General features: G+C 42.3%; 3 protein-coding genes and 1 long non-coding RNA gene across 6 annotated transcripts; 1 reads left to right on the top strand and 3 right to left on the bottom strand.

The window, feature by feature from the left end:
• Window positions 1-4,491: 4,491 nt before the first annotated feature.
• On the bottom strand, window positions 4,492-27,099 carry pstpip2 (proline-serine-threonine phosphatase interacting protein 2). Of its 2 annotated transcripts, none has more exons than XM_024430783.2 (15): window positions 26,941-27,099; window positions 26,074-26,174; window positions 24,961-25,035; window positions 18,946-18,980; window positions 18,674-18,780; window positions 18,210-18,272; window positions 11,222-11,320; window positions 10,671-10,716; window positions 10,456-10,535; window positions 10,145-10,243; window positions 9,855-9,951; window positions 5,768-5,852; window positions 5,547-5,581; window positions 5,319-5,386; window positions 4,492-5,203 (listed from the first exon to the last, which is right to left on the bottom strand). In XM_024430783.2, exons 1-14 carry the CDS (start codon window positions 26,971-26,973, stop codon window positions 5,334-5,336), a joined length of 1,008 nt encoding a protein of 335 aa, XP_024286551.1. In that variant the 5' UTR covers window positions 26,974-27,099; the 3' UTR covers window positions 4,492-5,203; window positions 5,319-5,333. The 2 variants fall into 2 exon arrangements, with proteins under 2 accessions (XP_024286551.1, XP_024286553.1); XM_024430785.2 differs by having other exon boundaries at window positions 4,492-5,165.
• A 9,181-nt stretch (window positions 27,100-36,280) lies between these two features.
• LOC112257294 (activated RNA polymerase II transcriptional coactivator p15) lies at window positions 36,281-50,796 on the bottom strand. Its single transcript, XM_024430786.1, has 5 exons — window positions 50,540-50,796; window positions 40,148-40,229; window positions 39,748-39,876; window positions 39,537-39,645; window positions 36,281-36,679 (listed from the first exon to the last, which is right to left on the bottom strand). Exons 2-5 carry the CDS (start codon window positions 40,226-40,228, stop codon window positions 36,600-36,602), a joined length of 399 nt encoding a protein of 132 aa, XP_024286554.1. The 5' UTR covers window position 40,229; window positions 50,540-50,796; the 3' UTR covers window positions 36,281-36,599.
• A 2,531-nt stretch (window positions 50,797-53,327) lies between these two features.
• Window positions 53,328-54,350, top strand: LOC121847138. Its single transcript, XR_006084030.1, has 2 exons — window positions 53,328-53,554; window positions 53,681-54,350. It is a non-coding gene; the product is annotated as an uncharacterized LOC121847138 (long non-coding RNA).
• Window positions 54,351-54,513: 163 nt separating this feature from the next.
• On the bottom strand, window positions 54,514-59,448 carry LOC112257295 (Golgi phosphoprotein 3). 2 transcript variants are annotated; one of them, XM_024430787.2, is made up of 5 exons: window positions 59,360-59,448; window positions 59,012-59,215; window positions 58,569-58,700; window positions 56,782-56,896; window positions 54,514-56,569 (listed from the first exon to the last, which is right to left on the bottom strand). In XM_024430787.2, the coding sequence occupies exons 2-5, from the start codon at window positions 59,213-59,215 to the stop codon at window positions 56,145-56,147; spliced, it is 876 nt and encodes a 291-aa protein (XP_024286555.1). In that variant the 5' UTR covers window positions 59,360-59,448; the 3' UTR covers window positions 54,514-56,144. The 2 variants fall into 2 exon arrangements, with proteins under 2 accessions (XP_024286555.1, XP_042182515.1); XM_042326581.1 differs by having other exon boundaries at window positions 59,012-59,427.
• Window positions 59,449-71,690: the final 12,242 nt, after the last annotated feature.

Here is a 71,690-nt window from a genome sequence, read left to right as displayed (position 1 = left end):
AAAGGACAGATTTCCACCGGTATAATGTCCATTACTCATGTTTCTTGGCCCAAGCAAATCTCTTTTTTGTATTGGTGTCCTTTAGTAGTGGTTTCTTTGCAGCAAATTGACCAAGAAGGCCTGATTCATGCAGTCTCCTCTGAACAGTTGATGTTGAGATGTGTCTGTTACTTGAATTCTGTGAAGCATTTATTTGGGCAAACATTTCTGAGGCTGCTAACTCTAATTTATCCTCTGCAGCAGAGGTAACTCTGGGTCTTCCTTTCCTGTGGTGGTCCTCATGAGAGACAGTTTCATCATAGCGCTTGATGGTTTTTGCAACTTCACTTGAAGAAACTTTCAAGCTTCTTGACATTTTCCAGATTGACTGATCTTCATGTCTTAAAAGTAATGATGGGCTGTCGTTTCTTGTTGCTTATTTGAACTGTTCTTGCCATAATATGGACTTGGTATTTTACCAAATAGGGTTTTCTTCTGTATACCTCCCCTACTTTGTCACAACACAACTGATTGGCTCCAACGCATTAAGAAGGAAAGAAATTCCACAAATAAACTTTTATCAAGGCACATCTGTTAATTGAAATGCATTCCAGGTGACTACCTCCTGAAGCTGGTAGAGAGGATGCCAAGTGTGTGCAAAGCTTTAAATAACGGAACTTTAATAATGTCTACATTACTCATCTCATATGTACAGTGGGGGGGGAAAAAGTATTTAGTCAGCCACCAATTGTGCAAGTTCTCCCACTTAAAAAGATGAGAGAGGCCTGTAATTTTCATCATAGGTACACTTCAACTATGACAGACAAAATGAGAAGAAAAAAATCCAGAAAATCACATTGTATGATTTTTAATGAATTTATTTGCAAATTATGGTCTAAAATAAGTATTTGGTCACCTACAAACAAGCAAGATTTCTGGCTCTCACAGACCTGTAACTTCTTCTTTAAGAGGCTCCTCTGTCCTCCACTCGTTACCTGTAATAATGGCACCTGTTTGAACTTGTTATCAGTATAAAAGACACCTGTCCACAACCTCAAACAGTCACACTCCAAACTCCACTATGGCCAAGACCAAAGAGCTGTCAAAGGACACCAGAAACAAAATTGTAGACCTGCACCAGGCTGGGAAGACTGAATCTGCAATAGGTAAGCAGCTTGGTTTGAAGAAATCAACTGTGGGAGCAATTATTAGGAAATGGAAGACATACAAGACCACTGATAATCTCCCTCGATCCTGGGCTCCACGCAAGATCTCACCCCGTGGGATCAAATTGATCACAAGAACGGTGAGCAAAAATCCCAGAACCACACGGGGGGACCTAGTGAATGACCTGCAGAGAGCTGGGACCAAAGTAACAAAGCCTACCATCAAAAACACACTACGCCGCCAAGGACTCAAATCCTGCAGTGCCAGACGTGTCCCCCTGCTTAAGCCAGTACATGTCCAAGCCCGTCTGAAGTTTGCTAGAGAGCATTTGGATGATCCAGAAGAAGATTGGGAGAATGTCATATGGTCAGATGAAACCAAAATATAACTTTTTGGTAAAAACTCAACTTGTCGTGTTTGGAGGACAAAGAATGCTGAGTTGCATCCAAAGAACACCATACCTACTGTGAAGCATGGGGGTGGAAACATCATGCTTTGGGGCTGTTTTTCTGCAAAGGGACCAGGACGACTGATCCGTGTAAAGGAAAGAATGAATGGGGCCATGTATCGTGAGATTTTGAGTGAAAACCTCCTTCCATCAGCAAGGGCATTGAAGATGAAACATGGCTGGGTCTTTCAGCATGGCAATGATCCCAAACACACCGCCCGGGCAACGAAGGAGTGGCTTCGTAAGAAGCATTTCAAGGTCCTGGAGTGCCCTGGCCAGTCTCCAGATCTCAACCCCATAGAAAATCTTTGGAGGGAGTTGAAAGTCCGTGTTGCCCAGCAACAGCCCCAAAATATCACTGCTCTAGGAGATCTGCATGGAGGAATGGGCCAAAATACCAGCAACAGTGTGTGAAAACCTAAGACTTACAGAAAACGTTTGACCAACAAAGGGTATATAACATTGCCAACAAAGGGTATATAACAAAGTATTGAGAAACTTTTGTTATTGACCAAATACTTATTTTCCACCATAATTTGCAAATAAATTCATTAAAAATCCTACAATGTGATTTTCTGGATTTTTTTTCTCGTTTTGTCTGTCATAGTTGAAGTGTACCTATGATGAAAATTACAGGCCTCTCTCATCTTTTTAAGTGGGAGAACTTGCACAATTGGTGCCTGACTAAATACTTTTTTGCCCCACTGTATATACTGTATTCCACACCATCTACTGCATCTTGCCTATGCCACACGCCATCGCTCATCCATATATTTATATGTACATATTCTTATTCATCCATTTACATTTGTGTGTATTTGTGTGTATAAGGTAGTTGCCATGTGTATGTGACCAATAACATTTGTTTTGATTTGAAGCTGTCATGAAGGAAAGGGGTGACTTCTTTGAAGAATCTCAAATATATTTTGATTTGTTGAACACTTTTTTTGGTTACTATATGATTCCATATGTGTTATTTCATCGTTTTGATCTCTTCACAATTATTCTAGAATGTACAATAAAGAAAAACCCTTGAATGAGTAAATATACAAATCATAAATATACAAATTAACCAATCAGCAATCACAAAACAATTATTGAAATAACTGTAATTTACATGACTTGACATTCAGAAATCACAGAAAAGTTGTGGCCATGCCATGAACCCGGATGGTTAACTAATCTCTTGTTTTAACTTTGTACAGAGTGTGTGTTATCATAGTGTGTGTTATCATAGTGTGTGTGTTTTCATAGTGTGGTATTGATCTACAGTTTGATTTCCTGAATAGACCAAAAGGCCTCCAGGTTATATAGTCGATCTCTGCTGTCCATAGCTACTTCCCTGATCTCTGTCTGACAAACACACCAATATGAACACGGACTTACCTCACACAGTGACTGGTCTCTCTTGATGAATACGCTATATATATACACAAAAGTATGTGGACACCTCTTCAAATGAGTGGATTTGGATATTTCAGCCACACCTGTTGCTGTCAACTGTATAAAATTGAGCACACAGCCATGCAATATCCATAAACAAACAGTGGCAGTAGAATGGCCTTACTGATTAACTCAGTGGTTTTCAATGTGGCACCATCATAGGATGCCACCTTTGGTGGAGGAGGAATAATGGTCTGGGGCTGTTTTTCAGTGAAGTTCCAGTGAAGGGAAATCTGCTAAGGCATACAATGACATTCTAGACTATTCTGTGCTTCCAACTTTGTGGCAACCGTTTGGAGAAGGCATTTCCTGTTTCAGCATGACAATGCCCTTGTGCACAAAGCAAGGTCCATACAGAAATGCTTTGTCAAGATCGGTGTGGAAGAACTTGACTGGCCTGCACAGAGCCCTGACATCAACCCCATCGAACACCTAGTGTTTCCACATCTAGTGGAAAGCCTTCCCAGCAGAGTGGAGGCTGTTATCGCAGCAAAAGGGGGACCAACTCCATATTAAAACCCATGATTTTGGAATTAAATGTTAGATGAGCAGCTGTCCACATACTTTTGGTCATGTAGTGTAGATTTTCTTTTATCTTAATGAGATTACCAAGTTGAATAAAGGAGACATTCAAAAACATGGAGGTGACCCCAGCATGACCTTCACCCCTGAGTGACAGGGGAGAAGTTAAGAAAGAATCATTGTGTCGTTTTAACCACCAGTTGACATTTTGAACAGTAGAGTGTTGAGAAACATTATTGTGGGAGTTCCAATTTCCGCTGATTCTGTCACTGTTTTGTCAGGCCTCGCAAAACAAAAAGGCCCAAATATAGACATACTTGGTATACTGCAATTCACTCTTAGGACTTATTTCATTTAATTATTTAGATATCTTTCTGAGATCTGACTCTATATGAATCTCCACAGCTACGTGTCGTGGGATGATTTCAATTACATACTTCTCGTCTCCTTCACAAAAAACCCATTGGATGAGAAAGCCAGAGGTTCCGCTCTTTGACCTTCTTCTCTAATGGGTTTTGAGGAGACGAAGACGCGAGAGGAGTATGCAATTGAGATCTTTCCCCTGCCACACTAAGCAGAAACAGGAAGAGATCTTCACTTTAAAAGAGCAAAATACCCATCTCAATGAGCTTGCCAGACAAGCTGAACACTTTGCGTCCATATTGGGTGTAAGTACAACACCCATTCTATCAACCAATAGATTGCACAAGATTTGCTCATATTATTAGCGTGTCAGGTTCCTGTGCACCCCCACTCATTTGTTCCTCAATTGTATTGCATGGGGGAAAAAGACAATAGAAGACCTGGAATAGGAAGTGAGTTTTTACAAGAAAGTCTGTCAGTGTTTCATAACATAATTTATGAGTGTGTTTGACCTCTCCGTGATGACAATTGTCACTTACAGGATATTCTCAATCAGGGAATGCTTAATACAACCTTAAACTGTCCTTTATTAAATTTTCTTATCAAGATCTGTGTGCAATCATCAACCAGAAACTAGCCTGAGTAACACAATGTAGTGTTCAAGTACAGACCAATCAGATTATTATCGACCACAACAGGAAACAACTAGGTTCTACAAAGGTACAGAATAATGTGTAAATTAAGTGACTGACAAACATATTTATTGTTCAACAACAAATATTTAAATTATTAAAGTTATTTTGCCTTTATCACACAACTTTAAAACATTAAGATCATGTACCTGTATTGTTGTAATATTAATGTTATTAATCAACAAATAAAAGCAACCCTCTTATATTGAAAAGTTGCAAAATGCTTTGGAATGTCTGCTGTCCCAAATGTTAATAACTTATAAAGGGATTACTTTTATTTTTGCTTTAATTACATTTCCTGGTTTAGACTGTAGAAAACTAAGTATATTCATACATTCTGGAACCTATTTACATATTGAGCTATGAAACATCATCTTACTGTTTATAACACAGCTATAAAGCCACAATGGTGACACAATCAAACATGCTCTACTAACGTCAGCATTGCTGCTATTTAGGTAGTTGGTTTGTCAGGTGTCACTGTTGAATGACCACGAAGTCACAGAGTCCACTCTTCATATCCGTCAATGAAGGAATCCCCACTCAGCCATCTGTGTAAATCCACCAGACAGTCAATATCCATGGAAAACTGGAAACAAAGAGTTAAGAAACAAATAAACCCATGGTTTTAGTCAGGCTCAAACTTATTGTGATAACAATAGTCATTTGACTAAAGCTGTAATACTGAAGAATAAAGTACTTACCACTGAATATATGTTCTAGTATTGTAGAGCACTGTAGCCTGGATCTACAGTTGAGTAGATCACATCACCTACAGCAGGGGAATTCAAAGCACAAATAAAACAGACAAACAGTGGCTTGTCATTAAAAAGGAAATAAAATAACAGTTTATCAATATATTAAATGATGGATCAAATCTGACAACTGTCATAATATCTATCTGTATATCTCTGGAGTTTTTTAACATGTACCTTCGGTATTGTCTGGGTTAGGCAATGGTCCTCTCCTGATTTTCACAAAACAGACCAAATAGAAATCAACATGACATGATGAATATTATGAAAAACATGATTTTTGTGGTAAGGTGAAGATCCTCATCTGCTGTGTGGGTCATTTCTCTCTCAGGGTGAAAGAATATTCAGCAACTCTTGGTTTGCTTGAAAAATAATTTTATTGATAAAACCTCTCTCACCTAGTGATAGGAGGAGCCGTTCGGGAGGACGGTGGTCCTGCGGGGACCCTCTGACCGCTGTAGAAGTTCTCATACAGAACAGGAGCTGAGGAGTGAGGACAGAGCAGACCAGGGGGTGAGGACAGAGCAGACCAGGGGTGAGGACAGAGCAGACCAGGGGTGAGGACAGAGCAGACCAGGGGGTGAGGACAGAGCAGACCATGGGTTGAGGACAGAGCAGGCCTGGGGGTGAGGGGTGAGGACAGAGCAGGCCAGGGGGTGAGGGGTGAGGACAGAGCAGGCCAGGGGGTGAGGGGTGAGGACAGAGCAGGCCAGGGGTTGAGGGGTGAGGACAGAGCAGGCAAGGGGGTGAGAGGTGAGGGATGAGGACAGAGCAGGGGTGAGGACAAAGCAGGGGATGAGGGGAGAGGAAAGAGCAGGCCTGGGGTTGAGGGGTGAGGACAGAGCAGGGGATGAGGGGTGATGACAGAGCAGGGGATGAGGGTTGAGGACAGAACAGGCCAGGCCAGGGGCTAAGGACAGAGCAGGCCAGGGAGTGAGGGGTGAGGACAAAGCAGGCCAGGGAGTGAGAGGTGAGGGATGAGGACAGAGCAGGGGTGAGGACAAAGCAGGGGATGAGGGGAGAGGAAAGAGCAGGCCTGGGGTTGAGGGGTGAGGACAGAGCAGGGGATGAGGGGTGATGACAGAGCAGGGGATGAGGGTTGAGGACAGAACAGGCCAGGCCAGGGGCTAAGGACAGAGCAGGCCAGGGAGTGAGGGGTGAGGACAAAGCAGGCCAGGGAGTGAGAGGTGAGGGGTGAGGACAGAGCAGGGGATGAGGGTTGAGGACAGAACAGGCCAGGGGCTAAGGACAGAGCAGGCCAGGGGGTGAGGACAGAGCAGGCCAGTGAGTGAGGACAGAGCAGGCCAGGAGGTGAGGGTTGAGGACAGAGCAGGCCAGGGGATGAGGGGTGAGGACAGAGCAGGCCAGGGGGTGAGGACAGAGCAGGCCAGGGGTGAGGGGTGAGGAAAGAGTAGGCCAGGACGTGAGGGGTGAGGACAGAGAAGGCAAGGGGGTGAGAATTGAAGGATGAGGACAGAGCAGTGGATGATGGGTGAGGACAGAGCAGGGGATGAGGGGTGAGGACAGAGCAGGCAAGGGGGTGAGAGGTGAGGGATGAGGACAGAGCAGGGGATGAGGGGTGAGGACAGAGTAGGCCAGGGGGTGAGGACAGAGCAGGCCAGGGGTTGAGAGGTGAGGACAGAGCAGGCCAGGGGTTGAGAGGTGAGGGATGAGGACAGAGCAGGGGTGAGGACAAAGCAGGGGATGAGGGGTGAGGACAGAGCAGGCCTGGGGGTGAGGGATGAGGACAGAGCAGGCCAGGGGGTGAGGGATGAGGACAGAGCAGGCCAGGGGGTGAGGGGTGAGGACAGAGCAGGCAAGGGGGTGAGAGGTGAGGGATGAGGACAGAGCAGGGGTGAGGACAAAGCAGGGGATGAGGGGTGAGGACAGAGCAGGCCAGGGAGTGAGGGGTGAGGACAAAGCAGGCCAGGGAGTGAGAGGTGAGGGGTGAGGACAGAGCAGGGGATGAGGGGTGAGGACAGAGCAGGCAAGGGGGTGAGAGGTGAGGGATGAGGACAGAGCAGGGGATGAGGGGTGAGGACAGAGCAGGCCAGGGGGTGAGGACAGAGCAGGCCAGGGGGTGAGGGTTGAGGACAGAGCAGGCCAGGGATGAGGGGTGAGGACAGAGCAGGGGATGAGGGGTGAGGACAGAGCAGGTCAGGGGGTGAGGACAGAGCAGGCCAGGAGTTGAGGGGTGAGGACAGAGCAGGCCAGGGGGTGAGGACAGAGCAGGCCAGGAGTTGAGGGGTGAGGACAGAGCAGGCCAGGGTTTGAGAGGTGAGGGATGAGGACAGAGCAGGGGTAAGGACAAAGCAGGGGATGAGGGGTGAGGACAGAGCAGGCCTGGGGTTGAGGGATGAGGACAGAGCAGGCCAGGGGGTGAGGGATGAGGACAGAGCAGGCCAGGGGGTGAGGGGTGAGGACAGAGCAGGCAAGGGGGTGAGAGGTGAGGGATGAGGACAGAGCAGGGGTGAGGACAAAGCAGGGGATGAGGGGTGAGGACAGAGCAGGCCAGGGAGTGAGGGGTGAGGACAAAGCAGGCCAGGGAGTGAGAGGTGAGGACAGAGCAGGGGATGAGGGGTGAGGACAGAGCAGGCAAGGGGGTGAGAGGACAGAGAGGGATGAGGGGTGAGGACAGAGCAGGGGATGAGGGATGAGGACAGAGCAGGGGATGAGGGTGAGGACAGAGCAGGCCAGAGCAGGCCAGGGGTGAGGACAGAGCAGGCCAGGGGTGAGGGTTGAGGACAGAGCAGGCCAGGGATGAGGGGTGAGGACAGAGCAGGCCAGGGGGTGAGGACAAAGCAGGGGATGAGGGGTGAGGACAGAGCAGGCAGGACAGCAGGCCAGGGGGGAGTGAGGACAGAGCAGGCCAGGGGTGAGGGGTGAGGACAAAGCAGGCCAGGGAGTGAGGGGTGAGGACAAAGACAGGCCAGGGAGTGAGGGGTGAGGACAAAGCAGGCCAGGGAGTGAGAGGGGTGAGGGATGAGGACAGAGCAGGGGTGAGGACAGAGCAGGCCAGGGAGTGAGGGTGAGGACAAAGCAGGCCAGGGGGTGAGGGGTGAGGACAAAGCAGGCCAGGCCAGGGTGAAAGGTGAGGGATGAGGACAGAGCAGGCCAGGGGGTGAGGACAGAGCAGGGGATGAGGGGTGAGGACAGAGCAGGCAAGGGAGTGAGGACAAAGCAGGCCAGGGAGTGAGGGGTGAGGACAAAGCAGGCCAGGGAGTGAGAGGTGAGGACAAAGCAGGCCAGGGAGTGAGAAGTGAGGGATGAGGACAGAGCAGGGGTGAGGACAGAGCAGGCCAGGGAGTGAGGGGTGAGGACAAAGCAGGCCAGGGAGTGAGGGGTGAGGACAAAGCAGGCCAGGGAGTGAAAGGTGAGGGATGAGGACAGAGCAGGCCAGGGGTGAGGACAGAGCAGGGGATGAGGGTTGAGAGACAAGGGAGTGAGGACAAAGCAGGCCAGGGGTGGGGGTGAGGACAAGAGCAGGCCAGTGGGGTGAGGACAAAGCAGGCAGGGGGTGAGAAGTGAGGATGAGGACAGGATGAGGACAGAGCAGGGGATGAGGGGTGAGGACAGAGCAGGTCTGGGGTTGAGGGGTGAGGACAGAGCAGGCAATGGGGTGAAAGGTGAGGGATGAGGACAAAGCAGGGATGAGGACAAAGCAGGGGATGAGGGGTGAGGACAGAGCAGGCCAGGAGGACAGAGCAGGCCAGGGGGTGAGGACAGAGCAGGCATGGGGGTGGGAGTGAGGACAGAGCAGGCCAGGGGTGAGGGTTGAGGACAGAGCAGGCCAGGGGGTGAGGACAAAGCAGGCCAGGGAGGAGGACAAAGCAGGGGGTGAGGGGTGAGGATAGAGCAGGCCAGGAGGTAAGGACAGAGCAGGCCGGGAGTGAGGACAGAGCAGGCCAGGGGTGAGGGTTGAGGACAGAGCAGGCCAGGGGGTGAGGACAAAGCAGGCCAGGGGAGGAGAACAGAGCAGGGGGTAAGGGGTAAGGATAGAGCAGGCCAGGAGGTAAGGACAGAGCAGGCCAGGGGGTGAGGACAAAGCAGGCCAGGGAGTGAGAGGTGAGGGGTGAGGACAGGGCAGGGGATGAGGGGTGAGGACAGAGCAGGACAGGGCAGGGGATGAGGGGTGAGGACAGAGCAGGACAGGGCATGAGGACAGAGCAGGCCAGAGAGTGAGGGGTGAGAACAGAGTAGGCCAGGGAGTGTAGGGTGAGGATAGAGCAGGCCAATGGGTGGGGACAGAGCAGGAGGAGTGATGGGTGGGGACAGAGCAGGCCAGGGGGTGAGGACAGTACAACTACAATACGCAACTAGACTGTCAGGGAGGGGGACCCGGACAAAACAAAATTAGGACAACATTTATGCCATCAAGGATGACACTAAAAAGTCAGTCTGATTTTCATTGTGGTCCTTAGAGGACCTATATTGTATTGTATGTGTCTGTTGTCAAAGGTGATCTGTGAAGAGTGAGAACTGTACCAGGCGGTTTGTCCCCAGTCCGTCTGAGGTTCACAAAGTGTTCTATATCCTCCTGTATGTCACACTGTTCAAGAGACTTCCTCACTTCCTCATGAAGCTGAACCCATATACAAAGACAAAGACACACAGGCGGGCAAGATAGAAACACAAAGCAATACGGATGGTCACTTACAGCCACAATCCTTAATTTGCTATATTCTTAGAGAATCAATGGGTATCATTAATACAAATGCAATACCAGTAAGTAATATTGCAGATTGCACATTGATGAGTCCCTAGAAGCACTTTACCTCATCGCTGGTGACACACTGCTGGGAGAGCTGGTTGAGGTGAGTCCATACCATGTTCCTTAGAGTATTGATCCTCTCCACTTCCTGCTTCTCAAATACCTGGATGTAACAGACCACTATATTATATATACCAGTAATACAACCTATAGCTGACAAACAAATAACTGGATGTAAATTATATATACCAATACTACAACATATAGCTAAGAAACAAATACCTGGATGTAGTCAAACTGTTACACATACTACATCAGTAATACAGTATGTAACTAACAAAGAAAGTGAATATCATCATGCTTTCTGGCCCTTACCTCACATGCTTTAATGTGTTCTTTCTGCCAGTCCTCCCTGGTTTTCCCCAGCACAGACACGTTGTGCATGTATAGCCTGTCTGGGATTCAAATCAGAGAATACATCTTGGGAGACCATAGTATAGAGGCACATTTTTGATTATCTTTAGACTAAATGGTGATTTTCCTGTTGATGTTTGCTAAGAGACCAAAGGAGAATAAGTTGTCATTGTTACCAGCTTCTTCTGCATTCTGCTTTGCTTGCTGTGTTTTTGTCAATAGCTGAAAGATGAAGAAGGGAAAAAAATCACTGATTCTGTCCTTTATTCAACTCTTTATTGTGTTCAGATATTACTGTCAATGCAATGCAGCATATAGAAGTGAAAGCACATGTCTGATTGGTAAATGTCCTCTCAATAAACAGGGTACAAACTAGGTAGCCTTGTTCTTTCTGTGGTCAGTGTAGGCCTACTTTTTGTGGTCTGATTCCTGTGCTCAAAATAGGTATGCTATTTCCTTCAGAAAGATTCCCATGGCTCACTCACAGTATTTATTGTCACTAGTGCTTTTTGTTTCTTTTTTATGTACCTTTTTTAAATCAACAAACACAGTGAATAAGTGATTGATGAGGAGATAAAGGAGAAGGACATAGAATGGAAAGTGTTGCTTTCTGGTTCTGAACCCATGGCTGCAGGGGCAATGTGTGGTCCGGGGGCAGCAGCACTACCACTAGACCCCCCAGCCGCCTGCCCCCTGCCCAACCCCCACAGTATCTCAGAATATTCACCTTTTCCTGCTGCTTGACATTGCTGGTGCTGGCGTTTCGGTTCATGTTCTGTTCTGCTTCCTCTTTGTCTCGACACTTCTGCTCATATGTCTTCTTTGTCTGTGGGTAACGACATGGACAGGAAGGGGTGGGGGGGGTGATGGTAGGAAATAACTGATCAAATAGTTTACTGACTCTACTAGACTCTATACTGTCTTCACTTAACATAAAAGTCTCTAAATGAAACATGAAGCCCATGCATTTGAATTCAACTACCACAACCTGCATTTTTCAACACTCTGAGGTCATTCCACTGTGTATAAAATGCCTGATGTTTCAGTTGGCATGGCAATGTGGCACAACATGCACAGCCCTAACAGTACCACTTTGTCTGACCAATGAAAAACGGCAGGCATTTAGGATCAAAATCAAATCAGGAAAATAATTTAGAAAGAGACAGAGTTAGAGTGCTGACCTAGAATGAGGTCCCCTCTGTGCATATCATCTCTTCCGGGGCCAGGCCCAAACCACCGTAATTTGTAAGAAGAGAAGATGCCGCTACAGGGGTCGGCGAGCCAGATGCCTGGCGAGACTGCGTCGGCTAGTGGATAATCCTCCTCTACCCTCCGTTATACTAGTGAACGTGCAACTACTAGAGAATGAACTGGATGAGCTCCGTTCGAGAATATCTTATCAATGGGACATTAAAAACTGTAATATTAGTGGCTGAACAAGGACATGGATAATATATAGTTAGCTGGGTTTTCCATAAATCGGCAAGACAGAACAGCAGCCTCCGGTAAGATCAGGGGGGTGGGTCTGTGTCTCTTTATTAACAACAGCTGGTGCACGATCTCTAATATTAAAGAAGTCTAGCTTTTGCTCGCCTTAGTTAGAGTACCTCGTGATAAGCCGTAGACCACACTATTTACCAAGAGAGTTCTCATCTATATTCTTTGTAGCTGTCTATTTACCACCACAAACCAATGCTGGCACTAAAACTGCACTCAACGAGCTGTACAAGGCATAACCAAACAAGAAAAGTCTCATTCAGAGATCGCGTTCCTCGTGGCCGTGGACTTTAACGCTGAAAACTGAAATCCGTTTTACCTCATTTCTACCAGCATGTCAAATGTGCAACTAGGGGAAAGAAAACTCTAGATCATCTTTACAGCTCTCCATTTGGAAAATCTGACCACAACTCTATCTTCCTGATTCCTTCCTACAAGCAAAAACTCAAAACAGGAGGTATCAGTGCTCGCACTCAACCAGTGTTCAATTACAGAAGTGGTCCGATGAAGCGGATACTAGGCTACAGGACTGTTTCGCTAGCACAGTCTGGAATATGTTCTGGGATTCATCCGATGGCATTTAGCAGTAAGTGCATCGACGACGTCGTCCCCATAGTGACGGTACATTCATATCCCAACCAGAAGCCATGGATTACAGGCAACATTCGCACTGAATTAAAGGCTAGAGGTCCCGCTTTCAAGGAGCGGGACATTAATCCAGACGCTTATAAGAAACCCTGCTACGCCCTACGACGAACCATCAAACAGGCAAAGCGTTAATAGAGGACTAAGATCGAATCCTACTATGTTCATCGGATGTGGCAGGGCTTGCAAACTATCACAGATTACAAAGGGAAACTCAGCCGCGAGCTGCCCAGTGATGGGAGCCTACCAGATGAGCTAAATTCCTTCTATGCTCGCTTTGAGGCAAGCAACACTGAACCATGCACGAGAATACCAGCTGTTCCAGACGACTGTATGGTCACGCTCTCCGTAGCCATTTTTTAGTAAGACCCTTAAATAGGTTAACATTCACAAGGCCACAGGGTCAGAAAGATTACCAGGACGCATACTCAAAGCATGCGCAGACCAGCTGGCAACTGATATTTTTAACCTCTCCTTGATCTAGTCTGTAATAGCTACATGTTTCAAGCAGACCACCATAGTCCCTGTGCCAAAGAATGCCAAGGTAACCTGTCTAAATGACTATAGCCCCGTAGCACTCACATCTGTAGTGATGAAATGCTTTGAAAAGGCTGATCATGGCTCACATCAACACCATCATCCCAAAAACTCTGGACCAACTCCAATTCGCATACCGCCTCAACAGATCCACACATGACACAATCTCTACTGCACTACACACTGCCCTTTCCCACCTGATCAAAATGAACACCTAAGTGAGAAAGCTGTTCATTGACTACAGCTCAGCGTTCAACACCACAGTGCCCTCCAAGCTCATTACTAAGCTAAGGACCATGGGACTGAACACCTCTGCAACTGGATTCTGGACTTCCTGAGGGGCCACCCCCAGGTGGTGAGGGTAGGCAATAACACATCCGCTATGCTGACCCTCAACAAAGGGGTCATTCACGGGTGCGTGCTTAGTCCCCTCCTGTCCTCCCTGTTCACCCACGACTGCGTGTCCATGCACAACTCTCACACCATCATTAACTTATTGACGCTACCCATGCCTTAAGCGGGATAATTGTCATCAGCAACCGCTGAATAGCATAGCGCCTCAGTCAAATAATATTACTAAAAATATTCATATTCATGAAATCACAAGTGCAATATTGCAAAACACAGCTTAGCCTTTTGTTAATCCACCTGTCATCTCAGATTTTGAAATTATGCGTTTCAGCGAAAGCAATCCAAGCGTTTGTGTAAGTTTATCGATCGCATGACAAAACTTTAAGTACACTTAGCATCAGGTAGCTTGGTCACGAAAATCAGAAAAGCAATCAAATTAATCGTTTACCTTTGATGATCTTTGGATGTTTTCACTCACGAGACTCCTAGTTACTCAACAAATGTTCCTTTTGTTCCATAAAGATTATTTTTATATCCAAAATACCTCCGTTTGTTCGGCGCATTATGTTCAGAAATCCACAGGAATGAGCGGTCACGACAACGCAGACAAATTCCAAATAATATCCGTAATGTCCACAGAAACATGTCAAACGTTTTTTTATAATCAATCCTCAGGTTGTTTTTAAAATATATAATCGATTATATATCAACTGCAAATGTCTTTCACAGTAGGAGAGGGAAAAACAATAGCTGTCCAAATTCTGTTGTGTGAGCAAAACTCATGTGACCACTTGACGCGATGTTATCGTTCTGGTTAATTTTTCAAAATAAAAGCCTGAAACTATGTCTGAAGACTGTTGACACCTTGAGGAAGCGATAGGAAAAGGAATCTGGTTGATACCCCTTTAAATGGAGCAATGGGAGGCTATGGAACATGGAGTTTTCAAAATAGAAGCCACTTCCTGGTTTGATTTTTCTCAGGGTTTCGCCTGCAATATCAGTTCTGTTATACTCACAGACAATATTTTGACAGTTTTGAAAACTTTAGAGTGTTTTCTATCTTAATCTGTCAATTATATGCATATTCTAGCATCTGGTCCTGAGAAATAGGCCGTTTACTTTGGGAACGTTATTTTTCCAATCATAAAAATAGTGCCCCCTAGATTCAAGAGGTTAAGTTTGCCGACGACGGTGGTAGGCCTGATCCACAACAACGAGACAGCCTATAGGGAGGAGGTCAGAGACCTGATAGTGTGGTGCCAGGACAACAACATCTCCCTCAACGTGAGCAAGACAAAGAAGCTGATCGTGGACTAAAGGAAAGGTAGGGCCAAGCACACTCACATTCACATCGACGGGGCTGCAGTGGAGAAGGTCGAGAGCTTCAAGTTCCTTGGTGTCCACATCAATAAGGACCTATGTTGGTCCAAGCAGAACAACACAGTCGTGACGACATCGCCTATTCCCCCTCAGGAGGCTGAAAATATTCGGCATGGGTCCTCAGATCCTAAAAAGGTTCTACAGCTGCACCATCGAGAGCATCTTGCTGGTTGCATCACCGCTTGGTATGGCAACTGCTTGGCATCTGACCGCAAGGCATACATTCCTGGGCTCGAGCTCCCTGCCATCCAGGACCTCTAAACCAGGCGGTGCCAGAGGAAGGCCTTAAAAATGGTCAAACACACCAGCCACCCAAGTCCTAGACTGTTCTCTCTGCTATGACATGGCAAGTGGTACAGGAACGGCAAGTCAAACCAATTGAGATGGTTTGGGAAAAAGCAGCCAACACGTGCTCAGACTTTGGAAAAGCATTCCCGGGTGAAGTTGGTTGAGAGAATGCCAAGAGTGTGCAAAGCTGTCATCAAAGCAAACGGTGGCTACTTTGAAGAATCTCAAATATAAAATATATTTTGATTTGTTTAACACTTTTTTGGTTACTACATGATTCCATGTGTTATTTAATAGTGTTGATGTCATAACTATCATTCTACAATGTAGAAAATAGTAAAAAAGTAAAGAAAAACCCTTGAATGAGTACAGTGCTTTGCAAAAGTATTCACCCCCTTGGCGTTTTTCTTATTTTCATTCATTACAACCTGTAATTTAAATGGATTTCATGTAATGGACATACAAAACAACATCCAAATTGGTAAAGTGAAAATAAAGTGAAAAAAATAAAAAATGAAAATGAAAAGTGGTGCGTGCATATGTATTCACCCCCTTTGCTATGAAGCCCCTAAAAAAGATTACCTTCATAAGATACATAATTAGTTAAATAAAGTCCACCTGTGTGCAATCCAAGTGTCACATGATCTGTCACATGATCTCAGTATATATACACACACCTGTTCTGAAAGGCCCAAGAGTCTGCAACACCACTAAGCAAGGGTCACCACCAAGCAAGCGGCACTATGAAGAACAAGGAGCTCTCCAAACAGGTCAGGGACAAAGTTGTGGAGAAGTATAGATCAGGGTTGGGTGATAAAAAAATATCAGAAACTTTGAACATCCCACAGAGCACCATTAAATCCATTATTAAAAAATGGATAGAATATGGCACCACAAAAAACCTGCCAAGAGAAGGCCAGCCCACCAAAACTCACAGACCAGGCAAGGAGGACATTAATCAGAGAGGCAACAAAGAGACCAAAGATAACCCTGAAGGGGCTGCAAATCTCCACATCGGAGATTGGAGTATCTGTCTATAGGACCACTTTAATCCGTACACGCCACAGAGCTGGGCTTTACGGAAGAGTTGCCAGAAAAAAGCCATTGCTAAAATAAAAAAAATAAGCAAACACGTTTGGTGTTCACCAAAAGGCATGTGGGAGACTCCCCAAACATATGGAAGAAGGTACTCTGGTCAGATGAGACTAAAATTGAGCTCTTTGGCCATCAAGGAAAACGCAATGTCTGGCGCAAACCCAACACTTCTCATCAGCCGGAGAACATCATCCCCATAGTGAAGCATGGTGGTGGCAGCATCATGCTGTGGGGATGTTTTTCATTGGCAGGGATTGGGAAACTGGTCGGAATTGAAGGAATGATGGATGGCGCTAAATACAGGGAAATTCTTGAGGGTTTCAGTCTTCCAGAGATTTGAGACTGGGACGGAGGTTCACCTTCCAGCAGGACAATGACATTAAGCATACTGCTAAAGCAACACTTGAGTGGTTTAAGGGGAAACATTTAAATGTCTTGGAATGGCCTAGTCAAAGCCCAGACCTCAAACCAATTGAGAATCTGTGGTATGACTTAAAGATTGCTGTACACCAGCGGAACCCATCCAACTTGAAGGAGCTGGAGCAGTTTTGCCTTGAAGAATGGGCAAAAATCCCAGTGGCTAGATGTGCCAAGCTTATAGAGACATACCCCAAGAGACTTGCAGCTGTCATTGTTGAAAAAAGTGGCTCTACAAAGTACAGACTTTGGGGGGGTGCACACTCAAGTTCTGTTTTTTTTGTCTTATTTCTTGTTTGTTTCACACACAGAAATGTGCATCTTCAAAGTGGTAGGCATGTTGTTTAAATCAAATGATACAAACTCCCCAAAAATCAGGACAATTTTAATTCCAGGTTGCAATTAAAATTGCCTCAACTACCCCATACCCCAGCACATTGACTTGGTACCGGTACCCCCTATATATAGCCTCATTAGTGTCATTTTTATTTTGTTACTATTTTTCCTTTAGATTATTTAGCAAATATTTCTTACTTACTTTTTTTATTACTCTTTATTGTTGGTTAAGGGCTTGTAAGTAAGCATTTCACTGTAAGGTCTACACATATTGTATTCAACACATGACAAATAAAATCTGATTTGATCTCATTCATCATAATCTAAAATGTGAATACGGGCCCAGGACTGACTCCAGCGCTCTCTGAGTGGAACTGCACAAAGCACAACTTGTGTTTACTAGTAACCTTTGCCCTGTAGCCCTGCAGGATAGAAGGGGATAATAAGGAAAACAGAAGGAAAATGTGTTTTTATAGCTATTGTTATTCCCAGAACCCGATATAGTTGTAGGACCTTAATTTGATCACTCTTCTGTTGCTGAGATTTTTCCTGCACCCAAGGAAATGCAGATGACCTTCATGATTTACATAAATTCACTGAAAACCCATACTAACACACGGTTATATTAACAGTACTGCACTTTTCATGAAGACTACTTTTAGCCAGCTGAAAGCCAGCTGAAAGCCGAACCATCGATCAAGCAACATTATGTGGCTGCAGGATTATTTTGCTGTGATAATATAGGTCAAATTAAGATCCTTCATCTGTATGGAACAGACTTTATTGTCATAAGGTTTTACAAACCAAATGTAGTCTAATGTAGTCTAAATAGACCATACTAGAAAAGGGACCTGGTCAGTGACCTGCTCTTTGTAGGCTACATAATATGTATGTAATTCACAGTAACTTCACATTTAATTGAGGTGCCCCAGTACATATAATGAAACTCTCCATTTATTTGAGAGGTTCCTCCATTCTTCACTCCCCATGGCTGTTGATGAACTTCCCTCTTCTCAGATTAAGTATTACAAGACTGCTTCATGTTTTGGTAGCATGATGCCTGAAACCAGACATGCCTCTAGAGAACAGATGAACAATTCAGGATTACTTAGTTCAGGGATGATAACTGCTGGTTTGACAAAAAAATGTAGGAAAGTTCTCCAGTTTACCTCCATGGTTTTCTTGAACTGCGTGGCCCTCTGTTTGTGTAGGGCATCCATCTGTTGTTCTACCTGTGAAGAAGAGGTGTCAAATATATTATATTAAAGCAAAGAACATAGAGATGATATATCCATGATTTGCACCACGATAATTATCACATCTGTGCAGGGCGATTAGGATTAAGATCACAAGGTCCAACTGAAATCTGACTTCCTATCCCGTCCCGAAAGACACACAGAGGTGTCAGGTTTCCGTCAGACATGGTATTCAAACTGGCAAACCTCTGGTTGGTGGCTCGCCTCGCTAAATAAGTTGATATAAGCGGTTGATAAGCAATTGTTCACTATAACTGCATTCACTATTAAGCAAAGTGCACTGTATTATCAACGTATAAGGTCTATTAGTAATTAAAGGTCGTATTAATTCCTACATTTGTGTCATTTTTTAAGTAATTGGTTGGTTTCTAATGTACCTTTTTTCTTGTCTCTTTCTGTCTCTCTCTGAAGTCTTCCAGTTTTTTTGCCTCGTCCCGCATTGTTTGTGCCAGTTGTAGGTGTGATAAACTCACATGTTCAGTTTCTATGTTGTAAAGGAGGGTTTAGTAAAGAGAGAGTTAGTAAATTACATGAACACACACACACACACACACACTCGAACTCACTCACTCACACATGGAAATAGAAAGAATTGAGCTTAGTCATCAACATACATCAGAAACATTTGTTGTGATAGCAGAACACTTACGCAGTTTGAACATGTCCAGCGATCTCTTCAGTGTGCTAAATAATGAAACAAACAAACACCAGCTTTATGAAAAGGAATGCATGCAGTACAACCTGTGCTGTTAAAATGTAAGCGTTTTTGTAATACTACAACTAGTGGCAACTGAGCTGCTGTAACAGTATAACTTTAGAAAGTCCCCTCACCCATATCCGGGCACGAACCAGGGACCCTCTGCACACATCAACAACAGTCACCCACGAAGCATCATTACCCATCGCTCCACAAAAGCCGCGGCCCTTGCAGAGCAAGGGGAACCACTACTTCAAGGTCTCAGAGCAAGTGACGTCACCGACTTAAATGCTATTTAGCGCGCACCACCGCTAACTAGCTAGCCGTTTCACATCCGTTACACTGCCACCAACGTTAAGGAGACAAAACCTTGACTTTGCTAGAGTGTTGAAACATATAATTCTGAGATTTTCCGAAACATGACATGGTGTGTTGTAACACCACATAATCAAGAGTTGTGCAACACATTGCCAGAGATTGGGAGCTCTACAGGGAAATGATAAAAACACTATTTTGTTGTTTCGAGTCCTGTTTAGTGCAGAAATAGATTCCTTCTCTTTTGGTGCTGTTTCCTCCCTCTAAAGCTCCTAAACACTAATGATGGTGTTTCACATCTTTTCTAGTGCAGAATGCATTCCCTGCTCTTATACGGTATGTGTTGATAAACTCCTCATTGGTCATTTCAGAATGTCAAATGTAGAGTATTATTCACAAACAAAGAACACCAGAAAATATAGTTTTGTGAAAATACAAAAACTAATAAGATTGTCTAGGATAATAATTAATACAAGCACAATGAATCATATGTACAACCTTCAAATGCTTTATATTTTCTTTGCAAATGATCCAATGACAAAACATTAACAGGTCTTTCACATTTTTATATTGATAAAGTAAAACAGTTCCAAGATCTGTAAGGTATTTATAATATTCATATTCTTCAAAATCAAGGGACAATTACATTATATTCAGATATGTTCATATATATTGTATTCAGATAGATAGAATAATAGTGAAGACATCAAAACTATGAAATAACACATATGGAATCATGTAGTAACCAAAAAAAGTGTGAAACAAATCTAAATATATTTTATATTTCAGATTCTTCAAAGAAGCCACCTTTTTCCTTTTTTCCCTTTATTTAACCAGGCAAGTCAGTTAAGAATAAATTCTTATTTTCAATGACGGCCTAGAAACAGTGGGTTAACTGCCTGTTCAGGGGCAGAACGACAGATTTGTACCTTGTCAGCTTGGGGGTTTGAACTTGCAACCATCCGGTTAGTCCAACACTCTAACAACTAGGCTACGCTGCCACCTTGATGACAGCTTTGCACACTCTTGGCATTCTCTCAACTAGCCGCATGAGGTAGTCACCTGGAATGCATTTCAATTAACAGGTGTGCCTTCTTAAAAGTTTATTTGTGGAATTTCTTTCCTTCTTATTGCTTTTGAGCCAATCAGTTGCGTTATGACAAGGTAGGGTTGGTATATAGAAGATAGCCCAATTTGGTAAAAAACCAAGTCCATATTATGGCAAGGACAGCTCAAATAAGCAAAGATAAATGGCAGTCCCATCATTACTTTAAGACATGAAGGTCAGTCAATCGGAAAATGTCAAGAACTTTGAAAGTTTCTTTAAGTGCAGTCGCAAAAACCATCAAGCGATATGATGAAACTGGCTCTCGTGAGGACCGCCACAGGAAAGGAAGACCCAGAGTTACCTCTGCTGCAGAGGATACATTCATTAGAGTTACCAGCCTCAGAAATTACAGCCCAAATAAATGTAACAGACACATCTCAACATCGACTATTCAGAGGAGACCGCGTGAATCAGGCCTTCATGGTCAAATTTCTGTAAAGAAACCACTACTAAAGGACACCAATAATAATAAGAAGAGACTTGTTTGGGCCAAGAAACACGAGCAATGGACATTAGGCCGGTGGAAATCTGTCCTTCGTTTGATTAGTCAAAATGTGCGATTTTTGGTTCCAACCGCCATGTCTTTGTGAGACGCAGAGTAGGTGAATGGATGATCTCCACATGTGTGGTTCCCACCGGGAAGCATGGAGGAGGAGGTGTGATGATGCTTTGCTGGTGACACTGTTGGTGATTTATTTAGAATTCAAGGCACACTTATCCAGCATGGCTACCACAGCATTCTGCAGCGATACGCCATCTCATCTGGCCTCCACAATCACCCGACCTCAACCCAATTGAGATGGTTCTCCGGTCCAGTGTCTGTGTCATTTTGCCCATCTTAATCTTTTCTTTTTATTGGCTGAGATATGACTTTTTCTTTGCAACTCTGCCTAGCAGGCCAGCATCTCGGAGTCGCCTCTTCACTGTTGACATTGAGACTGGTGTTTTGCGGGTTTAATGAACATTTACTTTTCTTTCAAAAACAGGGACATTTCTAAGTGACACCAAACTTTTTAACAGTATGTATGTATGTATGTATGTATGTATGTATGTATGTATGTATGTATGTATGTATGTATGTATGTATGTATGTATGTATGTATGGTTTTCTGCAGGGAGACAGAGAAACCACATATCAAGCAATAATTACATATGAAGTACATGAATGCATAATTAGTTATTAACTGCTATAAATATAAATAAATTGCAATATGAATATCCAATAATTAAACATAAATAGCAATATATGCAAATGCATGTACATGAATAAAAGGTATGCAAATATAGCAACAAGATAATATGAATGTCAAAAGTGGGATGCAATAACATGTGGCATGGTAAGCCATAGGCTATAGACAAAGCTCACAAAGGTAATAGACAAACAAGCCAGTGGCATGAGTCAATGAACTACATGTAGCGTTAAGAAAACAAGGGTTTATTCATTACATCCTGCAGCGGAAAAAGTTTACAGTTTAAGAACCAAACAGAACAGGGAGGAAACTACCTTCAAAAGAAACAATTGTTTTCGTGCTAAATAAATTCAGTTTGGAGTAAACATAAAATGTATTATCTTTTTATGTGCCATGAACACAACCAGTCATGATGTTTTCATCTTATTGTCAAACAAATCACTTCAAACAGTAGGCTACCTTTGCACGGTCATCCAAAAATAATTCCAGCATCCAAACAGTGCCCCCACCAACGTTTCTTAAATTTGCAAGAGGTTGAAACGATCTCACCGAAGAAAGCATCCGAGCGGTGGAATAAAGGTGGAATTACACAAAAAGATTCTTCATAGGCCCTACTCAAATTTGATAGAAGTTTAAGTATTCTCTAGAAAAAGTATTGCATGCCCATGTCACACCCTGATCTGTTTCACCTGTCTTGTGCTTGTCTCCACCCCCCTCCAGGTGTCGCCCATTTCCCCTGTGCATTTATACCCGTGTTTTCTGTTTGTCTGTTGCTAGTTCGTCTTGTCTCGTCAAGCCTACCAGCGTGTTTTCCCCTACTCCTGTTCTCTCTAGTCCCTGGTTTCTAGTTCTTCTGGTTCCAACCCTTTCTGCCTGTCCTGACCCCGAGCCTGCCTGCCGTCCTGTACCTATCAGACTCAGACCTGGTTACGAACCTCTGCCTGCCCTGACCCCGAGCCTGCCTGCCGCCCTGTACCTATCAGACTCAGACCTGGTTACGAACCTCTGCCTGCCCTGACCCCGAGCCTGCCTGCCGCCCTGTACCTATCAGACTCAGACCTGGTTAAGAACCTCTGCCTGTCCTGACCCCGAGCCTGCCTGCTGCCCTGTACCTATCAGCCTCAGACCTGGTTACGAACCTCTGCCTGTCCTGACCCCGAGCCTGCCTGCTGCCCTGTACCTATCGGCCTCAGACCTGGATACGAACCTCTGCCTGTCCTGACTGCGAGTCTGCCTGCCGTCCTGTACCTATCAGACTCAGACCTGGTTACGAACCTCTGCCTGTCCTGACCCCGAGCCTGCCTGCCGCCCTGTACCTATCAGCCTCAGACCTGGTTACGAACCTCTGGCTGTCCTGACCCCGAGCCTGCCTGCCGTCCTGTACCTATCAGACTCAGACCTGGTTACGAACCTCTGCCTGTCCTGACCCCGAGCCTGCCTGCCGTCCTGTACCTATCAGACTCAGACCTGGTTACGAACCTCTGCCTGTCCTCGACCTCGAGCCTGCCTGCCGTCCTGTACCTATCAGACACAGACCTGGTTACGAACCTCTGCCTGTCCTCGACCCCGAGCCTGCCTGCCGCCCTGTACCTATCAGACTCAGACCTGGTTACGAACCTCTGCCTGTCCTCGACCTGCCTTCTGTGGTTGTAATAAACTACTCTGTATATTGAACCTTCCATCTCCTGTGTCTGCATCTGAGTTATATCCTGAGTTGTCTTAGCCCAGTGTCTTCTTAAAAATGATAAGATATTTCATAAAGTTGTGGAACATTTGACAGCTCTGTCTGAATGTGCAAAAGAGCCTACAATAAGTTTTAAAATATTGATTGAAAATGATAATCGATCAATATTTAGGGTAACTAGTTGCATTTCTAAACCATTTGACTGTATGAGAGACACAGTCCACAAAAAAATATTGTTGTGTTTTGATGGTGCCTTTTACATGCATTGAGAAGTGCTTTCACGACACTCTCTTAAAAACACCAATCCACAGATTGAAGAACCACTTTGGGCATTTCAGAATACTTCAATTCTGTTTTAAAACCCTTTCAGTGTATCTTAGCACCTTCATTGGGTTTACATTAAAAACCCCTCCAAACACCAGACCTCATCTTTGGTACATTACTTTTCAGGGTTTCATTAGACAATGGTGTTTTTAGTCTTTCTGATGTAATAGTAAATCAGTAAATGTAACCAGCATGAGCTGTTTGATGAATCAAAATGATGATCATACTGACACAGGATGGGCACTCAAGCCACTGACACAATCCTTCGCAACAAGAAAAAAGGCTCAAAAGCAATTCAATCTAACAACAGTAACGCACTAATAACACTAATGCCTTAATGCATACTTGTATCTCTATGTATAGTGCTGCATGGGCCATTGAACCACTGCAGATACCATCTTTCTACATGCGAAACAAAACGGTTTTGTCAACGTCAGACAGTGCTATCAGTGGCTAGATTCACAGCATTCTAGTGTGCCATCTGAAGGCTGTGTACCAGACAATATCAACAACTCTATATATGTTTGTATTTCCTTGTCTTGCTTGAGACAGAATGGCACCCAGGCAATCAGAAGGCTATTAAATATGTGATGGCTTTTAACAAAGCCCATCAGGGGTACTGGCCATCTGGTATTTTGGGCAAATGACAGATGGGCTGGTCAATTTGTTGCCTAGTGGGCCAGTCAATTTGTTGCCTAGTGGGCCAGTCAATTTGTTGCCTAGTGGGCCTGTCAATTTGTTGCCTAGTGGGCCAGTCAATTTGTTGCCTAGTGGGCCAGTCAATTTGTTGCCTAGTGGGCCTGTCTATCTTGGGTTTTTGATCTCAAAATTATCATTATCTGGCTAAAAAGGGGGGCCTCAAGTATAAAAAATGGTAATGTGGGGGCCTCAAGGGGAAAAAACAAATAGGCAGGTGTGAGGGCCTCAAGGGGAAAAAACAAATAGGCAGGTGTGAGGGCCTCAAGGGGAAAAAACAAATAGGCAGGTGTGAGTGCCTCAAGGGGAAAAAACAAATAGGCAGGTGTGAGTGCCTCAAGGGGAAAAAACAAATAGGCAGGTGTGAGTGCCTCAAGGGGAAAAAACAAATAGGCAGGTGTGAGTGCCTCAAGGGGAAAAAAACAAATAGGCAGGTGTGAGGGCCTCAAGGAAAGCATTTTACCCAGTGGGTTAGAAATGCCAAGGCCGATTTTTGGTCCTAGTCCGCACCTGAAGCCCATTACAAGAGTATCTAACTTCAATAGCAGGGCTTTCAAATCATTTTTGTATACATTCTTACAGTCCCTGACTGATGACAAGCAATGTCTACTCAAGAATGAATAACATCAGCATCAGGAATATTTACTTACTTCATCTCATTGTGCCCACACACCTTCTTGGAGAGACCCAGTAGCTCTTTGGCATACTTCTCCTCTATGGATGCTCTGAAAGATAACCAAACACATCTCTTCATATGTGCATTCAACAAGGTATACAGTTAACAAACATTAGCTACAGTATGTATGCACATGAGAGAACATTAGGCAATAGCATGAGGATCTGCACCACAGAGGGGAAGTCCACAGTGTCCATGAGATTTTAAAAAGATAACTTCAAAATGGCATTCAATTTCTTTATCTTAGAGGAACTAACACATGCAAAATCACACTTTCAATATAACAGTGTAATTATGGAGTTGTTTCCTTGTGCATGACTGAATGCACAGTCTGTATTGTGCTTGGATTAATCATTAAACAGTACAGTCCAGAGAGGAGGGAGCAAACAAAAAATTCAAAAGTATTAAACATAATAATGATTCATAATAAGATGTTTGATCAAGTATGCTGTAGCAGTTGGTCAGGAATTTAGATTGGTAGGAAAAATCTCCACATTCAAAATTGTGAGGTGTATACACAGTAAATATGAAGTAGGACAAGAGCTAAAGACAAATATGTAAACTATAGTCTACATACTGTATTAAATTAACACTGACACCATTCTAGACCATTGGATAATAGTGTCATTTCTGTCCAAAATGAGGAAATAGCAGATAAAACAGATGAACCACTCGCTTTTACTGTAAGTGCACACTCAGTAACACCAGAAACAGGAAACGCAGCAGCAGTGTTTGTTGAACACCAACAACCATTCACAGTACACTTTGCCCAGATATAGAAGGATTCATCTTTCTGCGCCCACATGATCTAAAGCATGGTGGAAAATAAATGATGACTGACTTTCTTACTTCTGTATCATGGAACGAAACCCTCGTGCCCTTTGAAAAGGTCAGTCCACAACAAAACATTACTGCTATTCAGTTAAAATAAACACAGAAACAACAACAACATGGCAGCAGAACCTGTTGGGGGGTAACCTAGACAGAATAACAGCATCCATACTGTTGTTTCAGAGCATATTCTCTGTAGTAGTCTGAGGATTCAATTAATGGTTTCTATTGGATGATATCTCACATGGTTTCTCACCTGGCTTTCATGAAGTCTTCTATTTCCTTGCATGTCCTCTTACCATCATTGAGATGCTGGATGATACAGTCATAACCCCCAGTACTGGTCAGCTCCCCATTCTGGCAACATTGGGGAAGATGGAATAACAGTAAGTAATCAAATCATAGCACACCATGGAGGGTCTCTCACACCCTCCCAGTATTGGTCTATCAATATCCTATACTCCTCGCTGCATTGCCTTTTAACAGTCTATCAAAAAGGAAACAACTCATTACAACATTACTGACAGAGAGAAGACCCCCAAGGGCTAAAACCAAAATAATCCAGAACGTAAAAGCTTCCCAATGGGCTTTAGCACACAATACATCAGACTACGGAAACAATAAAGCTAACAGCAATGAAGCAATATAAGTATTTCGTGAGCATGAATAAATATGTGTTTGAGATGATAAACTGCAGTTGAAGTGCCCTGTAATGTATGTCTGCATGAGATAATGACATATAATCATTTTAACCACGTGATTAAAAGAGGTATACAATAGGCCTACACTGCAGGGGTAGGTATACTCCTGAGCCCTGCCAATCTGATTGCCATCTGCACATATTACAAGGTGTTCAAAAGGACCAGAAATAACTACACTCCTGGGTTAGAGACGTGCTAATAAAACAGCCAGTCCATGCGGTGTGTAATATTCTGAATAAATTCAATGACCTAACAAACATCACTAGACTTGTTAAATAGATAATTGTGTATGCTCCTTCAGTTGTGTTTACAACTTGGTAATACTTCGAAATTTGATTTCGATCTCTAAAAACAAATAGTTCACAGTTAATGAGGGTTAAGCTCAGATGACACACAACGCAAATACAAACATTTGCACATACCCAAAAGTAATCCTTAAAGTGAAGTTCTCTCATTGTAGACAAGAATAACGGCAGTACAACTCTTGTAATTCCGCTGGTTTTTGCGATGTTAATACTGTGTTAGTGACTGATGGACTTCCCATTGGATTGTTGCGTTTATGACTCCGCTCATATCTCAATGGAGCACTAACTATGCTTTGCTGGGTCCTAACGACCGACGAGATGCAGGAAGAGAGCGAGATTTGTACATTGTTACAACACTGTATATATATATATATATATATATATATATAATATGACATTTGTAATGTCTTTATTGTTTTGAAACTTCTGTATGTGTAATGTTTATTTATTGTACATTTTTATTGTTTGTTTCACTTTTGTATATTATTTCCTCACTTGCTTTGGCAATGTTAACACATGTTTCCCATCCCAATAAAGCCCCTTGAATTGAATTGAGAGAGCGCAAGAGAGAGCGCAAGAGCGAGAGCAAGAGAGCGCAAGAGCGAGAGAGAGGGGCCACTTGGTGGTCACAAGCGGGAACAGCAGGAGAGAAGAAAGGATATCTTTCTATTGGCTCTTGGTTCCTCTTTTATCTGTATTTATGCCCTTCTCTTGTAATTATGCTTTTATTGGTGAAATCAGGTTATATCTGGAGAACAGTTAAAAATCCTCATTGGCAAGCTGATCACGTGGATTGGGATATGTTCTGCATTGCGTCCAACAACAACATTGACGAATACGCTGATTCGGTGAGCGAGTTCATTAGGAAGTGCATCGGCGATGTCATACCCACAGCAACTATTAAAACATTCCCAAACCAGAAACCGTGGATTTGATGGCAGCATTCGCACGGAACTGAAAGCTTGAACCACTGCTTTTAACCAGGGAAAGGTGACCGGAAACATGACCAAATACAAACAGTGTAACTATTCCCTCCGCAAGGCAATCAAACAAGCTTAGCGTCAGTATAGAGACAAAGTAGAGTCGCAATTCAACGGCTCAGACACAAGAGGTATGAGGCAGGGTCTACAGTCAATCACAGATTACAAAAAGAAAACAAGCCCCGTCGCGGACCAGGATGTCTTGCTCCCAGACAGACTAAATATCTTCTTTGCTCGCTTTGAGGACAGTACAGTGCCACTGACATGGCCCGCTACCAAAACCTGCGGATTCTCCTTCACTGCAGCCGAAGTGAGTAAAACATTTAAAAGTGTTAACCCTCGCAAGGCTGCAAGCCCAGACAGCATCACCAGCCGCATCCTTAGAGCATGCGCAGACCAGCTGGCTGGTGTGTTTACGGACATATTCAATCAATCCTTATCCCAGTCTGCTGTTCCCACATGCTTCAAGAGGACCACCATTGTTCCTGTTCCCAAGAAAGCTAAGCTAACTGAGCTAAAAGACTACCACCCCGTAGCACTCACTTTCGTCATCATGAAGTGCTTTGAGAGACTAGTCAAGGACCATATCACCTCCACCCTACCTGACACCCTAGACCCACTCCAATTTGCATAACGCCCCAATAGGTCCACAGACGACGCAATCGCAACCACACTGCACACTGCCCTAACCCATCTGGACAAGAGGAATACCTATGTGAGAATGCTGTTCATCGACTACAGCTCAGCATTTAACACCATAGTACCCTCCAAACTCGTCATCAAGCTCGAGACCCTGGGTCTCGACCCAGCCCTGTGCAACTGGGTACTGGACTTCCTGACAGGCTGCCCCCAGGTGATGAGAGTAGGTAACAACATCTCCACCCCGCTGATCCTCAACACTGGGGCCCCACAAGGGTGCATTCTGAGCCCTCTCCTGTACTCCCGGTTCACCCACGACTGCATGGCCATGCACGCCTCCAACTCAATCATCAAGTTTGCGGACGACACTACAGTGGTAGACTTGATTACCAACAACGACGAGACGGCCTACAGGGAGGAGGTGAGGGCCCTCGGAGTGTGGTGTCAGGAAAATAACCTCACACTCAACATCAACAAAACAAAGGAGATGATTGTGGACTTCAGGAAACAGCAGAGGGAGCACCCCCCTAGCACCCCCCTATCCACATCGACAGGACAGTAGACAAACTGAATTGGTTCACCCACACAGACAGCGTTGTGAAAAAGGCACAGCTTCTATCTCAAGGCCATCAGACTGTTAAACAGCCACCACTAACATTGAGTGGCTGCTGCCAACATACTGACTCAACTTCAGCCACTTTAATAATGGAAATTGAAGGAAATTGATGTAAAAAATGTATCACTAGCCACTTTAAACAATGCCACTTACCCTACATTACTCATCTCATATACATATGTATATACTGTACTCTGTCATCTACTGCATCTTGCCATCTTTATGTAATACATGTATCACTAGCCACTTTAAACTATGCCACTTTTATGTTTACATACCCTACATTACTCATCTCATATGTATATATTGTACTCGATACCATCTACTGCATCTTGCCTATGCCGTTCTGTACAATCACTCATTCATATATCTTTATGTACATATTCTTCATCCCTTTACACTTGTGTGTATAAGGTAGTAGTTGTGGAATTGTTAGGTTAGATTAATTGTTGGAACTAGAAGCACAAGCATTTCGCTACACTCGCATTAACTTCTGCTAACTATGTGTATGTGACAAATAAAATTTGATTTGTTTTGATACACAGAAGTGAAGTATTTGAATATATTATGGATCCCCATTAGCTGCTGCCAAGGCAACAGCTTCTCTTCCTCAAATCAAATCAAATCAAATTGTATTGGTCACAGTGGGGCAAAAAAGTATTTAGTCAGCCACCAATTGTGCAAGTTCTCCCACTTAAAAAGATGAGAGAGGCCTGTAATTTTCATCATAGGTACACTTCAACTATGACAGACTAAATTATGAAAAAAAATCCAGAAAATCACATTGTAGGATTTTTAATGAATGTATTTGCAAATTATGGTGGAAAATAGGTATTTGGTCACCTACAAACAACAAACCTACAAACAACAAGATTTCTGGCTCTCACAGACCTGTAACTTCTTCTTTAAAAGGCTCCTCTGTCCTCCACTCATTACCTATATTAATGGCACCTGTTTGAACTTGTTATCAGTATAAAAGACACCTGTCCACAACCTCAAACAGTCACACTCCAAACTCCACTATGGCCAAGACCAAAGAGCTGTCAAAGGACACCAGAAACAAAATTGTAGACCTGCACCAGGCTGGGAAGACTGAATCTGCAATAGGTAAGCAGCTTGGTTTGAAGAAATCAAATGTGGGAGCAATTATTAGGAAATGGAAGACATACAAGACCACTGATAATCTCCCTCGATCTGGGGCTCCACGCAAGATCTCACCCCGTGGGGTCAAAATGATCACAAGAACGGTGAGCAAAAATCCCAGAACCACACGGGGGGACCTAGTGAATGACCTGCAGAGAGCTGAGACCAAAGTAACAAAGCCTACCATCAGTAACACACTACGCCGCCAGGGACTCAAATCCTGCAGTGCCAGACGTGTCCCCCTGCTTAAGCCAGTACATGTCCAGGCCCGTCTGAAGTTTGCTAGAGAGCATTTGGATGATCCAGAAGAAGATTGGGAGAATGTCATGTGGTCAGATGAAACCAAAATATAACTTTTTGGTAAAAACTCAACTTGTTGTGTTTGGAGGACAAAGAATGCTGAGTTGCATCCAAAGAACACCATACCTACTGTGAAGCATGGGGGTGGAAACATCATGCTTTGGGGCTGTTTTTCTGCAAAGGGACCAGGACAACTGATCCGTGTAAAGGAAAGAATGAATGGGGCCATGTATCGTGAGATTTTGAGTGAAAACCTCCTTCCATCAGCAAGGGCATTGAAGATGAAACGTGGCTGGGTCTTTCAGCATGACAATGATCCCAAACACACCGCCCGGGCAACGAAGGAGTGGCTTCGTAAGAAGCATTTCAAGGTCCTGGAGTGGCCTAGCCAGTCTCCCGATCTCAACCCCATAGAAAATCTTTGGAGGGAGTTGAAAGTCTGTGTTGCCCAGCAACAGCCCCAAAACATCACTGCTCTAGAGGAGATCTGCATGGAGGAATGGGCCAAAATACCAGCAACAGTGTGTGAAAACCTTGTTAAGACAGAAAACGGTTGACCTCTGTCATTGCCAACAAAGGGTATATAACAAAGTATTGAGATAAACTTTTGTTATTGACCAAATACTTATTTTCCACCATAATTTGCAAATAAATTCATTAAAAATCCTACAATGTGATTTTCTGGAGAAAACAAAATCTAATTTTGTCTGTCATAGTTGAAGTGTACCTGTAATGAAAATTACAGGCCTCTCTCATCTTTTTAAGTGGGAGAACTTGCACAATTGGTGGCTGACTAAATACTTTTTTTGCCCCACTGTACATGGTTAACAGATGTTATTCCAAGTGTAGCGAAATGCTTGTGCTACTAGTTCCGATTGTGCAGCAACATCTAACAAGTCATCTGTATACCCGTCGCAAGACCCACTAGTTGATACTTATTTATAAAACACTCTTAGGCCTCACTCTCCCCTATCTGAGATATCTACTGCAGCCCTCATCTTCCACATACAACAACCGTTCTGCCAGTCACATTCTGTTAAAGGCCCCCAAAGCACACACATCCCTGGCTCGCTCCTCTTTTCAGTTCACTGCAGCTAGCGACTGGAACGAGCTGCAACAAACAAACAAACTGGACAGTTTTATCTCAATCTCTTAATTCCAAGACATGGACACTCTTACTGACAGTTGTGGCTACTTTGCGTGACGTATTGTTGTCTCTACCTTCTTTCCCTTTGTGCTGTTGTCTGTGCCCAATAATGTTTGTACCATGTTTAGTGATCCTACCATGTTGTATTGCTACCATGCTGTGTTGTAATGTGTTGCTGCCTTGCTATGTTGTTGTCTTAGGTCTCTCTTCATGTAATGTTGTGTTGCCTCTCTTATCGTGATGTGTGTTTTTTCCTATATTATATATATATATAATATATATTATATTTTATTTAAAAAAAATCCCAGTCACCTTCCCCACAGGAAGCGTTTTGCCTTTTGGTAGGCCGTCATTGAAAATAATAATTTGTTCTTAACTGACTTGCCTAGTTAAATAAAGGTTAAATAAATAAATTAATTCCACAACATCTACCTAATACACTCAAATCTAAGTAAAGGAATGGAATAATAAAATATACATCTAAATGTATGGATGAGCAATGACTGAGCGCTATAGGCAAGATGCAATAGATGGTATAAAATGCAGCATATACATATGGGATGAGTAATGCAAGATATGTAAACATTATTAAAGTGGCATTATTAAAGTGACTAGTGATCCTTTGTTAAAGTGGCCAATGATTTCAAGTCTGTAGGTAGGCAGCAGCCTCTGTGTTAGTGATGGCTGTTTAACAGTCTGATGGCCTTGAGATAGAAGCTATTTTTCAGTCTCTTGGCCCCAACTTTGATGCACCTGTACTGACCTCGCCTTCTGGGTGGTAGCAGGGTGAACAGGCAGTTGCTCAGGGGATTGTTGCCCTTGATGATCTTTTTGGCCTTCGGGTGCTGTAGGTGTCCTGAAGGGAAGGTAATTTGCCCCCAGTGATGCGTTGTGCAGATCGCACCACCCTCTGGAGAGCCCTGCGGTTATGGGCGGTGCAGTTGTCGTACCAGGTGGTGATGCAGCCCGACAGGATGCTCTCAATTGTGCATCTGTAAAAGTTTGTGAGGGTTTTAGTTGACAAGCCAAATTTCTTCAGCCGCTGTTGCGCCTTCTTCACCACACTGTCTATGTGTGCGGACCATTTCAGTTTGTCCGTGATGTGTACACCGAGGAACTTAAAACTATTCACCTTCTCCACTGCTGTCCCATCGATGTGGATAGGTGGTGCTCCCTCTGCTGTTTCCTGAAGTCCACGATCATCTCCTTTGTTTTGTTGACGTTGAGAAAGAGGATGTTTTCTTGATACCACACTCCGGGTGCCCTCACCTCCTCCCTATAGGCTGTCTCATCGTTGTTGGTAATCAAGCCTACTACTGTTGTGTCGTCTGCAAACTTGATGAATGAGTTGGAGGCGTGCATGGCCACGCACTCATGGGTGAACAGGGAGGAAGGGGCTGAAGGGGCTGAACACACACCCCAGTGTTGAGGATCAGCGAAGTGCAGATGTTGCTTCCCACCTTCACCCCCTGGGGGCGGCCCGTCAGGAAGTCCAGGACCCAATAGCACAGGACGGGGTTGAGACACAGGGCCTCAAGCTTAATGATGAGCTTGGAGGGTACTATGGTGTTGAATGCGGAGCTGTAGTCAATGAACAGCATTCTTACATAGGTACTCCTTTTGTCCAGATGGGATAAGGCAGTGTGCAGTGTGATGGCGATTGCATCGTCTATGGACCTATTGGGGCGATACACAAATTTAAGTGGGTCTAGCGTGACAGGTAAGGTGGCGGTGATATGATCCTTGACTAGTCTCTCAAAGCACTTCATGATGTCAGAAGTTAGTGCTACAGGGCGCTAGTCATTTAGTTCAGTTACCTTTGCCTTCTTGGGTACAGGAACAATTGGTGGCCATCTTGAAGCATGTGGGGACAGCTGACTGGGATAGGGACTGATTGAATATGTCCGTAAACACACCAGCCAGCTGATCTGAGCATGCTCTGAGGACGCGGCTAGGGATGCAGTCTGGGCCTGCAGCCTTGCGAGGGTTAACATGTTTTAATGTCTTACTCACGTTGGCCATGGAGAAGGGGAGCCCACAGTCCTTGGTAGCGGGCGGTGGTACTGTATTATCCTCAAAGCGGGCCAAAAAGGTGTTAAGTTTGTCTGGAAGCAAGACGTCGGTGTCCATGACGTGGCTGATTTTCCTTTTTTAGTCTGTGATTGTCTGTAGACCCTGCTACATATGTCTTGTGTCTGAGACGTTGAATTGTGATTCCACTTTGTCTCTATACTGACATTTATTTGTCACTTGTTTAATTACCTTGTGGAGGGAATAACTAAACTGTTTGTATTCGGCCATATTCTCAGTCACCTTTCCATGGTTAAATGCGATTGTTCTCGCTTTCAGTTTTGCACGAATTCTGCCATCTATCCATGGTTTCTGGTTAGGGTAGGTTTTAATAGTCACAGTGTGTACAACATCTCCTATGCACTTCCTTATAAACTCACTCACCAAATCAGCGTATAAATCAATATTATTCTGAGGCTACACAGAACATGTCCCAGTCCGCTTGATCAAAACAATCTTGAAGCGTGGATTCTGATTGGTCAGACCAGCATTGAATAGTCCTCATCACGGGTACATCCTGTTTGAGTTTCTGCCTATAGGAAGGGTGGAGCAAAATGGAGTCGTGGTCAGATTTGCTGAAGTTAAGAGTAGCAGTGATCCAGTGTTTTGCCAGCGCGAGTGCTACAATCAATATGCTGATAGAATTTAGGTAGCCTTGTTCTTTTTTTAGGGTCCAAAAGCATTACCTTTACTGCAGTAGGCTAAATCAGGATCACACAGGGTGTATCTTGGTAGTCTTAAACAAATTAACTATGAAACAAAAGTGTACACCTCACACACATGGTTATGGGCTTAATAAAAGAAGACACCTTTACCATGTCAGATATAGAGTTGAAATGTATTCAATTTTGGAGATTGCATCCCTATATTACACTTCATATACATCACAGAAGACTGACATATCACATAACTGTTTGTCATAGAAACACCAGATTTTCTGCATTTAAAAAAAATGTTTATTATGAATTTTTTTAAATTATGAAAAATATGAATAAGATTTGGCTGCAGGAAAGGGTTACGTCACATCACACACACAAAACCCCCCCCCAAAAAACAATAAAACAGTACATCATATAACATCATTACACCTCTGCATATCTACAACACAAAATGTACACAACATAAACAAAAGAACATCTCATTCCAAAATCATGGGCGTTAATATGGAGTTGTTCCTCCTTTGCTGCTATAACAGCCTCCACTCTTCTGGGAAGGCTTTCCACTAGATGTTAAAACATAGACTGCGTGTGCTAGCACAGACTTTCCTGTGAGGGCACACACTTTCCTGTAGGCTTTGAAGAGATGGTGAATAGGTGTGGCAGTATATTACCCTATAACCCTCAGTCATGTTCCATCCAAGCTGTCAGACTCAGGTGTCTTGTCATTGTTGATAGACAATATGTTTCATCTCATCCACACTCACATTACAGAATTAGAAATTACAATGCTTGCATTTCATAATTTGGTCAGTTATGAATGTGTAGGTTTGTTGGCATGTCATGCCTTACAGTTGCTAATCTTACCAATAAAAAAAGTTGTTGACAATATCAGTGGGTTTTGTGATGAATGAGCCATCGGAGTCAATGAAGGATGGACCTGAATTTAAGGTGATCCAAAGCTTTTTACTATCATTCTTTATATCATTTAGTTTGTTTCATAGTGTAGTTAATTCGTTTTGCTTAGTTTAGTCGCATGATTTCTCAATGTACAGTACGTTTGATATTCAGCAACTTATTTTCTTAATGGGTGCATGCTTATTAGGAACTGGAATAAGCAACTTCATGAATGTATCAAGTGTAGCCTCTGGTTGCTCCTCATTACACACCATAGACCAGAAAATATTCTTTACAACATAGAAATCACTACAAAACATATTGTATGACCTCTTATACACTATATTAGGCCCAGCCTGACCTCTTATACACTATATTAGGCCCCGCCTGACCTCTTATACACTATATTAGGCCCAGCCTGACCTCTTATACACTATATTAGGCCCAGCCTGACCTCTTATACACTATATTAGGCCCAGCCTGACCTCTTATACACTATATTAGGCCCATCCTTTGGTTTTCCTAGACATGGCTACTATATTATGAGCTCTACATCTAATAGATTGGGATACTGCTTTAGAACAGATTTCTGCAGCATTAGTACAAATGTGATCTTTGATTTCATTCCTATGCTGGTTGTAAATACCCTGGTAGGTTGACTGATAACCTGAACCATGTTGCAGCTTCCTTTTGAGTGGACAGCTTGATTAATGTCACATACATTAAGCATTTTACACACATAAATGTTCTGTTACTAGCAACTATCCATTTCCTTAACATTGTTTCTTGGGCTACGTATGTTAATGTTGGCTATTTTTATTGCTTTACTGGAATGCTTATCAGAGGTAGATAGGACAGTGATATGCATGTTTGCGTTGATAGTGTAGGGTGAACAGCACACAGTGGGCTTCTGACTTAGGGCAAACCACCTCAGTGCTAGTAATGTAACTCGGGTTCATAGGTTATTAGTGGTTAGTGATACTACTAATACAAAAATAAGCATACAATATGTTTTGTCCCTTTAAATGGCTTTTATTAATTACTTATTAGAGCAAACCCAATCTCTCTCACACACACACACACCTTTCACTACATCAGAATCACTCAACAAACATAACATATGTTGGGTTTTTCAAAACACAGCACAAATCAACAGAAACTTAGCTTAAAATATACACAATGTTGTCTTGGTAATTACTTTAAAAATGTTGGTCTCTTCCTTTAAAAACGTTTCACTAAGATTATATAAAAAAAAGTAGTAAAGATAAGAACAAAAACAGAATGTAAGGTGGTGGATTGTAAATCCCAGGCAGCCAGAGGCCTCCCTTCTATATAGCCTTCACAGCGTCATCTATCTCAGAGATCTGATCTTTTAGCTGGTTCCACTGTTCTGGGTTCAGTGAGATACCTGGGGACAGAGCAGAGACCAGTCAGAGAGTGGTTAGTAAACTGATCTAGTATCAGTGAAATACCCTGGGACATACCAGAGACAAGTTAGACAGAGAGAGAGTAGCATCACTGGGTTTGATGTCAAACATGAAATCTGGGTAACCACTGTACAGTCGTGGCCAAAGGTTTTGAGAATGACACAAATGTTAATTTTCACAAAGTCTGCTGCCTCAGTTTGTATTATGGCAATTTGCATATACTACAGAATGTTATGAAGAGTGATCAGATGAATTGCAAAGTCACTCTTTGCAATGCAAATGAACCGTATCCCCAAAAAACATTTCCACTGCATTTCAGCTTTGCCACAGAAGGACCTGCTGACATGTCAGTGATTCTCTCATTAACACAGGTGTGAGTGTTCACGAGGACAAGTCTGGAGATCACTCGGTCATGCTGATTGAGTTCGAATAACAGACTGGAAGCTTCAAAAGGAGGGTGGTGCTTGGAATTGTTTCTTGTTTCATTGTTCTTCCTCTGTTAACCATGGTTATCTGCAAGGAAACACGTGCCGTCATCATTGCTTTGCACAAAAAGGGCTTCACAGTCAAGGATATTGCTGCCAGTAAGATTGCACCTAAATCAACCATTTATCGGATCATCAAGAACTTCAAGGAGAGCGGTTCAATTGTTGTGAAGAAGGCTTCAGGGCACCCAAGAAAGTCCAGCAAGCGCCAGGACCATCTCCTAAAGTTGATTCAGCTGTGGGATCGGGGCACCACCAGTACAGAACTTGCTCAGGAATGGCAGCAGGCAGGTGTGAATGAATGTGATCTCCAGCCTTGTCCTTGTCAACACTCACACCCGTGTTAACGAGAGAATCACTGACATGATGTCAGCTGGTCCTTCTGTGGCAGGGCTGAAATGCAGTGGAAACGTTTTTGGGGGCTCAGTACATTTGCATGGCAAAGAGGGACTTTGCAATTAATTGCAATTCATCTGATCACTCTTCATATCATTCTGGAGTATATGCAAATTGCCATCATACTTTTGGCCACGACTGTACAGCTCAGTCTATGAATTTGAGAGCTGTTACATTTCTCCAGCCCCATCACTAAGCTTTGTTATTGTTTCAACTGCTGATTGCCCCTTTAGAAATGAAAGTATAAAATGCCCATATTGAAATGTAACTTCACTTAATGAGTTTATAATAGACAGTCAATTAGTTCCTACCTAGCAGTTTACAAATCATGAATTAACAAATACATATCCTTGTTGGTTGAAGCACCAAAATGACGATAAAACAATTTTAACCAATGATTCATCAATCCATATGTTTGTATAGCAACAGCATGTCTGTTGGTTCAGGGGCCAGGTGACTCATTTATAAAACACTATGTAAACACTAAATGTGCCCCAAAACATGTGCGCACCAGTTCATGCAAAAGTTGGCATTTCTAAAAACTGAACTTGACGTGAGAATGTGCTTATCCTCCCGTAAACTTTAGACCATGCGTACGGATAGTTTCTAGTGGTTGAAGTATTTCATTGCACGAAGGCAAAAGTAGCCTAGTAGCTTTGGGGAATATATGATGACACTCTTACTCATAACAGCTAGCTAAATATAATAACAAGATGAAATAAGTTGCCATTTTTGAGAAGAACAAAAATCAATGAATTTAATCTTTGCCTTCTAAAATAATTAGAAGTAGGCATCTATTTCCTATTATATATTTACATTTCCACAATCGTTGCATTATAAATTCCTCACCTTTTCATACTTGCAAAATAGCCTATAGGCCTACAACAAGTTAGGATAGGCCAGAATTCGTCCCATCTCTCATTTAATTGGACCTACTTCACAGTAGCAAATAAATATGCTATTTCTAGTATTTTGCTCTATGAAATCTGATCCGAAGAGCAGTTTAACGGTAGAACAGGTGGTTCATTTTTTCCATTGATTATTTGCAGGCTACATCTGAATACTGTAACGTCAAATTTCTCAAATAAACAATATTTAATTTATAAACATAATACTGTATATCATAACCATTGCGGAATACATTCCTCACATTTTCTGGACATGATAAGTTAACATTCCCGAAGTAGCCATACACCAAATTACCATGCACCCCTCATTTAATTGGGCCTATTAGATAGGCGATTATAATTTCAAGTTTATGCTCTATGGATCTGCATGGTGGCGCAGTTTATAACATACAATAGAATTCAACGTGTGAACAGACAGTTGATATTTTATATTGAAGTGTAGGCTACCAAAATGAGCAGTCCCTTGTTTACATAGTCATGATATCAAATCAAAATAATTTATTTACTGATACTTCTTGTTGACATTTATCAGCAGGCCTACACTGTAGTTTTCCTTTTTTCCCCCCAGAGTAGACAAGAATTTGCAGGCAGTGCAGAAAATCTTCTTTCGGGGAAAAGTTATTGCAAAACATTGAATTCAAACCTGTTTACAGGTCCACACAATTTTCGCAAGAAAAAGAAAATGGCCAACACCTCCAAAGACATTTGATTATGTTCACCGTTGCTATTTTCTTTAGATACTTTCTTGGCCTGATTCCAATACTTCCAAAGTATACAGCAAATAAGGGTGTTATTGTCACAATAAAAGATGAATGATGGGTGTTATTCAGTTAGAATTCTCATTCACGCACGTAGTTATGACAAGTCTGAATTATAACAGGAAACATGCATGTATGGTGTGATCCAAGTTAATAAATCTCAATATTTTTGAGCGTGCGCAGTCTTTTCAGACATGGCGCAGATATTTGGTGTTCAATTTACACAACAGTTATAAATGAGGCCCCAGGGGCCCTGTAGTAGGTTTCACACCCCAATGACAGGTTTCTTACCTTTCCTGCCAGGCTTCATCTCCCCCTCCTGATCCATCCAGTACTCACGGATGTCGATCAGACATTTACCTTTGAATTCACGAACGCTCACATACCGCATCTTCCCAATCTAAAATAAAAAAAGTAACGTAGAGACAAAACCATATCGACATGCAGGTAATGTTGCATCTTTTGTACTGGGGATGGACTAACACTGTTCTTCACTGCTTACCTGGAACTTGTTGTCATCCTTGTCCTGGTTGCGACTTCCCTTGGAGGTTCCACCCGGCTTGGAACTCTCTCCCCCTTTGGGTTTCTTAGCTGCTGGTTTCTCTGGCGCTGCCTGCTTTCTCTTCTTGGACTACAACAGGAGTTCATTTCAATATGTCACATAAATATGTATAAACATTTGTTTTGAAAGTGCAAAATTAACCTTCTGATAACAATATGGACATCAGCACCATAAATACTATATAAAAACACAGCTTCCATATTGAACCAGTCTGAGAATTTTTAAATATGTGTGTCCTTTTTTTATTTTATTGACTGAACTACAAAACAGTCACAAGAGTACTGTAGGCTGCCTTTACTCTATGGCTGTGTGAGGGGGGAGAGATTAGAGTCACATTTACCTTGGTCTCAGCTTCACTGTTGGAGTCACTGCCACTGCCACTGCCAGAGCTTGAGGACAGAACTTCCTTTGACTTGGGCATCCTGGAAAAGGAGGGATGCAATAGCTGAATAAATACCATCCTTCCATAGAACTTCATACAATGTTTTCAAATAAATCTACAATTACAATCTGCATGATTTTGTTCAATCATAGTGTTTTGTCTCCCGAGTGTCACAGGATTCTAAGGCACTGCATCTCAGTGCTAGAGGCGTCACTACAGACCCTGGTTCGATTCCAGGCTGTATCACAACCAGCCGTGATTGGGAGTCCCATAGGGCGGTGCACAATTGGCCCAGCGTCGTCCAGGTTAGGGGAGGGTTTGGCTGGGTAGGCCGTCATTGTAAATAAGAATTTGTTCTTAACTGACGTGCCTAAATAAATTAAGCTACAAAGTAAAACTTTAAACGTTTGACATTGGCCAGCAGCTGGCGCCATTATTCATTTTATGTCGTTTGTCATCTGTGACTGGAAAGTATGCAGCCAGCTATACACTCGTGTTCCCTGGCGACCGACTCACACAAAAACCATCCTCCATTCATGTTGCAAGGTGCGTCGGTTTCCTTCTTAACTAGCTTTAACGGCGAGCCGCCGGGGAGAGAAAAAAAACCTGGGAGAATATACTTAAGTTGAGGACTACAGTCCAAACACTTAAAAAGACACACCCTGCCTTATGCACTTTGGGGAAATGATTTGCAAACTTCCCTTGCTTGGATACGTAAGCCCCTCAGCCCTTGTTTTTAGTCGGCTTTGCATAGTAAATAATTATGTTCACTCCTGGCCTGAAACTTCCCATAATTCAATTTGCGACGACTGTACATCCGCTAAGAAAAGTCTGAGAAAACTTAACGTCAATGGAGATGTCAACATACAAGTGTAAGTAAAAACGAATGCAAATAAGTTCGAAATTTTGCTAACGGTACTACGTAAAGAGTAAATATATTTTTGTTTGGTTATCTTTTAGAAATTGTAGAAATAAAACATTTTCATGCTTCAGAAGTTCCAGCTAAGCAGGCTAACGTTAGTTCGCTAAATCATTAGTTTGTGAGTTATTATATATTTAATATAAGTAGACAGTCACTCAATTGACTGTGGCGCATATAAAGCACCCACAAATTAAAACACAATCATAGCGGGATGAACGAGTGATGAATTTCCGGCCAAGGGTGATCCATTTAAAAATCCTTCCTTCCTTTTAATTTTTTTTTTTATTAACAACAAATCAAAACAGGAAGTACATGTGGGAACACAAGTCTATATAAATAATATACAAAAAGGACAATTGGGCTAGGGGGTACAATATCATATTACACAAGGACCTTTAGGGACATACATACTTATTATTCTAACAGCTTTTTTGTTAGTAGAGTATTTAATTGTCTTAATATACAGTTCAATTTATTTTTGTAAGGTAAGAAAAGGTGGTGTTTTGTTTGTAAATTTACATTTGTGAATATGAAATTTGGCCAAAAGTATAATTAAATGAATTACACAAAAATGTTTCAGCTTATTTCTAGCATAGGTAAAGAATCTAAGCAGTACATCTCTCCACAATAGTGTAAGATCTTCATTAAAAAAATGTGTTCAATTAAAAATCTACTCATGTCTTGCCAGTTTTCTTACATGAATACAATGCCAAAAAAGATGCACAACTGTTTCTGGGTGGTCATTACAAAAGGAGCAATTTGAGTTGATGTTTTCCTTAAACTTCTTCATATAGAGGTTGGCAGGATAATATTTATGAATAATGTTAAAGGAAACTTCCTTAATTTTGTTAACAAGTAGGTGTGTGTGTGGCAACATCCAAACTTTTTTCCAAAAGATATTATCAATAAATCCATTCCAATAAGGCATGACATAAGGTATAGATACAACATCCTGCTGAAACAAGATTTGTATCGCTCTGTTGTTGAATGGACCAATAGAGAAACAAATCTTTCCTACTGATGAGTCAACAGGGTCAACGGAAGATAGGCTCTGAGGGTCAGGTCTTGACACATTCCTGAATAATGAAGAAACACCTGAGGGAATGGCATCTAAAACAATTGCAAATCTTTAGGTGTTACAGGGACCTTGTAAAGTGATAAGAATTCCTTATAATTGAGTGAAAGACCCTCTGCATTTACCAGTTGGCTCACCAATAGGATATTATTTATTTCGGAACCAATATTCTAAAAACAAAGAAGTATTTTTATACAATATATCCCGATTATTCCATATATAATATCTGTGTGGAGAAAAGTTATGCTTAGAAATTAAGGACCATGACAAGAAACCCTGCCGATGAAAAGCAGAAAGTGTCACTGGAATTTGTCAATATTATAATTGCAAACCAACATGAAGATAAGGCCATCAAAAGTAGAGAAGACATGATGAGGAATAAAATTCCACATAGAAGTGGGTCTTCTTAGGAATTGTTTTATTCAATTGATCTTAAGTATTATTTAAGGTAGTAAAGTCCAGAAAATGTTATAAGTGTTCATTACAACAGTTTCCCTAGTGTAATGGGTATGGTTTCTCCATAGAAAGTTGAAAAGCATCTGGTCTATCTCCTTGCTTATTTTACCGTCAAGATAAAAAGATAGAGTGCCATATGTTGGTCTAGAGATTCCTAATAACCAAGGCTGAAGCTCTCTTCCTTTTAAAGATAAGTCCCTCTGTAGCCATTGATTTAGCTTCTTCTGGGTTTTTTTAAATAAGAGGGTTAAAATGTAGTAAGCCTCTAGACTTCTGATCCTTTGTAATGGTTATGCCTAAATATGTCAATTCTTCTTTTACTTGAATACCATAATATGAAGGTGTCAGTCTTTGACAGCTATGAGTTCACATGTATTAATGTTTTGGAAAAGGATTGTATCACATTGATCGCTATGGGAATTTGGTTAGGGTCTTTCAGAAAAAGTATAGTATCAGCCAGGAGGCTTATAATAATTTCTTTACCAGCTATGGAAATACCATGTACAGGACTGTTACTTAAAGAATTTGTAAGAAGTTGGGTGATTAATAAAAACAGGTACGGAGAGATAGGACAACTTTGCCTAATTCCTCTCTTTAACTCAAATCTAGGTGAGGTGCCATATTTCAATTTGATAGAGCTGTTACCATTTGTATAGAGTCTCTTAATAGACTTACAGAAAAAAATACCCAAAGCCAAGTCTCAAGGGAGTGGAATAGGAACGAATGCTCTACTGTGTCAAATGCTTTATAAAAATCAAAAAAAATCATATGAAGCTATCCTCAGTTATTAGGTCTGAGTAGTCAAGTATGTCTAATACTAGTCTGATATTGTTAGAAATATGTATGTTCCTCATAAAGCCAGACCGTTTCATCAATGATTGCATCCAGGACTTCTTTAATTATTTTTGAAAGTAGTAAGGCTAATATCTTATAGTCATTATTAAGAAGACAAATTGGACGCCAGTTATCGATGAGCAGCACTTCTTTTTTAGGCTTAGGTATCAGTGTTATTAACCCCTGACTCATTGTAGGAGGGAGAACATTAGAGAGTATTAAAAACAAAGACTTCAAATAGGAAGGGAGCTACTTGTTCAGAAAATAATTAGTAAAATTCTGATGTAATTCCATCAACACCTGGTGATTTATTGTTCTTTAGATGTTTGATAGACTCTATAATCTCTTCAACTTTGATGGGTTCATCACACTGTTTAGATCCTATGTCACTGATAGAGAACATTATTCAGTGAGTCAAAAAACATATCTGTGGATTCCTGACAGTACGTAGAGCTATACAATTTTCTGTAAAAACTGCTACAGTATTTAGCGATTCATTTTTGGTCATCTGTAATAACACCATCAATGTTTAAGTTATGGATAATGTTATTTGTAGAGTGAAATTTCTCAAGTCTAAAGAAACAGGATGAATTCTGTTCTCCCTCCTCAATCCATTTTTCCTAGACCTAATAAAGGCCCCTTCTGCTTTTAATCTATTTATATTATCCAGTTTATTTTGTAACTTAATCAGTTCCATCTTGTCCTCCCCCGAGAGGCTGGCTGGGGACCTCTGAGAAAGGGAAGTGATCTTAATGATCACCTTTTCCTCCTCAGCTCTTCTGGTCTTAGCAAGATTACTACCATATTTTCTAAGGTATTTGGACACCTCAAATTTAAAGAGCTCCCAGTTCTTGCAATAAGATTTTTCTTCACAAGCCTTTCCCAAAAGTGTGAAAGCAGATCTTTAACCTCAAACGTAACTACACTGCTCAAAAAAATAAAGGGAACATTAAAAATAACACATCCTAGATCTGAATTAATGAAATATTCTTATTAAATACTTTTTTCTTTACATAGTTGAATGTGCTGACAACAAAATCACACAAAAATTATCAATGGAAATCAAATTTATCAACCCATGGAGGTCTGGATTTGGAGTCACACTCAAAATTAAAGTGGAAAACCACACTACAGGCTAATCCAACTTTGATGTAATGTCCTTAAAACAAGTCCAAATGAGGCTCAGTAGTGTGTGTGGCCTCCACGTGCCTGTATGACCTCCCTACAACGCCTGGGCATGTTGTTGATGAGGTGGCGGATGGTCTCCTGAGGGATCTCCTCCCAGACCTGGACTACAGCATCCGCCAACCCCTGGACAGTCTGTGGTGCAAGGTGGCGTTGGTGGATGGAGCGAGACATGATGTCCCAGATGTGCTCAATTGGATTCAGGTCTGGGGAACGGGCGGGCCAGTCCATAGAATCAATGCCTTCCTCTTGCAGGAACTGCTGACACACTCCAGCCACATGAGGTCTAGCATTGTATTGCATTAGGAGGAACCCAGGGCCAACCGCACCAGCATATGGTCTCACAAGGGGTCTGAGGATCTCATCTCGGTACCTAATGGCAAGCACATGGAGGGCTGTGCGGCCCCCCAAAGAAATGCCACCCCACACCATGACTGACCCACCGCCAAACCGGTCATGCTGGAGGATGTTGCAGGCAGCAGAACGTTCTCCACGGCGTCTCCAGACTCTGTCACGTGTCATGTGCTCAGTGTGAACCTGCTTTCATCTGTGAAGAGCACAGGGCGCCAGTGGCGAATTTGCCAATCTTGGTGTTCTCTGGCAAATGCCAAACGTCCTGCACGGTGTTGGGCTGTAAGCACAACCCCCACCTGTGGACGTCTGGACCTCATACCACCCTCATGGAGTCTGTTTCTGACCGTTTGAGCAGACACATGCACATTTGTGGCCTGCTGGAGGTCCTTTTGCAGGGCTCTGGCAGTGCTCCTCCTTGCACAAAGGCGGAGGTAACGGTCCTGCTGCTGGGTTGTTGCCCTCCTACGGCCTCCTCCACGTCTCCTGATGTACTGGCCTGTCTCCTGGTAGCGCCTCCATGCTCTGGACACTACGCTGACTGACACAGCAAACCTTCTTGCCACAGCTCGCATTGATGTGCCATCCTGGATGAGCTGCACTACCTGAGCCACTTGTGTGGGTTGGACTCCGTCTCATGCTACCACTAGAGTGAAAGCACCGCCAGCATTCAAAAGTGACCAAAACATCAGCCAGGAAGCATAGGAACTGAGAAGTGGTCTGTGGTCCCCACCTGCAGAACCACTCCTTTATTGGGGGTGTCTTGCTAATTGCCTATAATTTCCACCTGTTGTCTATTCCATTTGCACAACAGCATGTGAAATTTATTGTCAATCAGTGTTGCTTCCTAAGTGGACAGTCTGATTTCACAGAAGTGTGATTGACTTGGAGTTACATTGTGTTGTTTAAGTGTTCCCTTTATTTTTTTTTGAGCAGTGTAGATCATTATTTAATAACGAGCCTTTTAGCTTCCAGTATGATGCTCTACCAAGGTTAGTATCAGGGGTTAATATTCTGATATCAATGTAAATGGCCCTGTGGTCAGTGAGGGGAGTAGTACAAATATTTGTAGTAACACACTCCCCATCAATACATTTGGATATAAGCCAAAAATCTATTCTGGACTGTCTGGAACCTGTTTTGTTACTCCAAGTGAATGATCTGTCGGCCGGAAACCTCTCTCTCCATATATCAGTAAGATCAAACTTTTCCATAAAAAGTAATAAACCCAAATTCTAATTGCTTGGCCTACCTGGGGGCCATCTATCAATTGAATTATCTATAGTAATGTTAAAGTCCCCTCATATCAATAATAACGAATTCAGAAATTTAGATAACATATACTTCATTGGTTTCTCTGTAGATTCAAGCAACTCATCATTCTAATGTTTGGTGTTGTACCTGTAGAAGTTTACAGTAATGAGCTTAATGTCATTGTAACTGATCACAAGACCAATAAAGTGACCAAAGGGGTCACATTCCGAGTGTAGAATATTACCACCAAAGGTATTTTTCATTGCAGTGACACCAGCAGAGCGTTCAGATCCATGGGAAAGCCAAATATCGTTGCCCCACTGTGACCTCCAGAAGTTGGCATCAGCAGAAATTGAGTGAGACTCTTGGAAAAAAAGCAGAAATCTGTTCGAAATTGTTTAGCAAATAAAAATAAGGCCTTGTGCTTCACATTGTTTTGTAACCCACTAACATGTTTTATTTATTTTACGAGGCAAGTCAGTTAAGAACAAATTCTTATTTTCAATGACGGACTAGGAACAGTGGGTTAACTGCCTGTTCAGGGGCAGAACGACAGATTTGTACCTTGTCAGCTCGGTTACTAGTCCAACGCTCTAACCACTAGGCTACCCTGCCGCCCAACATTAAGAGAAACTATAGACAAAGACAAAACAACAAAGATGATATAAAAGTATAAACTGTAGTAGGATGAGTCAAACGTAGGAGCAATGAACGTAAGTGATAAGGAACCGAGATCTGCACCATTTAAGTCAATTTAAAGTGAAAATAGCTTATTCCATAAACTCTGAGCTAGATGTTATCTGGCTTTTTAAATTAAACTCAACAGAATATTATGTTAAAGACCAAACCAAGGGTTCTTTGTAGTAAGAGAGACTAAAAACCCTCTTTAGTGTAATCAGGAACTATTCTGAGAAATAAAATTCAAAATAATAATTTAAATAAAAGGGTATCTGCTATTTTAAGAGCATATGAAAACTGTTTTTTTTTTTTTTAAATTCATATGTTCCTAAGACCTTTTTCACTTGGAAATAAGTATTAATAACTAAAGTGTCCACTTAATTTGAGGGCTGAGTGGGCAGGGTGTGTCTTTTAAGTGTTTGGACTGCAACAGCTGTCATAATAAAACACAATTTCCCACCAAAAATACTACTTCCTGATGTTCAGCCAATCAGGTTGTAGCAGTCTGGCTGAAGGTCGTCACTAGTTACCGCAGCCAAAGTCATAAACCAGGTATCTCTAGACTAACATATGGTGCTCTATCTTTATATCTTGACCGTAAAATAAGCAAGGAGATAGACCAGATGCTTTTCAACTTCCTTTGGAGAAACCGTACCCATCACATTAGGAAAACTGTTGTAATGAACACTTATCAGAATGGTGGACTGAATTTTCTGGATTTTACTACTTTAAATAATACTTTCAAGATCAATTGGATAAAACAATTCCTAAGAAGACCCACTTCTATCTGGAATTTTATTCCTCATCATGTCTTCTCTACTTTTGGTGGCCTTAACTTCATGTTGTTTTGCAATTATAATATTGACAAAGTTCCAGTGAAATCTTCTGCTTTTAATCGGCAGGTTTTCTTGTCATGGTCCTTAATTTATAAACACAATTTTTCTCCACACAGATATTATATATGGAATAATCGGGATATATTGTATAAAAATACCTCTCTGTTTTTAGAATATTGGTTCAGAAATAATATCCTATTGGTGAGCCAACTGGTAAATGCAGAGGGTCTTTTACTCAGTTATAAAGAATTCTTATCACTTTACAAGGTCCCTGTAACACCTAAAGATTTTGCAATTGTTTTAGATGCCATTCCCTCAGGTGTTTCTTCATTATTCAGGAACATGTCAAGACCTGACTCTCAGAGCCTACCTTCTATTGACCCTGTTGACTCATCAGTAGGAAAGATTTGTTTCTCTTTTGGTCCATTCAACAACAGAGCGATACGATCCTTGTTTCAGCAGGATGTTGTATCTATACCTTATGTCATGCCTTATTGGAATGGATTTATTGATAATATCTGTTGGAAAAAAGTTTGGATGTTGCCACACACATACCTACTTGTTAACAAAATTAAGGAAGTTTCCTTTAAAATTATTCATAAATATTATCCTGCCAACCACTATATGAAGAAGTTTAAGGAAAACATCAACTCAAATTGCTCCTTTTGTAATGACCACCCAGAAACAGTTGTGCATCTTTTTTGGCATTGTATGCATGTAAGAAAACTGTGGCAAGACATCAGTAGGTTTATAATTGAACACATTTATGAAGATTTTACACTATTGTGGAGAGATGTACTGTTTGGATTCTTTACATACAATAGAAATAAGCGGAATCATTTTTATGTAATTAATTTCATTATTCTTTTGGCCAAATTTCATATACACAAATGTAAATTTACAAACAGAAAACCACATTTTCGTACCCCACAAAAAGAAATTGAACTGTATTTTAAGACGGTTAAATGCTCTACTAACAAAAAAGCTGTTACAATTCTAAGTATATGCATGTCCCTTAAGGTCCTTGTGTAATTGTAATGTGATATGTACCCCCTAGCCCCGCCCCCAGCCCGATTGTCCATTGTTTGTAATCTATGTATGCTTGTGTTCCCTCATGTGCTTTATGTATTGATTTGTTGTTAATAAAAATAATTTTAAAAAATAAAAAAAAGGTATATTTCTACAATTGTTATTCTTACAAAAATGTGATTCTAACCGTAACCACATTGCTAACCTTATGTCTAACCCTAAATTAAGACCAAAAAGCTACTTTCTGTTTTCATTCATCTTTATGTGCAGCATCAGGAAGTAGCATTAGCCACTCTACTAGACTGCTGGAAAGTTGTTTTATTGAGACAGTACGCATGTCGTTTTTTTTCAGGCGGCTCGCCTTTAAAGCTAGTTAAGGCGGAAACCGACGCCCTTGCAGCCTGAATGGAGGGCGTTTAATGTACGAGCCGGTCGCCGGGGGTCATGAGTGTATATCAGGCTGCGTACATTCCAGTTGGAAGCAGATGGCAAACGACGTATAAGGAATAATAACGCCATCTACCGGCCGGTTGGGATACCTCATACTGTAGACATCTTGGGTTGATAATATGCAGATATCTATAACATTTCAACTGAACATTTTCCAGCCTAGAAAAATAGCTACACTATAAAACATTTTACAGACAGTTTTTATGCGAGTAAAGTCAACTATATAAAAATAAATCACGACAGCTGTCATGTAAACAGGAAGTTTCGGCACTATTTTGTAAATGCCGACGGATCATTTGTTGGTTCAAAATGGTGGGATGTTTAAATGCTGGTCAAATTAATTATGCTAGAAATGGCGCTGGATACGCCTTTATGCGCAAATATTGATACAACAACCATCATATCAAAGTAAATTTGGAGTCACGAGTTTATATGGTGTGTTCCTCCCACTACGATTTGGGAAACCATTCAGTTTAATAGGCTACAGATTAAATAAATTACGTATTTGACTTGGTGAAAATCCACGGTGATCTTGACGCTACTTTTCCAAAAATATCGAGTGTCATGATCGATGCTTGACAGCCATTTGACTAATAAATAAAAATTATCGCTCTTATCCATAATAATCAGGGGTTCCCAAATGTTTTCACTCGGACCCCCCCTTCCAGCGCGCGTACGCACAAGCACTGTTCATGACACAAATTGTTCACACCCCTCTTGTTGGTGGGGAGAATATTGCAGGTTTATAGCTTCGTTCTTGCAATTCTACAAATTGTCATGTGGTGCGAAGAAAATTTTGCCTAGCTACCGTTTCCCCAAATAAGAAGTGAACCTGTATGAAATAACTACTGGTAATGGTGGTGGTTGTTTGAATTATGAGAAGGTGAAAATAATATAGGCAAATAATATACTGTTTTAAAGCAATAAATCCAGTATATTATTTGCCAATATTATTTCCACCTTATCCAAAAGTTGTCCACGTGATCATCGAATATGCAAATGAGTCATTGTTCTGTTCGGTTCACTATTTTCATTCGCAATATAAGACTGTTTCGTTCGAATTATTGCACAGCTCGTTGCGTTATTATAGTACACATTTTCTAGATAGGTAGGCCTGAATTAACCAAAAATGCAAAAATGTATCACGATCAAATCAATCGAGCATGCAACAGCAGCGTCCTTGCAGCACATTACAATGTTGCATATAACGATAGTTTTGCACAGGGGTTCGTTCGCTCTAGGGATTAAATCTAAATAGCAACATTAGCTACAGTACTTACGTGCAATGTTTCACTGTATGAGCTCGAGTGTAGTGTTCGCGGATGCTGTGTGTGAAGGCGGTAGATACAGGCCTGCAAAATGTCTACCCTAGTGGTTCGAGGTTTACCAGATCTTGATTCCAAATGAACTGGATGAAGTACTTTCACCACAATGCTGTTCTACTGTTCCGGTGATCTAGAAGTCAGTCGCGCGAGTTTGCTTCAGGTTCGTTGTACCCGGACGTACCGTTTATATTGAATTGTGGGAAATTATGTTCTCTTTCTGTGCTTCTGGTCACAGTTAGGCTGTGTTAACAATTTTAAAGCGGCAGTCTGCGATTTAAAGCAACACCGCGCCGCTGTTTAGGTAAATAGCTGAGGGATGTTTCTAGAGAAATGTAACCAGTAACCACTCAAATTCATTGACAGCTATGGATGCAAGGACTTACTTACCATACACAATATACAACTTATAGTATATACCATGTTTTGAGGCTATACAGTGTTTGTTTACAATTGCATTGTTAGCAAACATTGGAGTAAAACAAGATAATATGTTGGTTTCTGATAGGGTACGACAGTTCATGAGGCATTTATAAGTTAAATTATTCAACAAAAAATCTATGGGTTATATTGTAGCGATGCTCGATATACAATTCCCACAACTGGGGTAACCCTATTCGTGTGATGCGCAGGGTGTTTGCCTTTCACACCAGTGACCCGGGTTTGCTTCCCTGCCGTTTGCCCGTTTCCTACAATATCATGAATTTAAAAGTCCAAAAAGGGAAGTTGCAAATGCATATTGCCCCATTTAAAAGCCCCATTTACAGTCTTTATGCTATTAAATCAAGTACATGCATACAGAAAGCATTTGTATTGATAGTAAATTTGACAACAGTTCTGAAGAAAAAAATGCATACATTTTAGCAATCACCTAAATATCAAAATAATGTATTATATCAATGCTTGTAAGAGTTGTTTTAGGTTCTGTGAACTAGGCCTAGACACAGTGTACTATCTGATAGGTCTATATCCAACTAATTTCCTTTGCATCAGGTCAACATTAAGGGTTCATTTATCTCTTGGTTCATTATACAGCTGAAGGTTCCATTTTTGGAAGAAAGGATGTTATTGTTGAGAGTAGGTTAAAGGTGACAAGAGATTTGTAAACAGAAGCATACAATTGCTCCACATTGTGAGGCCCTAATATGAAAACATCCTATAAAATCTTCCTTGGCACAATGTTAAGTACGGGTCAAAGTACGTTGCTAACCTTAGGGGCAGAGAACATAACATTTGTGTTTTATAATTCTGTTTACAAGTTCCTTGTAATATGTCATTCTGAGCCTCCGGGTTCAACCAAGGGTCATATTCACCAGGCACCAAACGGAAAGGAAAATGGAATGAAACTTGGAGGGACTACCTGAACTTGTCCAATAAGAAACCATTTTTTCATTTTCCTTTCCAAAACGTTTTGCTATAGGGTGCACTAATAAATTGGACCCAAGAGTCAGCTGACAGCAAGTGCACTCACAGCAGAACTGTACAGTACTGGCCCACATCTGTTAGGCACACCCAGGACAAGCCACAACATGTTAGTCACCACTGTTGTAGCTATTATGGCCAGGGATATAAGGACACTGAGGACAGGAGGGAAATTATCTTCAAATCAGATCTGAATCTGGTGCAGATACAGGACTTTGACACATATTAGACATTATTTGTTAACCCATGAAAGTTAGCACAAAGTACCCTAAAATTAACCTCCAGAAAGGTCAAACTCAATATAGTAAGGTCAACTGATGCTCTGTAATGTTCATTATAGGGTCAACAATTATTCCTCAAATGCAACTGCATTTCTTAGAAACACTTGCCATGTTGCACAATCAATCTAGCTTTATTAACTGTCATTTGTCACTTCATCAATTGACGTATGTTTCAATCACAGGTTAACTGTTGGCAGATGTTCCTGTCCTGTGTTCTAATTATGAACTCCCGATTGTACTTTGAGCAAACCAATACATTTTTATGACTGGTTTATGTAAGTGTGCAAGCTCTCTCCCAATCCAAAAAATATAAAATAACATGTGTCCTAAGCCAGCATAGTATTGATTGCAGGTGTAGTGTACACTTAACATATCTGTACACATAGCGTCACCTATCACACACTTTATGGACTGTTGCTTGATGCTGTGCAAAGTGCACTGGGCCAATTAACTTTCAAATGGAGGCCAAGAGAATATCCCTAATTGATATGTTCTATTATTATAAGGATATAACTGTCTAGTAATTTATGCATCAATACTTCAGATATTTATGAGGATCTTTTTATTCCACAAAATAGTATAAATAGTGTTATCTCTGGTCCTTATGAACCTTAACTTGGGTCTTTGGGCACCCATTGTCAGTGAGGGCCAAGAGAATCTCAAAAATTAGTTTTTGGATGTATGCCTTTTTTCTAGGCCCACCCCACAAATGACCAATTATATAATATGTATTACTAAAAATAGAATATACTGTATGTATGTATGTAGCCTAAGCAATAGCTTTAGGATGTGGTGAGTCAGTGGTCTGCTCTGTTCGCAAACAAAAATATTTTGCTATGGTAACCGTTGACTGAAGTTCACTGTACAAATGGAATAACAATAGCACAATTTGATTCCATGCAAACAAGGACATATCACTGTGTTCCTTCCAAGGGAATTAGCCTACAATGATAAACAGCTGCCTATCTGATTTCAGTTCAATCTGTAAGGACGTGTCTAACAACATAGGTTTGAAAATTACTGTAAAAACAGCAGGTGATTGGGAGGCGGGACTAGCACAGGTGGGATCCACAACTTACATCACCATCATTAAGGCTATATAATGGAGTGAACTTCTGACATTAGCAGAAGACTCTCACTGACTGACAAGCCATACACAGCTGAACACGTTTGGATACTCAGTCTACTCTGTACCACAAGTACAAACAGAACTCTTGAAGAGCTCAACAAAGAAACAGAAAACAAGCGCAAATCAATATGACTGGACAAGGTAATTACGTAACAGCTAATTTGATAGTTTTGTTAAAATTGCTATTGAATTTAAGATTTGACCACAAATGAGACATTGTACTATGTTTAATTGCTTGACTAAACTATGACTTTCTCTTCTCTCCAGATCTAACTGCCATTCTGGACTGTGCGCATCAGCTGCGTAAAGTTGGAGACATCCTCGCTAGTGACACCCTGGACTGGAGATCCAAATTATTGGAAATATTGACAAAACATTACAAGAATATAATCAAAGTCAAGTGAGGGAGTTCAACCCACTCAGTGAAGATCACGGAAACAAGAAGATAGAATACTATCTCAGTCCGCAGTTTTGGTAGCTGTGCAGCAGTCCCGCCTGGTCGTTCAGAGGTGCATTTGCAGCCACCTGAGATGGAAGTCAAGAAGACAGTCTGCCTGGACCTGCCCCACAATCCAATATTCAATGGCAAAGTGTCCAGTGCTCACCCCCCCACCATGTCAATGGAGAGTGAAAAGGATCAGTAACATTGTGTAATGGCAAAACCAGTGGACCTCTGCTGGTTTGTCGTTGGGACATTTGGTAGCCCGATGGGCAGCCATTCACATGGACGTCAAACGCGAACATCGGAACCAGAGCTGACAGGACCGATCCTACAAGAAAGTACGATGACAAAGGAGGATTATCAGTTGTTGGGGACATGTTTTGGATCATGGACACATGACTTTGAAGTGCTCTGATGCCTTATGTGAGGCTTACATTCATTTTGTTTTAAAGAATTGTGCCTTGAGCGATTAAAAGTTGTTTTCAAAATCTGCAATATTTTGAAATTATCTGTATTGGTTGTTCAATAATGTCACAGTCAGATAGTAGGCCGTTTCAGCCAAGTGGTGTGTATGATATAGAAATAATCAAATTCATCGTCATCAGGGAATTGTGATACAAAAAGGGCAGATAAGAATGACAGGAGAGCTACACAGTGCTATATTCAGGCACTTAAAATATCCTTTATTGTGTAGTAAAAAAAAAACTACAGAAGTATAGAGAACACCCTTTCATTTATTACGCTGTACATTCATTTATCAAATTCTACATAATCAGTTTCTCCATACCATATAATCATCATCCCCATCCGATCCCTACACCATACTTGTTCTTTACAGCCTCCAGGTGAGTCAAATGCTCAAGGTAGAAGTTACCCCTAACCACAGGTCTAGGATCGGATAACCCTACCGCCTGTCCTAACGTTAACCATTACGGGGATCAAATGGTATCTGACCCCGTGTCAGTGGTTGGGGGCAACTCCTACTCACCAAGTCATGAACAGTACAACCAACAGACAGGCATAGAGGAGGAAAGAAAAAGCCCAAACCATTGATGACGACCAACTAAATCCGAATGAAATGTGAATTATATTAAAGCAATAAAAATGTATCAATGGAAAATAAAATACATATGGCATAAAATCAAAAGCGTTAAGATTATACTGCCAGATAGGGACACTTTAAGCCATATAAAATACAATTAGCCTGATTTAGGAGAAGCTTCCACTCCTATCCAGTCATATTTTTCAATACACTAACTAAAGGACAAAGATATTTGTCCGATTTGAGAGAATTTCTTTCTTGAGACTGTACCTCTTCAAAATATGACTTTGCACACATGAACACCCGAAACCAGTTTGCCTGTTAAGAGGAGACATGCAATGTCTGGATATCTGCAATAGGATGATAAGAGTTGCAGAGACTAATCTGAAACTGATGGCATTCACAAGCTACAACACTTTAGTACATGGAGAGGGACAGGAAGGAAAACTGAACAGGAATAAAGTTTGTATTGTTTGGTGCCCTGAACAAAATAAATGGTGCTTGGAATAAAACGTTACAATATTTTTTCTGTTAGTTTTTTTTATACAAATATTAAACCCTTCCAGATCCCTTGTTGAATGTGCAAAATGGTTTGGAGATGGTTAACATTTATTAGCAAGATAAAACGACACGATGTCTATAGGTCATGTCTAAGAGCTTGTGTAGAATGCACCCTCCTCAAAGTGACTAACGCAAAGAACAAATCATGTTCTGTACGATCATATCAGGTCCTCTGGTAGGTCATAGGTCAACATATTAGGTCCTCTGGTAGGTCATCATATCAGGTCAGATGATCATGGTGGTAGGTCTGGGCCATGGTGGTCAAGCAAGGCCTAGCAGTTTTAAAGTCCCTTCTAAATGGAAGAACAGAGACCTGTGTGGGTGCCAGCTACTGACACAAGTGCTCAAGGTTACACAAGGTCTCACAGTGAACAGAAAGGTCACGTGCCAAATGGCACCCGATTCGCTATGTAGTGCACTACTTTTGACCAGAGCCATATAGGGAATAGGGTGCCATTTGGGAGACACCCACAGGGTACTGGATGTCAACCAACTGGCCAGGTAGAGGACAGGACAGTGACTCAGAGGTCAGGAATAACTGCCCTGTCTCAATACAGAGGGAGAGCCGCCCTCTGTGATCTTAATCATCTCTGCCATCTCCATCATCATATCAGAACATGGGAGTTCTGAGCTCCACAGGCCTGTAGTGTTTTTTAAAGTTCCGTCTGTTTGTTTCCGGTAGGGCTTCATTTGGTGAAGGCGGCCACCACAGCCCACAGCAGCTCGTTGGCGCCGGCCTTGGTGCTCTCTGCCTCTGGCTCCAGGTCCAGCAGCAGACGTACCCTCTTCATGGCCAGGTCATACTGTTCGTCCAGCAATGGGGCGAAGGCGTTCTCCAGCACGTCTGAAGAGTGGGCCAGGAAGATCAGGGCCAGCACACGCTTGTCGAAGCGCCCCGGGTCGTTCACCCACTTGTCCAAGACGGACTCCTGGACTTTCTTGACCAGCCGCTGTTTAATGGTGTCGTTGGTCAGTGGGTGTGTGGTCATGTCGAAGAGGAGGAAGTTCTGTTTCTCCGTGGTCAGAACGCCCTTTTCCACAAGATTTTTGGCCAGGCGCTCACGGACATTCCTCAGCTGGTAGTGCAGCTTCAATGGGTTCCACGTCTCACCTGAACATCAAGTCAAAATCGTAAATGGCCTATATTATATATAAAACAAAGATATTTTGTTTAAAATGGACTGGGTATGGGAAAGGGAAAGGAGGGGGCACAGTGAGAGCACCTGTCAAATCAAATCTACATGAGAATGAAGAAAGCCAGTAAAATAAACAGAAAATTTAAGAGAACAGTAGAAGGACGGGGGGTAATCCATTTCTGCTCACCGCTCAGCAGCTCTATCCAGCTCTGAACTGTCTCTGGGGGCTGGGTCTCTTTGATATGCTTCAGGGCCTCGTCCAGCAACACGTCTCCTGTAGGAGCGTCCGACTTACAGATCACCTGACCAAAAATAAACCCGTTTTAAAAAGGTCACAAACACACATAGTTTTACACCGCTAGTGTTGGCATACACTGCTAGTCCTCCAAACATTGCAACACGCAAAACACACGTCAGACGACCTCGTCAGCATAAACACGCAGAAGGCCAAGGCTGCGTTGCCCGGCTCAGATGTCTCATGTATCAACCAATGGTTGTGTGCCACGTCATCGACTGTGCAGTCGGGCACCAGACTGCTATAACATATCATGTGATTAGCTGATCCTTAAAATACCCATCCAGGCATTGTATGATTTGACATGCATCAGCAACGACTCAGAGCTGCCAATCAAAGCTCGGACATTCCATCAATTGGCATGTTCGAATTGACATTTTGGACTCTGACCCCTCCCACTCCAGATCAGAGTTGTTATTGTCTAGGGGTATTATGACAAAACAAGTATCAATACGGACATGAGGAATTTGCCGGAAACAATGTAATTTTCTGTAATCGGAGAAAGCCAAAAGCCAGAATTTCTCATATCACTCAAGCCATGCCAAATACTGCCTCAACAGGCTGATTCTGCTGTCAGTAAAGACACAGACAGGTGTTGGCCATGATTGGATTAGAAAAAGCCTCTCTTGTTTTCCCAGACAGATACGTCTCTTGCACAAACGCTACGGCTCCCACTTTCACTCACAACTCTCTCCAAACATTGTGAATCAAAATCCATAGATTGAAAGCTAGCCGCTTTTCTTCTAGCTATCAATCTAGTTATATTTTCAGTCGACTTTTCTGAGGCCATATCATGGAAGTTTTTGCTATTGGTTATTACTTTATCCGTCAACTCAATTGCATTGGTGAAGCTGCTCTCCCGCCCCTTAATTCCCCAGATACACACGCAAGGCTCCCCTTACACTCACTCACCTTAGGAATCAATTCACCAGTCCAAAATGTTTGGACTGGAGAATCACAATCCATAGCTAGTCATTGTTGTTCTAGCTATCAATTTAGTTTTACTTTATACCACCGTATGGTTGTTTTTCTCTGTCTACTTGGTGTTGTTTTGTGGGCTTCTTTGTCTGTCTGCATAGGCTATTCCATTGCTGAAGAAGACGTATTTGTCATCATGCAGTGAGCTATGCCAGTGCATGCTTGCTGTTATTATTTCCCCCAGACATGTTTTTTGAGCAACAGATCATTAGAAAATAAAATTACAAAATGTAAATAGTTCATTTTGATTGTAGAAATGTTGTGACAAAGGCTATAAGTTGGGATAAGTTTTGCTCCTCTCGAAAGTGAAATGTAGCCTAGGCTTCTAGGACGAGCCAACTAAATCGTAAGAAATAAATGCAGGAAGCAGTAGCCAGCCATGATGCATTATTTATGAACCTATTTTGTTGATAATTAGGACTATGAAAGTAAGTCATGTGCCTTTCAGATGTCGGGATCGTGAACGATGTGTGAATGAGTGATGGAACATCAGAAGCGCTCTGAGCGTTTTCCGATCGCAAGTAAATCCAATTACCAGTATCCTATTAAGTGGTAAACAGATAGGATTACAAATACAAGTATGACGAGTTCAGGACAGCCCTATTATCATCATCGGGTGAAGACGGAAGTCCGGCTGTTTGGCAGGCAACCAAGTTTATCTGTGTGTTTTAATATAAGGTTTGAAACTTGTGAGTGCTCACCTTTCTGGCCAACAGACTTTTCCTCCTCATGCCACAAGCCTCTAGCTGCAGTCTTCCTCTCAAAGCCAGTTCAATGACCATACACCCTCGAAGACCAGAAGAAATGCAGTCATTCCAGAAGGAAGTGTATCCCTGTTGGAAAAAATTGTAATGAGTCCGTATTGCTTCACAGGGTTAGCGACACTTCCTGGATAAATAAAACAGACATACAAGTGACACGCCACAAAGTGACACGTTTGATAACCTTCAGGTTGTAATGTTGAATATTACATGAAAATACAGCTAGTAATGTTAGTTAACTACCTAAATGTAGGAATAGCACATTATTATGCTGGCTAACTAGTTAACGTTAGCTGGTTAGAACGTAAACAAACCAGCTAACTTTAGCAAGCTAACTCAGCTCGCTAGCACAACAGGCTAACGACAATAGCTAGCTAACATACCTCTCGATCTTTCAATCCCAACAGCAACACTTCTTCCATCAACGTCAGTCGAGTTTCTTTGGAGTCTCCCTTCTCGTCCTCTTCCTCTTGGCGTGGCTCGTAGTCCTCATCCTCGGACCCCCTCTCCTTGTCGGCAGCTGCATTACGAGAGGCCTCGGTCCTCCTCTGCACCAGGCCCGAACTTCGCTGTGTTAGGGAAGTCATCTGGATGCACGTCCAAACAACAGATAAATACAAATGATTTCTGTACCTCAAGATGGTTTTAGGGTTTCCGATGCATAAATGAACACGGCTGTCGTAAACTGTGTTGTAGATCAAGTGAATATTCGAATAAATACAGCAGCAAACCTGCAACAGATTCCTACTTTGATACTTTCAACTTCCTGAACCAATATGGCGACAAGTGATGACGTCCGATGAGGATGCGCTCGCTCGCTCGCTCGCTCGCTCTTCTCTATTCTCAATTCAATTCAACTCAATTCAAGGGGCTTTATTGGCATGGGAAAAATGTGTTAACATTGCCAAAGCAAGTGAGGTAGATAATATATGAAGTGAAATAAACAATAAAAATTAACAGTAAACATTACACATACAGAAGTTTCAAAACAATAAAGACATTACAAATGTCATATTATATATACAGTGTTTTAACAATGTACAAATGGTAAAGGACACAAGATCAAATAAATAAGCATAAATATGGGTTGTATTTACAATGGTGTGTGTTCTTCACTGGTTGCACTTTTCTTGTGGCAACAGGTCACAAATCTTGCTGCTGTGATGGCACACTGTGGAATTTCACCCAGTAGATATGGGAGTTTTTCTAAATTGGATTTGTTTTCGAATTCTTGGTGGATCTGTGTAATCTGAGGGAAATATGTTTCTCTAATATGGTCATACATTGGGCAGGAGGTTAGGAAGTGCAGCTCAGTTTCCACCTCATTTTGTGGGCAGTGTGCACATAGCCTGTCTTCTCTTGAGAGCCATGTCTACCTACGGCGGCCTTTCTCAATAGCAAGGCTATGCTCACTGAGTCTGTACATAGTCAAAGCTTTCCTTAATTTTGGGTCAGTCACAGTGGTCAGGTATTCTGCCGCTGTGTACTCTCTGTGTAGGGCCAAATAGCATTCTAGTTTGCTCTGTTTTTTTGTTAATTCTTTCCAATGTGTCAAGTAATTATCTTTTTGTTTTCTCATGATTTGGTTGGGTCTAATTGTGCTGCTGTCCTGGGGCTCTGTAGGGTGTGTTTTTGTTTGTGAACAGAGCCCCAGGACCAGCTTGCTTAGGGGACTCTTCTCCAGGTTCATCTATCTGTAGGTGATGGCTTTGTTGTGGAAGGTTTGGGAATCGCTTCCTTTTAGGTGGTTATAGAATTTAACGGCTCTTTTCTGGATTTTGATCATTAGCGGGTATCGTCCTAATTCTGCTCTGCATGCATGTTTTACGTTGCACACAGAGGATGTTTGTGCAGAATTCTGCATGCAGAGTCTCAATTTGGTGTTTGTGTCATACTTTGAATTCTTGGTTCAAATATAGGTTAATGCTCCTCTTCATTCTCTTTCTACACCCACATACATTCATTTCTTCCTAGATCTATTTTTATTTTTTTAATTTAACCTTTATTTAACCAGGTAGGCAAGTTGAGAACAAGTTCTCATTTACAATTGTGACCTGGCCAAGATAAAGCAAAGCAGTTCGACACATACAACAACACAGAGTTACACATGGAGTAAAACAAACATACAGTCAATAATACAGTATAAACAAGTCTATATACGATGTGCGCAAATGAGGTGAGATAAGGGAGGTAAAGGCAAATAAAGGCCATGGTGGCAAAGTAAATACAATATAGCAAGTAAAACACTGGAATGGTAGATTTGCAGTGGAAGAATGTGCAAAGTAGAAATAAAAATAATGGGGTGCAAAGGAGCAAAATAAATAAATAAATACAGTAGGGAAAGAGGTAGTTGTTTGGGCTAAATTATAGGTGGGCTATGTACAGGTGCAGTAATCTGTAAGCTGCTCTGACAGTTGGTGCTTAAAGCTAGTGAGGGAGATAAGTGTTTCCAGTTTCAGAGATTTTTGTAGTTCGTTCCAGTCATTGGCAGCAGAGAACTGGAAGGAGAGGCGGCCAAAGAAAGAATTGGTTTTGGGGGTGACCAGAGAGATATACCTGCTACATAACCCCTTCCTAAAGAACAAACATTATTTAACACTACTAGAAAAACAGGGTAGAATTCTGTTTGTTATAATTTTACGTTAAATGTATACATAATTTAGTCATTATTCATAAAAAAATCCCATAACACATAAAGTATGGGGATTCTATTGGGGGGATATACAGTTGAAGTCGGAAGTATACATACAGTCATTAAAACTAGTTTTTAAACCTCTCCACAACAAACTATAGTTTTGGCAAATCTACTTTGTGCATGACACAAGGAATGTTTCCAACAATTGTTTACAAACAGATTATTTAACTTGTAATTCCCTGTACCACAGTTCCAGTGGGTCAGAAGTTTATATAGTAAGTTGACTGTGCCTTAAACAGCTTGGAAAATTCCAGAAAATTATGTCATGCCTTTAAAAGCTTCTAATAGGCTAATTGACATAATTTGAGTCAATTGGAGGTGTACCTGTGGATGTATTTCAAGGCCTACCTTCAAACTCAGTGCCTCTTTGCTTGACATCATGGGAAAATCTAAATAAATCAGCTAAAACCTCCGGAAAAAAATTGTAGACCTCCACAGGTCTGGTTCATCCTTGGGAGCAATTTCCAAACGCCTGAAGGTACCACGTTCATCTGAACAAACAATAGTATGCAAGTATAACCACCCCGTGACCACGCAGCTGTCATACTGCTCAGGAAGGAGACGTGTTCTGTCTCCTAGAGATGAAAGTACTGTGGTGTGAAAAGTGTAAACCGCCATAAAAAAGCCAGACTACAGTTTGCAACTGCACATGGGGACAAAGATCGTACTTTTTGGAGAAATGTCCTCTGGTCAAACCTGACTCAGTTACACCAGCTCTGTCAGGAGGAATGGGTCAAAATTCACCCAACTTATTGTGGGAAGCTTGTGGAAGGCTACCTGAAACGTTTGTCCCAAGTTAAACAATTTAAAGGCAATGTGACCAAACACTAATTGAGTGTATGTAAACTTCTGACCCACTGGGAATGTGATGAAAGATATTAAAGCTGAAATAAATAATTCTCTATTTTTCTGACATTTCACATTCTTAAAATAAAGTGGTGATCCTAACTGACCTAAAACAGGGAATTTTTTACTTGGATTAAATGTCAGGAATTGTAAAAAATAAAATTTAAAAAAACTGAGTTTAAATGTATTTGGCTACGGTGTATGTAAACTTCTGACTTCAACTGTAGGTAGCACACATGAGATGTTTTTCTGTTTAAATCATTTCCTTATTAATTTCTAGTCAGATGTAAAATACACACAGGCACAGAGCACAAACATGGACTCAGGTATACCCACTCAACCATGTTTGTGTTCTGCAAAACATTTCTACCTAATGCGTTCTCATATGCATCTTCCTGTGTTGTGGATCCTGTCGCTAAGAAGTTTAATTCACTTTAATAACAACTAATACTCTTCTAGGTCTCACAGTTCAAAGCCATTTTGATTCTCTTGTTCTAGACCTGTCTTCATCACTTTAAGAAGTAGGTAATATTGTGATAGTGTAACGACGGTTGGTGGAAGAAGGTGAGGACCAAGATGCAGCGTGGTAAGTGTTTATCATTATTTTAATAAACTGAACACTAAATACAACAAGGAACAAAAGGAAACAGCTCCATCAGGTGCAAAACACACTAAACAGAAAATAACTACCCACAAAACCCATGTGGGCAAGAGCTACCTAAGTATGGTTCTCAATCAGAGACAACGACAGACAGCTGTCCCTGATTGAGAACCATACCCGGCCAAAAACAAAGAAATACAAAAACATAGAAAAAAGAACATAGAACACCCACCCTAGTCACACCCTGTCCTAACCAAAATAGAGAATAAAAAGCCTTTCTATGGCCAGGGCGTGACAGATAGTCCAATCACTATTCTAAATCCCTTCCCTAGTTAGATTTAAAATCTACAACTTTAGCAATAACATTTGATTCCTGTTTCTAACATTTCTGTTACAATAGCTAACACATTAAATTATTTTATTTTACATTCAACATATAAACTTCCGGTCAAAAGTTTTAGAATACATACTCATTCAAGGGCTTTTCTTTATTTTTTACTATTTTCTACATTGTAGAATAATAATGAAGACATCAAAACTATGAAATAACACATATGGAATCATGTAGTAACTAAAAAAGTGTTATACAAATCTAAATATATTTTACTTTTGAGATTCTTCAAATAGCCACCCTTTGCCTTGATGACAGCTTTGCACATTCTTGGCATTTTCTCAACCAGCTTCCAGAGGTAGTCACCTGGAATGTATTTCAATTAACAGGTGTGCCTTCTAAAAAGTTAATTTGTGGAATTTCTTTCCTTCTTAATGTGAGCCAATCACTTGTGTTGTGACAAGGTAGGGGGGTATACAGAAGAAAACCCTATTTGGGAGAAGACCAAGTCCATATTATGGCAAGAACAGTTCAAATAAGCAAAGAGAAATTATAGTCCATCATTACTTTAAGACATGAAGGTCAGTCAATACCAAAAATGTCAAGAACTTGAGTTCAAGTTCAAGTGCAGTTGCAAAAACCATCCAGCGCTATAATGAAACTGGCTCTCATGAGGACTGCCCAAGGAATGAAAGACCCAGAGTTACCTCTGCTGTAGAGGATACGTTCATTAGAGTTACCAGCCTCAGAAATTGCAGCCCAAATAAATGCTTTGCATAGTTCAAGTAACCTACACATCTCAACATCAACTGTACAGAGGAGACTGTGTGAATCAGGCCTTCATGGTCGAATTGCTGCAAAGAAACCACTACTAAAGGACACCAATAATAAGAACAGACTTGCTTAGGCCAAGAATCACGAGCAATGGACATTAGACCGGTGGAAACTTGTCCTTTGGTCTGGAGTCCAAATTGGAGATTATTGGTTCCAACCGCTGTGTTTTTAAGATACTTTGGTGTGGGTGAATGGATGATCTCTGCATGTGTAATTCCCATCGTAAACCATGGAGGAGGAGGTGTTATGGTGTGGGGGTGCTTTGCTGGTGACACTGTCTGTGATTTATTTAGAATTCAAGGCAAACTAACCAGCATGGCTTACCACCCACTAAGTCAATACCTAGTTTAATGCAGGGTCTTGGTGGTAGTTCAGGTGGTTGAAGTGGTTGGTCTTCGTGCAGTGACTGGTTTAGCACACAAGCTGAGCAATTTCTGATCAGTCTTTCAACATCTAATCAAACTTGTCTCCATTTAGAACATTTATGAAGCAAATCAAATCAAATCAAATTTATTTATATAGCCCTTCGTACATCAGCTGATATCTCAAAGTGCTGTACAGAAACCCAGCCTAAAACCCCAAACAGCAAGCAATGCAGGTGTAGAAGCACGGTGGCTAGGAAAAACTCCCTAGAAAGGCCAAAACCTAGGAAGAAACCTAGAGAGGAACCAGGCTGAGAGAGAGAAAGAAAGGAGTAGAGAGAGCATGGGTGGCCAGTCCTCTTCTGGCTGTGCCGGGTGGAGATTATAACAGAACATGGCCAAGATGTTCAAATGTTCATAAATGACCAGCATGGTCGAATAATAATAAGGCAGAACAGTTGAAACTGGAGAAGCAGCACGGTCAGGTGGACTGGGGACAGCAAGGAGTCATCATGTCAGGTAGTCCTGGGGCATGGTCCTAGGGCTCAGGTCCTCTGAGAGAGAGAAAGAAAGAGAGAATTAGAGAGAGCATATGTGGGGTGGCCAGTCCTCTTCTGGCTGTGCCGGGTGGAGATTATAACAGAACATGGCCAAGATGTTCAAATGTTCATAAATGACCAGCATGGTCGAATAATAATAAGGCAGAACAGTTGAAACTGGAGCAGCAGCACGGCCAGGTACACTGGGGACAGCAAGGAGTCATCATGTCAGGTAGTCCTGGGGCATGGTCCTAGGGCTCAGGTCCTCTGAGAGAGAGAGAAAGAAAGAGAGAAGGAGTCCTCAAGGAGTTCTGTAGTCCTGGGGCATGGTCCTAGGATCTCAGAATTAGAGAACGCACACTTGGATTCACACAGGACACCGAATAGGACAGGAGAAGTACTCCAGATATAACAAACTGACCCTAGCCCCCCGACACATAAACTACTGCAGCATAAATACTGGAGGCTGAGACAGGAGGGGTCAGGAGACACTGTGGCCCCATCCGAGGACACCCCCGGACAGGGCCAAACAGGAAGGATATAACCCCACCCACTTTGCCAAAGCACAGCCCCCACACCACTAGAGGGATATCTTCAACCACCAACTTACCATCCTGAGACAAGGCTGAGTATAGCCCACAAAGATCTCCGCCACGGCACAACCCAAGGGGGGGCGCCAACCCAGACAGGATGACCACATCAGTGAATCAACCCACTCAGGTGACGTACCCCTTCCAGGGACGGCATGAGAGAGCCCCAGCAAGTGAAGTGTTCTACTGCCCACATGCATTCAAGAGCTTCCCACTCGATCTGAGACTATCTTCTCTCTGTAGGGGTCAGTGAACGACTTGCATAAGTGGTTGGCTTATTCTATCAATTTTTCTGTTACTGTTGTCCTACTGGGCTTGCGTCACTAATCACTAATGTTGGTACATCAAGTTTGAAGTATGCGAGACCTGGTTCACTATTCTGGGCTCTTTTCACTTCTCTAAAATCTCCATTCCCACTCTTGTCCTTTTTTGATCAGCTTCCGTAGTGTTTCTGAGAGGTTTGCATAGTTTGGTATGAATTTCATGGGAAATCCACATTTCCCCAGGAAAGTACGTAGTTCTCCTGCATTCTCTGGTCTTGGTGCTCTTCCTACAGCTTCAACTTTCTGTGGGTCTGGTTTTATCCCTGCTGCCGTGACTAAATGTCCAACGATTTCAATCTGCTTTAGACTAAAGATGCATTTTTCCTTGTTAAGTGTCAGTCCTCTGTCTTGGAATCTTTGATAGACTTTCCTTAGTCTCTGACCCAGTTCATTTTCATTTTCAGCGAAGACAACAACATCATCATTGTAGCAAACTACACCTTGTAATCCAAATAGTATGAAGTCCATGGCTATCTGATAGGCCTCAGGTGTGCTTGATAATCCAAAAACAAACTTTCTTGAATCTGTAGCATCCTGATGAATGTTGTCAGGTTTCTTGATTCTGGGGCTAGTTTAACTTGCCCCAGAATCAATATTTACCCAAATAAAATTAAAAATAATAAAAAGTACCATAATAAAGGCCTCCCGGGTGGTGCAGTGGTTAAGGGCGCTGTATTGCAGCGCCAGCTGTGCCACCAGAGACTCTGGGTTCGCGCCCAGGCTCTGTCGTAATCGGCTGCGACCGGGAGGTCCGTGGGGCGACGCACAATTGGCCTAGCGTCGTCTGGGTTAGGGAGGGGTTGGCCGGTAGGGATATCCATGTCTCATCGTGCACCAGCGACTCCTGTGGCGGGCCGGGCGAAGTACGCGCTAACCAAGGTTGCCAGGTGCACAGTGTTTCCTCTGACACATTGGTGCGGCTGGCTTCTGGATTGGATGCACGCTGTGTTAAGAAGTAGTGCGGCTTGGTTGGGTTGTGTATTGGAGGACTCATGACTTTCAACCTTCGTCTCTCCCGAGCCCGTACGGGAGTTGTAGCGATGAGACAAGATAGTAGCTACTAAACAATTGGATACCACGAAATTGGGGAGAAAACGGGGTAAAATAAAATTCTTTTTTAAGTACCATAATAACATAACAGTAACGAGGCTATATACAGGGGGTACCGGTACTGAATCAGTGTGCAGGGCTAAAGGTTAGTTGAGGTAATTTGTACATGTAGGTAGGGGTGAAGGGACTATGCATAGACAACGAACAGTGAGTAGCAGCAAGGTATAAAACAATCAGAGGGGGGTCAATGTAATAGTCTGGTGGCCATTTGATGAATTGTTGTTTTTGGCCGGGTACCCAGTCTTATGGCTTGGGGGTAGAAGCTGTTAAGGAGCCTTTTGGTTCTAGACTTAGCGCTCCGGTACCGCTTTCCGTGCAGAGCAGAGAAAACAGTCAATGACTTAGGTGACTGGAGTCTCTGACAATATTATGACCTATCCTCTGACACTGCTTATTATATAGGTCCTGGATTGCAGGAAGCTTGGCACCAGTGATGTACTGGGCCGTACCCACTATCCTCTGTAGCACCTTACGGAGAGATGCTGAGCAGTCGCCATACCAGGCAACCGGTCAGGATGCTCTCGATGGTGCAGCTGTAGAACTTTTTGAGGATCTGGGAACCCATGCCAAGTCTTTTAGTCTCCTGAGGGGGAAAATGTTTTGTTGTTCCCTCCTCACGACTGTCTTGGTGTGTTTGGACCATGATAGTTCGTTAGTGATGTGGACACCAAGGAACTTGAAACTCTTCTACCCGCTCCACTACAGCCACGTTGATGTTAATGGGGGCCTGTTCGGCCCGCCTCTTCCTGTAGTCCACGATCAGCTCCTTTGTTTTGCTCACATTGAGTGAGAGGTTGTTGTCCTGGCACCACACTGCCAGTTCTCTAACCTTCTACCTATATCTGTCTCATCATTGTCAGTGATCAGCCCTACCACTGTTGTGTCGTCAGCAAACTTAATGATGGTGTTGGAGTCGTGTTTAGCCACGCAGTCGTGGGTGAACAGGGAGTACAGGAGGGGACTGAGTACACACCCCTGAGGGGCCCAAGTGTTGAGGATCAGAGTGGCAGACATGTTGTTGTCTACCCTTACCACCTGTGGGGCGTCCCGTCAGGAAGTCCAGGATCCAGTCGCAGAGGGAGGTGTTTAGTCTCAGGGTCCTTAGCTTAGTGATGAGCTTTGTGCGCACTATGGTGTTGAACGCTGAGCTGTAGTCAATGAACAACATTCTCACATAGGTGTTCCTTTTGTCCAGGTGGGAAATGGCAGTGTGGAGTGCGATTGAGATTGCATCATCTGTGGATCTGTTGGAGCGGTATGCGAATTGGAGTGTGTCTAGGGTATCTGGAAGGATGCTGTTGATGTGAGCCGTGACCAGCCTTTCAAAGCATTTCATGGCTACCGACGTGAGTGCTACGGGTCTGTAGTCATTTAGGCAGGTTACCTTAGTGTTCTTGAGCACAGGGACTATCGTGGTCTGCTTGAAACATGTAGGTATTACAGACTCAGTCAGGGAGAGGTTGAAAATGTCAGTGAACACACTTACCAGTTGGTCTGCGTGTGCTTTGAGTACACGTCCTGGTAGTCCATCTGGCCCCGCGGCTTTGTGAATGTTGACCTGTTTCAAGGTCTAGCTCACATCAGCACGAGAGGACCAGAACTTGAACATGGCTTCTCCGATTAAATTCCTTCCAATGCCTGTATCAATGATAATTTTCAGCTTTTGACCACTGACTTTCGCTGTTTCTTTCCCCCCTTGATCGAAAAAAATGACGTTTTCGTCTTTTGAGCTTCTAGTCATGAAATCTATGCAGCCTACTCAATCACTTTTTATAGCTACTGTTTACAGCCCTCCTGGGCCATATACAGTGTTCCTCATTGTAATGGTTTTCTTCTGGGGAAAGAGAGGCGGACCAAAACGCAGCGTGGTGGTTATTCATGGTACTTTAATAAAGACACTATACATGAATAAACTAACAAAACAAGAAATGTTTTGAAAAAAAACAGCCCTATCTGGTGCAAACACAGAGACAGGAACAATTGCGCAGCAACTCACTGCCTTCCTGAAGACAAACAATGTATACGAAATGCTTCAGTCTGGTTTTAGACCCCATCATAGCACTGAGACTGCACTTGTGAAGGTGGTAAATGACCTTTTAATGGCATCAGACCGAGGCATCTGTCCTCGTGCTCCTAGACCTTAGTGCTGCTTTTGATACCATCGATCACCACATTCTTTTGGAGAGATTGGAAACCCAAATTGGTCTACACGGACAAGTTCTGGCCTGGTTTAGATCTTATCTGTCGGAAAGATATCAGTTTGTCTCTGTGAATGGTTTGTCCTCTGACAAATCAACTGTAAATTTCGGTGTTCCTCAAGGTTCCGTTTTAGGACCACTATTGTTTTCACTATATATTTTACCTCTTGGGGATGTCATTCGAAAACATAATGTTAACTTTCACTGCTATGCGGATGACACACAGCTGTACATTTCAATAAAACATGGTGAAGCCCCAAAATTGCCCTCGCTAGAAGCATGTGTTTCAGACATAAGGAAGTGGATGGCTGCAAACTTTCTACTTTTAAACTCAGACAAAACAGAGATGCTTGTTCTAGGTCCCAAGAAACAAAGAGATCTTCTGTTGAATCTGACAATTAATCTTAATGGTTGTACAGTCGTCTCAAATAAAACTGTGAAGGACCTCGGCGTTACTCTGGACCCTGATCTCTCTTTTGAAGAACATATCAAGACCATTTCAAGGACAGCTTTTTTCGATCTACGTAACATTGCAAAAATCAGAAACTTTCTGTCCAAAAATGAGGCAGAAAAATGAATCCATGCTTTTGTCACTTCTAGGTTAGACTACTGCAATGCTCTACTTTCCGGCTACCCGGATAAAGCACTAAATAAACTTCAGTTAGTGCTAAATACGGCTGCTAGAATCCTGACTAGAACCAAAATGTTTTATCATATTACTCCAGTGCTAGCCTCCCTACACTGGCTTCCTGTCAAAGCAAGGGCTGATTTCAAGGTTTTACTGCTAACCTACAAAGCATTACATGGGCTTGCTCCTACCTATCTCTCTGATTTGGTCCTGCCGTACATACCTACATGTACGCTACGGTCACAAGACGCAGGCCTCCTAATTGTCCCTAGAATTTCTAAGCAAACAGCTGGAGGCAGGGCTTTCTCCTATAGAGCTCCATTTTTATGGAACGGTCTGCCTACCCATGTCAGAGACGCAAACTCAGCCTCAACCTTTAAGTCTTTACTGAAGACTCATCTCTTCAGTGGGTCATATGATTGAGTGTAGTCTGGCCCAGGAGTGGGAAGGTGAACGGAAAGGCTCTGGAGCAACGAACCGCCCTTGCTGTCTCTGCCTGGCCGGTTCCCCTCTCTCCACTGGGATTCTCTGCCTCTAACCCTATTACAGGGGCTGAGTCACTGGCTTACTGGGGCTCTCTCATACCGTCCCTGGGAGGGGTGCGTCACCTGAGTGGGTTGAGTCACTGATGTGGTCATCCTGTCTGGGTTGGCGCCCCCCCTTGGGTTGTGCCGTGGCAGAGATCTTTGTGGGCTATACTCAGCCTTGTCTCAGGATGGTATGTTGGTAGTTGAAGACATCCCTCTAGTGGTGTGGGGGCTGTGCTTTGGCAAAGTGGGTGGGGTTATATCCTTCCTGTTTGGCCCTGTCTGGGGGTGTCCTCGGATGGGGCCACAGTGTCTCCTGACCCCTCCTGCCTCAGCCTCCAGTATTTATGCTGCAGTAGTTTAAGTGTCGGGGGGCTAGGGTCAGTTTGTTATATCTGGAGTACTTCTCCTGTCCTATTCGGTGTCCTGTGTGAATTTAAGTGTGCTCTCTCTAATTCTCTCTTTCTCTCTTTCTTTTCTCTCTCGGAGGACCTGAGCCCTAGGACCATGCCTCAGGACTACCTGACATGATGACTCCTTGCTGTCCCCAGTCCACCTGGCCGTGCTGCTGCTCCAGTTTCAACTGTTCTGCCTTATTATTATTGGACCATGCTGGTCATTTATGAACATTTGAACATCTTGGCCATGTTCTGTTATAATCTCCACCCGGCACAGCCAGAAGAGGACTGGCCACCCCACATAGCCTGGTTCCTCTCTAGGTTTCTTCCTAGGTTTTGGCCTTTCTAGGGAGTTTTTCTTAGCCACCGTGCTTCTACACCTGCATTGCTTGCTGTTTGGGGTTTTAGGCTGGGTTTCTGTACAGCACTTTGAGATATCAGCTGATGTACGAAGGGCTATATAAATACATTTGATTTGATTTGATTTGAATAGACTAACTCGTCTGAGTCAGATCCAGATTCGTTCACAGCTCTAACTGGTTTGTCAGTCTTTTTTTTTTGTCCCCTTGCTTTTGTTCTTTTGAATTGTCTTTTTTTCTTCAGACCCTTGCATAATGGCCTGTTTTCTTACAGTACAAGCATTAAGCTTCTTTAGCTCCACATTCATCTGCTTTGTATGTTGTCAGTCCACATCTGAAACACTTGGTGTCACTATTGCATTCCTCTGCATCAGTGCTTTGGTTTCCGTTTCTCGCTCTGCCTCTCTGTTTATTAGCATTTGCTCATCTTCCAGTATAATTAGCATGACTGTCTTTAGCCTTGCCAAAATGATCAGAAAGCTTTTGATTCTGCCTGTGCTGCTTCAAATATTCTAGCAACGGTGAGAGCTCTTTGTAGTGTTAACCCTTCTTCCTGCAGCAATTTATCTCTGTCTTTTGTATGTGCATTTTTCCACCTGCTGATCCTTCAACATGTCTGAGTCCAGAGCATCAAACTCACATGATTTAGCCAGTCCTCTTAATGTGGTCACATAAACACCTATACTTTTGTCTTGAGCCTGTGGTCTTTGTCTAAACTTGT

This window comes from Oncorhynchus tshawytscha, linkage group LG09 (assembly GCF_018296145.1).
Source record: "Oncorhynchus tshawytscha isolate Ot180627B linkage group LG09, Otsh_v2.0, whole genome shotgun sequence".
Lineage (NCBI taxonomy): Eukaryota > Metazoa > Chordata > Actinopteri > Salmoniformes > Salmonidae > Oncorhynchus > Oncorhynchus tshawytscha.
Note: the sequence above shows the minus strand (reverse complement) of the source record. Positions and strands in the feature narration are given on the sequence as shown.

Coding starts and splice junctions, on each gene's coding strand:
- pstpip2 (XM_024430783.2), bottom strand. CDS start 26,973: ATGAGAGAACTTCACTTTAAGGATTACTTTTGG. Junction 18,981..24,960: donor TGTGGGCACAATGAGATGAA/GTAAGTAAATAT, acceptor TTCATTATTTAG/CACACTGAAGAGATCGCTGG. Junction 11,321..18,209: donor AGTTCAAGAAAACCATGGAG/GTAAACTGGAGA, acceptor CGTTACCCACAG/ACAAAGAAGACATATGAGCA.
- LOC112257294 (XM_024430786.1), bottom strand. CDS start 40,228: ATGCCCAAGTCAAAGGAAGTTCTGTCCTCAAGCTCTGGCAGTGGCAGT. Junction 39,877..40,147: donor ACAGTGAAGCTGAGACCAAG/GTAAATGTGACT, acceptor CTCCTGTTGTAG/TCCAAGAAGAGAAAGCAGGC. Junction 39,646..39,747: donor AGGATGACAACAAGTTCCAG/GTAAGCAGTGAA, acceptor TTTTTATTTTAG/ATTGGGAAGATGCGGTATGT.
- LOC112257295 (XM_024430787.2), bottom strand. CDS start 59,215: ATGACTTCCCTAACACAGCGAAGTTCGGGCCTGGTGCAGAGGAGGACC. Junction 58,701..59,011: donor TGGGATTGAAAGATCGAGAG/GTATGTTAGCTA, acceptor TTTTTCCAACAG/GGATACACTTCCTTCTGGAA. Junction 56,570..56,781: donor CTGGATAGAGCTGCTGAGCG/GTGAGCAGAAAT, acceptor CTTGATGTTCAG/GTGAGACGTGGAACCCATTG.